The 71,449-nt window shown below is 43.3% G+C and overlaps 1 long non-coding RNA gene across 1 annotated transcript; it reads left to right on the forward strand.

Moving 5' to 3' along the window:
* Nucleotides 1-52,165: 52,165 nt before the first annotated feature.
* On the forward strand, nt 52,166-52,596 carry LOC143746380 (uncharacterized). Its single transcript, XR_013206523.1, has 3 exons — nt 52,166-52,318; nt 52,430-52,491; nt 52,577-52,596. It is a non-coding gene; the product is annotated as an uncharacterized LOC143746380 (long non-coding RNA).
* Nucleotides 52,597-71,449: the final 18,853 nt, after the last annotated feature.

A 71,449-nucleotide genomic window follows, 5' to 3' on the forward strand; every position in this document is an offset into this window, starting at 1 on the left:
AATATGGATAACATCATGGAGAAGCTCACAGCTTTGCAAAGGCAAATGGATCGTTTCAGAGACCAAAATGGACCAGGAAAATAGCCTGTATAAATTGAATGCGGCTACTCGCCCCAAGACCACACAATCCCTATTTTATCTGTTTCGGCACCCCCCAACCAGCACTGGCCTTGGCCAAGGCCGCTGCTGGAACAATGGCTCTCCCGGAAGAGCACTGCAGTGAGCCGCTCTTCCGTTCCTTCCCCGACTCCTCAGACACCTGGTGATTGTTGACTCTGCCTGGGACATGATCAAGGTTGTCTCCATGGCAACTTGCTGTGTATCGCTATGACAATCCTGCGGACTGAGGCTCCTAGATTATGGGGCTGGCTTAGTGACTCTCTCCAGGCCTAAACACACATGAACTTACACATACACAGATATGCACCTCCCCCACACCCCATCCCACGCCTTCGCCACTTCGTACCCCCAGTCTGACAGGCGGGTCTGTGACCAGCGCCATAATGGCTGCAGGACCGGATGTTGCTTGCCTGGGCTGGACTAACTCCATCCCCCACTCCCAACCGTGTTGCAATGTCTTGTTTGTAGAGTGTACTGTTTATGTGCTAATGTTGCTGAGGTGTTTTTTCTGTTCCCAGACTGTTCTCCTTACAGGAGCATAGTCTGGGGGTCGCCTTTTTTTCTCCTCACCTCTCCTCATGTCATGCTGTATTTTTCTCAAGTTGGCGCTGATTATAGCAGCCTCGGTAACACCTTATTACCAAAGCAAATTCCTTGTATGTGGACAACACTACTTGGTAATAAAATTGATTCTGATTCTGATTCTGATTCTACTTGAATAGCTAGGGGCAGAATGGGCTCCGGGTTCCGATCGCCGCACTTCGTGGGCTCGGGAAACTGAACCAGAGGTGTGTGCGAGGCGCGCGCGCCCTCGGATCTCGGGAAAGGCGGCTCGCTGACACCGGTGGCTGTCTGTATCACTTGATATGACCCGATTACTGGGAATGGGGAACATTTTGTGACGATATTTAGTGCGAGTAGAGCCTGGGGCAAAGTGTTTGTCAGTAAGCATGAGTGCTTGTGAGCGGGCACGTGACTTACATTCATAACTTGGCCGCTGTGAGGCTGTTGCCGTGTAACAGAGAGGGCAGCAAGTAGGTGTGAGCACAGATTTGTGGGCACATTCTCTACATCTAGCACTCGAGCGGCATTTGCCAGCTTTATGAGAGTGGGCTCTGTGAGTGTGTGAGACACGTGGGGCATCGTGTTTATGTGTAGGGGTGAGCACTGACTTGTGGGCATTTTTTTCTACACTTAAAACACCAACGGCGTGAGCCGGATAACCAGAATTTATACTCTTTCTGAGATTATTGACAGCCTTATATATTAAGAATATATTACACTTTCTGAGATCTGGGTCGCCATAAAAACGGCGTTTGTGTGCAGGCGAGCGGGCTCGTACGTCTGCAGTAGCCTTCACTGAGAGGACTGACAGGACGAGATATTTTGACGGTGGTCCGCCCGTGGCGAGACCCAGCCGTCTTTTCCTCTCTGATGATGCTAGGAGGACTTTGCCTGCTCGGGCTTCAGCGCAATCCTGGGCTGGGGTCCCCTGTCGTCGCATCAGAGGCTGGGGCTGAGCTGGGCGCTGACTAGCATGTCGTGCAGGCGGCTCATGTGGGCGGCTTGCAGAGGAGCTAGAGCGTCGAGGCAGGAAAAGTTTCATGGCCTGCGAGGTCTTCTGCACTTCGGAGAAGCGGTGACGGTCCCGTCCACTGCTGGGCCAAAGAGACCAGTAGGGGAGAGCGGCGCGTCGAGAAACGCGGAGCGCTCTGACTCCCTCATATCCGCAAGTGTCAACCAGAGGTGCCTCTCTGTGACGGTGAGCGAGGCCATGCATCTGCCCATTGCCTGAGCCGCGGATTTCGTGGCGCGAAGGGAGAGATCCGTCGCGCTCCTCAAATCCGTGATGGTGGCTGGGTCCTTGCTTTTCTCGTCCCATTCGTGGAGGAGATCAGCTTGGAGGATCTACAGCACAGCCATCGAGTGCAGGGCGGAAGCAGCTTGTCTGGCGGCAGAGAACACGCGGCCGACGAGGGCTGAGGTTTACCTGCAGGCTTTAGACGGGAGGGCAGACTTTGAGCGCCATCTCGCAGAGGGCGGGCAAAGGTGCGCTGCGACCGCCTCTTCTACTCAAGGGATAGCTCTGAACCCCTTCTCGGCGGCGCCGTCCACTTGGGAGAGCGCCGAGGAGACATGTGAGTGGAGCCTCGCGGAGAATGGTGCGCTCCACGACTTAGAAAGCTCAGTATGATCTGGACGCAGATCTGGAGACGGGCGGCGGCTGTGAAGGAAACAGCCATCGAGCCTATCGGGCGCGGGCTCCTTAGGTGGTGACCAATCCAGGCCTAGTTGGTCGACGGCCTTTGAAAGGAGGCGCATGAGCTCAGCGTCCATGCCAGCCCGAGTCCTGCTGGATTCCTGGATCGAGGAGGAGGCGGAGTGATGAGAACTCACCACTCCTCGCTGTCCGATGCCAGGATGGAACAGCTGTCACCTTGGTGCTTCTTCTTGCGCAGTCCAGAGGGCGGAGTGACAGCCTCCGATGTGAAGGCTTCTAGTCGAGCCCGCAGGGTCGACAGCGGAAGCGCTTCACAGTGCAGTGCTTGTTACAATCCGTTTCAAGTCTAGGGGCAGAAAAGGAAGGTAACAAAAAATTGTGGGGAGAGAGTGAAAGAACTCCCGTCTCCAGGTCCCAGGACAAGAACAAATTTCAACTACACCAGTTTAAAGTAAAAAAGATTTCACAAGTTTATTTTACATAGCAAGTGGGATATAAAAAAGGTAGATCTTCAGGAGAGGAAAAGGCCAAAACAACAAACAAAAGATATTCTTTCTAAATGTTTTTAGAAATAACTTACCTAACTTCAAAAATTAAATAAACCAAAATACAAAACACTTCCCTCACTTTCTCACTATATTACACAGGAGAAAACTAAATCTCAAACAAAATGGCATCCACCTCCCTACAAATTATCCCAATAATAAATCAAATAGCATTTTACCTTAGAATAACACTCCAGTTAGATATTAACTACAAACACAAGGTTACCACCAAGTCACACAGAAGTTAGCACCAGGCTTGTGCAGAATTGAGAATTGAATTGAGAATGACTCCTAAATTCCAATTCAATTCTTGAATTTCAATTGAATTTGAATTGATGTCAAAAACAGGATCTAGAATTACATTTTGAATTTGAATTAAAGGAAGCAGAATTGCAATTCAAAACAAATTCTAAGAAATGTATATAGATATTTTAAGTGAAGTGTTTAACAATGAAGCTTTACAGTATATGTCAGATATCATTGCATTACATATTCCATAAATGATATTAGTTTGAACTACTTGTACAGATTACATTAACTGGAAATATTTTCCCCCAGCAATGAATGTTAAAAGCTCTAGTCACAGAATAAATAATTAAGTGTGATTTATTGTAATTGTAATTTTGTGGAACATGATAGAACATGACTCAGAACATGATAGAACATGACTCCCAGAATTACTTTAGTAAATCTTTAGAAGAAAAAAAAACAATTTTAGGTGGACATTTGTTTATATATATATATATATATATATATATATATATATATATATATATATATTAGAAAAAAAATTATGCAGGGTTGAGGAGTGAGTTAACTGTAATGAAATTATGTTATTGAATTACAAAATGAATGTAATTGTATTTAGTTGTATTACTGAGGTAAAATGTGTAATTTAATTAGTTACTAATCAAATTAAAAGGAAATTGATTTACATTGATAAAGTAATCCAAATAAAATAATCCAAACCACATTTATAATGGGTAACTTATAACAGTAAGCAATTACATTTCCAAAGTAACCTTCCTAACGCTGAATGTAGGTGAGATTCAACATATTCTTTCTGTTGTGTGACTAGGGTGACCACCCTTCACACTTTGTGTTGTACCACACAGCATGTCCCCCACGTCGCATATTGAGAAAATGTCCCGAATTTTTATCAGTCTGTTTGTTTTTAATTATCATATTAAGACAATGTGCATGCGTTCTTTTGTCTTTTTAAGAAAGCATTTTATTTATTCTTTTTGCGCCGTAGTTTTTCACCTATATTTAACAGCGCTTCGTCAGAAGTACAAATACAACAGCCGTTTTTAAAATCATATCCAATGGTTGAAAAGAAAGGAGTAAACACGGTCACTAGTAGGTTGTCATCAAAATGTTGAGCGTTGATTCGTTCCATGTGTTCCCTTTCAGAAAACAAATGGATAATTCGGTAAATTTTAATTTTAATTTAACAGAATTTATCAATTTATTGCCTGCTGTAGTTGTTTTAATTTACATCCTTTCTAAAAATATGAAAGTGTTTGGTGTAATATATTCTTAATATATAAGGCTGTCAATAAACTCATTTCATGTTCTTTTATATTTTATTTGATCATTATTTATTTTGTTGGATGTTAGTTGGACTTAGTCAGAATTGTTTCAAAAATAGTGATCTGCATGATGCCTGCTGCCTTGCTCAGTGATGTTGAATTTAAATGGCAAGTAAAATAAAAACATGACATGTTTCAGGTTATGTTTTAGTGTTGGTAACATGTCCCACATCGTCCCACATTTGGTTTGTTTGATGGTGGTCACCCTATGTGTGACTGTGTAGAATTTCTTTGAATTGCCATGAATTTAATTCCACTTCCTGTCATTCCAATTCAAATTCAAATTCAACTTCCTGTGGGGCGGAGTCAATTCAATTCAAATTCCAATTCATGAATTGAATGGAGGCCAATTCTGAAATACTGAATTTTGCACAAGCCTGGTTAGCACACAGGATACCTTCTTTTCATTTACTAAACACTATAACTGACACCACAAACACAATTAAATCAACAAGTGCTGGGACCGGAAGATGACAGTCTCTCAGAGGAAAGCCTCAGTCTCTCTCTTGGGTTGGAACTCTCTGGGTTCTTATATACACTGCTCCACTCACACCTTAACGAGCTGGAACACAAATCAGGTGGCACTCCCAAACCTGTGAAGTGGATAGTGGGAGGAGCAAGAAGGAAAAATACAGCGAGACAAGCACAACAACAGCTTATAAAACACATACATGCCTTGGGATGTAACACCCCCACCGTTAAGTTATTTTCTTGGCATTTCAAAAAAAATGAAAGGAAAAACAAAAACAAGTTATCTGCATTGGAGAACTGTGCACAGTAGGTTGGACGAATTGGACGACTTCTCACAGAAACAAATAGTTCTGCCATCAGCTCAGTTTAACACCACATCAGAACACAGAGCAAGGGGATGGTCAGTTCTCTACACCCCACTTAACATAATTTGTGTTTCTTTATTCACATTAGTCCCTTCACTGATTTCAGGCTTAATCCTCTGCTGACCTCTGGGAGGTTCAGAGGGGGCTTGCCACAGTGAGTCGAGAAGGTCAACGTTTCTGAACTCCGTCACTGGCAGTGGTCTGGGCCCAGGCAGAGAGCGCAAATCACATGGCGGTCTCCGGCACTGAGCGGGGCTCTACACGAGCCAGCAGGAATGGCGGGGCATTTTAACAAAAACGCTTGCGCTCTTTTAGACAGAGTGAGTGTCGCAGTGCGATACTCAACGCCAGATGGCGTAGCAGGCACGGAAGGCTGAAGGTGGCGAAGACGGTCGGCTTCTTTAGGCACTTTTCTCTGCGTGCTGGTGCTAGTTTCGACGGCGGAAGGCTTCTCTCAAAGTCCAGCGATGCAGAGAGCTTCGCTGAAGATGATGAAATCAGTGATGCAGCCTTTGAGCCTGTCTTTTATACGCTAAGCCACACCCATTTTGGCGGGCTGTGACGCGTAGAGGGCGCGAAGTAACGCTCGAGGCTCAGTGGTAGGCTGCAGCAGTTGGCGCACGGCAGCCAATGAGCACGTAATATGGCCTGCTCTAAGTCTGCTGGCTGCTGCACTGCGTTGACAATAAATGCCAAATTAAGGATAACTTTTGGCTTCAATATCTCGAGAAAATATTACTTTACCCGTAGCGTAAGTAACTTACGCAATACGAGAGGACCTCTCGTAAGAGAACACTCTTTCCACTTTAATATAAACTCAGTCCATTTGTGAGTCCTCCAGTTCTCCAGTCAGGTCTCGTGCACGAAGTCCCAGTCCTTCTCTCTCTCCGCTCTCTCACACCAGCCGGCTTTTATGCGGTCTCCCCACGCCAATTACTGCAATCAGAAACAGGTGTTGTCATTTTGCACTTGACCTACTTACTCACCGCTCGGCTCCGCCCTCGCTCTCCGCTACAGACTCCTCCAAACCACGCCCCCCCTTTGGTTTTGTTTTAACATAAATATATTCAAACCAGCATAAGTCATGCAAAGTATACGGAGACGGCATACTGTGCATGGCGATTCTGCTAAAATGTTGCTGCCTAGCTTCTCTTTAAGCTTACATGCTTGGTTTTGGAAACAATCTTTCCTATTTAGGCAGAATTTGCAATGTATCATTGTAGAATGCATTTGATTACTTTCAAAAGAAAAGCATCAGTTATGTGAGTCACATTTGCAAACAGAAAATAAATAATTCCATTCTCATTCAAACAGTTAAATCATTGGAAAGTTGTGGTATCTTGAGGTTAATGCTATGAGATGACAACCATAATGATCATGTGGGCAGGGAAATGCTATTACCAATACATAAGAATACCAATACATACGAATGGTGCTTGTGTTTGGAGGAAGAGATCTTATGGGAGATCTGGATGGGTCAGACAGGGATAACGGGCCTTAGGTTGTGTACATAAGCAAGCGAGATGTTTTTCGTATTCGGGTCACATCGGCATCGCTCAATGTTTGCCGTGGGTAATGAATGCAGAAGCCTGTTATGAACCGCCCAGCAATAAGTATTGGCAGATTGATTGTTGCTGGGAATCAGAGATGACTTTGCTTGCACTTATCCTGAAGAATAAAATAATGTTTCTCATCACAATGGATAATCTCCCAGTTATCCATTCCCCTTCTGAGCATCGCAGATTGTTGGCAGCGACAAGGAGCAATCAATCTCTGTGTAAAGGAGGGTTGAGGGAGGGGAGGCGGAGGTGCGAGGGAAAGGAAAAAAGAAGAGGAGGAGAAGACACATGACAGACATTCTCAAGGTCTTTGGCCGAGGGAAAGAGCTGCTTGACACTGCCGGGCTGTCAGCCTGATCAGCAGAATAGAAGAATAACTGTGATTGTGCTGTCTGGTAAATAAAGAACTGTAGTCAATTCATCTGAGCAGAAGAGAAACATTGTCAAGAGAATCAAGCAGTTAATAGTTTCCTATGCTGGAGTAGATGTCAGATAAGAGTTTAAGACTTAAATTTAAGTGGATGAAGAGAGTATATGTTGTGAACAGTGGTGTGAGTTTCACCAACACCTTGACAACTTAACCTTCACATAAAATTGTGATGGTTATGATTGATTCTAAAGATGAATTTTCAACAGCCATTACTCCAGTCTTCAGGGTCACATGAACCGTCAGAATTCATTCTAATATGCAGAATTTTATGCTCAAGAAACATTTCTTCATATTTCAATTTTGAAAACTGCTGCTTAATCTTTTCATGGAAGCTATGATACAGTGTTTCTTGTGCATTCTTGTGTGTTGTTTCTCAGGAGAATTCAATACTACAGTATACATTGACTTTCTCTAGAACTGAAGAAGAAAAGCAAACAAGCTCTATCCAGGTTCTTAAACACTTTTGGCAGCATGCATAATATGTTGATTACCTCAGACCCTCAGTTATTCAAAATTAATTATAATAATATTAATATAAAATAATCATATGAATTATTATGAAAGCTACTGGGTTTTGGGGCTTTATGGCAGGCTGATAAAATACTGTTTTTGCCTATTGCTTAGACACGTTTTGCTAAATTTGGCTCATTGTGTCGAAACTCTACACACAAGCAAATAAGACACAACATTGGGAAATAAACCATTCACATCTATGTCAAATTTAAACTCTACTATCAAAACCTAACAATCCTTTGTCAAAATGTCACTCTGATGACAAAATGATACCCACTTGCATCATATGAATACACTTTCAGATCAGCAGCAACACACTAGTCTACTTTATATAAAAAACTACAGTCTTTTGTTTTCAATATTTTTATTCAGTTCCATAGAGGGCATGTTTTCACAACTACCAAAAAATGAAATAATGAATTCAAAATCATTACATTAGTATATTTTACAGTACAGTAAATTCAGTTACCGTAAATCAAAAATAAAACAAACAATACACTACTGTAAACACAGAAAAACACAATTGTGCGCAACTGGGCTTATGGATCCTGCCGTCTGCTGGGGCATGTGGTTGGCGGTCATATACGCGCCATCTCCAAGCGGAAAAAAAATCCTCTATAGGATTTAAAAATGGCGAGTAAGGGGGCAAGTACAGAACTTCAAATTGATCATGGTTGGTGAACCAGTTCTGGACCAGAGCAGCCCGATGGAAACTGACATTATCCCAGACAACAACAAACCTGGGCTGCTCTGGTCCATCCTGTACAACTGCATCATGAAGTGCATCTAGAAATGTTATTATGTGTTGCGCATTATAGGGACCCAGTTTGGCATGATGGTGCAGTAGCCCTCGAAGACTTATGGCAGCACACAATGCGATATTTCCCCCGCGCTGCCCTGGGACGTGCACAATTGCCCTTTGTCCAATTATATTACGTCCCCGTCGTCTGTTTTTGCTAAGGTTGAATCCAGCCTCGTCAATGTAAATACATTCATGCGTCTGGGCAGCTCCATCCATGTCCAAGATTCTCTGTAACAAAAAATACATGTTGTGGTTGGCTTTACTCAAAGCACACACTTACACTACTACATATACAGAACCGAACCGACCCATCCCACCACACAGATACCGGTGTAGCTTTCTGAATGAATCTATGTGGTACTAATCCAGTGGTACATATTCATCTGTTACTGTGCACCCATTCTTTATTGTAAATGTAAAGGACTGAAACACTTACCTGTACATATTCATGTCGAAGTTCTCTGACCCTGACACTGTTCCTCTCAAATGGGACCCTGTACAGTTGCTTCATGGTCATTTTGTGCTTTACCAAGATCCGTCTGATAGTTATAATGCTTACTCGATTTATGTTGTTGAATACTTGCCTATCTGCAAGTATTTGTTGCTGTAGCTGGTGTAGACGGATTGCATTGTTTGCTCTGACTAGGTTCACTATGGCAAGTTCCTGCTGTTGGGTGAACAGGCGTTGGCGTCCACCCCCAGCAGGTCTTCTAGCCATTCTGTAGAAAAATGCAACCATAAATTGTTCTCGTTTGCTTCTTTTTTACAGTACTGTGTATATTGAACTTTACTGTATTTACCATATACAGTACTGAAACATCTCAACACGTTATCATGGTATGTCTCACAAAACTACCACTTTTGTTGAAAAAGGAGCTTTAGCCACCCTGGAATACAATACATGTGATACTCAAAGTGCACACACAAATGGTCAACTACGCAGAAATGTATGAACAAAATTACCATCTTAAGTGTGCACGCAAACAGTAGTTTTTGTCTTAAATGGACTATGTGTAGTTTTTTAGATATTTTATTATCTAAAATCAATATTTTTATTCATAAATATGTCCTCAATGGTGTACAAATACCCCTGCCAATTATCTGACTTATCCTCGTAAACGAAGAATTTATTATCTTTATATACATGTGACGGGTAGGTCCACGGAGGCTTCCATGTCGTTCCGCCATCTTGAAAAACTATAATAGGAGAGAGGGTCAAATAGTACTAGGCCAACGCGTTTCCACAACGCGTTTTCGTTTAGAGCCAGCGTCACGTAACTGAAAGCAGCAGAAACGAAAGAGCAGAGCAGTGAGAGGCGCTTGTCACTGCCCCGGCAAGTTTAAAAGGCTGCATTGCACTGTTATTATTTATACTGTAACATTCGTTTGTTCGCTGGGTCAATTTGCAGTTTGTTTGAAATAACAAACCTGTTCACCCGAAGGAAAACTCGACGAAGTGCTGTTAGAAGACAACCTGTCATAGCTTTTTGGTACATAACAGCTATCGTAGATGCAACACGCATTTGAAAAAGCAAAGCGCTGAAGAGCACAATTCTTTTGAATGCAAAATACAATTTCACCGCTAGATGGGAGAAATTCCTACACAATGTCCCTTTAAGTGAACAGTTGAGAAGGTTGTGTAACAGTATATTGGATCCGTGCGGTTAAAGTGACAACAGCCCAATAATCCTGCTGCTGTCTCAGAATTTTTTTTTCTTTTGTTGTTTGATTACACTCACTGCTCTTGAATGACTGACTTTTGAGCCCGTTCTCATCCTTTGGCGGCATATGTGACGCCATATGACAAAACGGCAAAATACTACGCACATGGCACCCTTTAGCGTGAATATAACACGCGAACCCAAGGCGTCATAAAGTTGACTGGCATCCTTTAGCGTGAATATGAGACGCAGACCCTACCCCACACCTAAACCTACCCATCACAGTGCGTGTTATATTGACGATAAAGGGTGCCATGTGCGTAGTATTTCGCCGTTTTGTCATATGGCGTCACATATGCCGCCAAAGGATGAGAATGCGTTTGACTTTTGTAACATCAATTGTAAGGATTAATCTGTATTTAATTTATTCAGGGAAGACCATCTAGTATTATTTTACATTAGATTCCTTATTAAATTTCTTTAGTATTTGTGTTGGAACAAGTTTGTTGTAAAATATTTCATATTTTGTTTAATTTGATAACAGATTTATTTGTTATATGCCTGTAATTATTTAGTGTTATTCATGGCTTTAAATCTCCTGTTCACTTTATTTATGGTTTAGAGCTCCACCTAGTGGCAAATTTGACATTTCTTTAATTCTGCGAATTCTGGTATTCACGTGAACCAGGAAGTAGTGAGTGCTCCATGCGGGCAGCAGTAACGATGGCTCTCGTTAATCGTCACATTTTTCTGTAATCTCAAACCTTGCAACAGCATCACTTGTAAGTATTTATTGATTTTGCATGGATGTTTATAATACTTGCATATAAATGTGAACTGTTACAGTTAAAGAGAGTTATTAATAATTTTCAATTAGGCTATTGCATTAGCCATATTGTGCTTGTATTCATTATATTTACATTACAAAAATGTCACGTTTAATTGTAAGCATATTATTGAAATATGTTTATTTGTTGTGTTTGTAGTTTCACTCTATACCCAAGACCATTAAACCTGTGGACAAACAAAGCATACTGTCTTCAGAGTCGTGTGAGGGAAGAGTTTATCTGACTGTCAATATACTAAAATGATGTTGAGGACAGTACAGTGAAAAAGCGGCTGCAGGAAAGTTACAGTAGGAGCTCGTGAAGATTCAAGTAAATTGAAAGAGTATTGTGTACGCAATGGAATCCACACCCTCACTCAAAACCAGATCCTGTTTGTCATGTTCACGATCGGGCAGTTCCTCTACAAATGCTGCAGCCGCTCTGGCCAGAGCAAAAGCTGAAGCAGCCAAGGCACGTTTAATGTATGCAGATGAGGAGGAAAAAATAAAGGTGGAGAAAGCCAAATTGGAGGCAAAAATGGATAAAATGGTGTTAAAGAGAGAAACTGCTGCAGCCGTAGCCGAAGCAGAGGCCTTAGAAGCAGCGGTTGACACCAGCAGCGTCCATAGTAAACATGCTCCTCCACTGGAAACAGCTCCAGTTGATGTTATGCAGCGGACATGTGAATACGTGGAACAGATGAATCTACATGAAGCCACAGAATCAGCATCAAAAGCAGACCCACTTCTTCCAGATGAGATCATACAGCCACACACAGAGTTTGCAGACAGAAATTCTGTTCCCGCTCCACGTTTCAAGGAAGAGAGTTGCTCAGACGATGCTGAATTTTGCCACATGCAACCAAGAAAAGATTCTGCACAACCATCACAATTCTCACCAGCCATGAATCATTCTTCTGGTAACACTCCAATTAATAACCAGCGTAAAAAGCACGCACATTTCAACCAAAGCAGCACACCGCCTTTCGCAATGGCAAGTCCAACACCTCAACCTTCCCAACAAGACAAGACAGACATTTCGGACTTTGTCAGATATTTTGCTCGGCGTGAACTTGTTAACACTGGTTTAATACAGTTCAATGACCAACCAGAAGGCTTCAGAGCCTGGCAACGGTCCTTTCATAATGCTGTAAGTGGTTTGAACTTGACACCTAGTGAAGAAATGGACTTGTTAGTCAAATGGTTGGGAAAGGAGTCAGCTGAACACGCTAAACGCATGAGGTCAGTGCACATTAATCAGCCATTGAAGGGTCTTGACATGATATGGACTAGACTTGAAGAGTGTTATGGTGCTCCAGAGGTCATCGAAAGAGCACTTTTCAAGCGTGTTGAAAATTTTCCGAGAATTTCAAGCAGAGATTACTCAAAGCTTCATGAATTGAGCGATCTTCTTATGGAAATAGAGTCAGCTAAAGCAGATGGATATCTTCCAGGCCTGTCATACCTGGACACAGCTAGGGGCATCAATCCCATAGTTCAGAACCTGCCACTTAATCTACAAGAAAAGTGGTTGTCACATGGATCTGGTTACAAAGAAAGGAATGGTGTTTCATTTCCTCCCTTCAAGGTCTTGGTTGATGTTTTAAGTCAGCAAGCTAGAATAAGGAATGATCCAGGGTTCAACTTTGCAACTCAGACAGATTCACTTTATAAAGCAGACAAGGCTGGTTGGAAGCCAAGCAAATCAAGAGTAGTCTCAGTTAACAAGATAAATGTGTCTTCCCCTGTTCATTTTGATACAGATGAAGAGGAACGGACAACTGAGGATGATGAGAGACTTTGCCCCATTCACAAAAGACCTCACTTACTAAGGAAATGCCGTTCCTTCCGCGAGAAGCCTTTAAAATAACGTTTTGCTTTTTTGAAAGAGAAGAAAATCTGTTTCAAGTGTTGCTTAGGCACAACACACACAGCTAAGTACTGCAGATTTGTGACAAAATGTGCAGAGTGTGGAAGTGAGAAACACATTTCTGCACTACACCCAGACCCAGCTCAGTCCGCTCAAGAGGCAACCTCCTCATTACAGCATGGCGGGGAGGGAGTTTCCACGGTACCAGCGGAAGTGGAAGCTAATTGCACTGAGGTTTGCAGAGGTGACCTTAGTAATAAGTCATGTTCAAAAATCAGCTTGGTGAAGGTCTATCCTAAATGCCAGCCTGAGAAAGCACTGAAAGTCTATGTGATTCTTGATGAGCAGAGCAATAAGTCATTAGCTCGTTCTGAATTCTGAACTCGGCCCAGCTTCTCCGTATACCCTTAGAACTTGTTCTGGAGTGACAGAGACCGTCGGTCGAAAAGCATCTGGCTACCAAATCGAGTCTGTAGATGGAAAGGTAGTCCTCTCCCTACCAAGTTTGCTAGAGTGTAACAACATACCGGACAATAGGGCAGAGATTCCAACACCCAGTGCTGCTCTCTATCACTCTCACTTGAAGCCTATAGCTCCTTTGATACCAGAGTTAGACCCAGATGCTCCTATAATGATTCTTCTGGGTCGTGACATTATCAGAGTCCATAAGGTTCACAGACAGATAAATGGTCCTCATGATGCTCCTTATGCACAGAAGCTTGACCTAGGATGGGTGATAGTTGGCAATGTATGTCTGAACGGCATTCACAAGTCCACGACTGTGAGTACATTCTTCACTAATACAAAAGAACAGCGCCCATCCATCTTTGATCCCTGTCCAAATGTTTTTCATGTGAAAGAGAGAAACAGTGATGAGTGGAGAAATTACAATGGAATGTGTTCTGTGGAGCAACTTGTTTACAATCACAAAGGTGATCAGTTTGGTCAAGAAGTGTTTAAGGTTACCTGTGATGACAACAAAGTGGGCCCATCTATCAATGACCTGTCGTTCCTTCACATCATGGAACAAGAGCTGGAGAAAGATGAAAATAACAGCTGGGTAGCACCACTGCCTTTCAAAGCTCCAAGGTCCAGACTTCCCAACAACAGATGTCAAGCCATGAAAAGGTTGTCCACTTTGAGACGTAGTCTAGAGAGAAATCCAGAGATGAAAAAGCACTTCTTTACTTTTATGGGCAATGTTTTTAATAAAAACCATGCTGAAGAAGCTCCCCCTCTCATGGAGGGAGAAGAGTGCTGGTACTTGCCTCTCTTTGGTGTATATCACCCTAAAAAACCCGGGAAAATAAGAGTTGTCTTTGATTCCATTGCCCGTCATGAGGATATCTCGCTGAACGATGTTCTTTTAACTGGGCCAGACCAGAACAACACTCTGCTTGGGGTGCTCATACGATTTCGACAGGAAGCTGTGGCCATAACAGCTGACATTGAACAAATGTTTTACTGTTTCTTAGTGAGAGAAGAGGACCGCAATTTCTTAAGGTTCCTGTGGTTCCGTAATAATGACCCATCTTAAGACATCATTGAGTACCGCATGCGGGTACATGTTTTTGGCAACAGTCCATCTCCTGCTGTAGCCATCTATTGTCTCCGGCAGTCTGTCAAAGGTGGTGACCCTGAGGTCAAGAACTTTGTGAAACGTGACTTCTATGTCGATGATGGTTTGAAGTCTCTTCCTACAGTTAAGGCGGCAGTGGACCTCCTCAAAAACACACAGAGGACTCTTGCTGGTTCCAACTTAAGGCTTCAAAAGATAGCTTCAAACAGCAAAGAGTTTCTAAAGGCCTTCCCACCTCAAGATCATGCCAGTGATCTCAAAGATTTGGATCTTGGGTTTGACATGCTTCCTACACAGCGCAGTTTGGGATTGAATTGGAGTCTGAAATCTGACACTTTTGCCTTTGAAATAGCTACTGAAGCAAAGCCCTTTACTCGTCGAGGTGTCCTATCCACCATTAATAGCATCTTTGACCCTCTTGGTTTTGTGGCTCCAGTTACAATCCAGGGCAAATCAATCATGAGAGAACTTAATAACCAGAATGATGACTGGGACTCCCTTCTTCCCAAAGAAATGGAGGAAAAATGGGACATGTGGCGACTTTCACTTAAGGATTTAAGTAAGCTCCACATTCCAAGATGCTACACAAACATATCACCTTCTACATCCACACGAAGGGAGTTGTTTGTTTTCTCTGATGCATCTACAAAAGCAATAGCTGCAGTGGCCTACCTTAGATTGACGGATACATGTGGAAGTAACCAAGTTGGCTTCATCATGGGTAAAGCAAAACTCAGCCCTGAGCAAACGGTACCCCGTCTTGAGTTGTGTGCTGCGGTTCTGGCAGTAGAACTGGCAGAGTTCATCACATCAGAAATTGACATACCCTTGGATGACACTGCTTACTTTACTGATAGTAAAGTTGTGCTAGGCTACATATACAATGAGACCCGACGCTTCTATGTATATGTCAGCAATCGAGTCCTCCGGATTCGCAAGTCTTCACATCCAAATCAGTGGAAGTATGTGCGCACAGATGAGAACCCAGCAGACATTGCAACAAGGTCTGTCACTGCTGCTCATCTCCAAAACACCAAGTGGCTGCAGGGACCAGATTTTCTGATAAACAACCCTCAGACTCTACCTGAAGAGAACACATATGAGCTTGTGAATCCTCTTTCAGATGCAGAGGTACGTCCTCAAGTCTCCACATTGAAGACCACAATGATGAGTAAGAGTCTTGGAGCACAACGCTTCTCCAAATTTTCCACTTGGAAGTCCATCACTCATGCCATTGCACGTCTTCTCCATATATCTCGTCAGTTCCATAAAGATTCTATAGCAAAAACATCAAGTTGCAAGGGCTGGCATTACTGTTTCAGTGCTCCAACAGTTGAAGAACTCTCTTGTGCTGAAAAAATAATCATCAAAGCAGTCCAACAGGAGACATATTACGAAGAGTATAAGAGCTTGGAAACTGGGGATAAGCTTTCCAGAAAAAGTCCACTTAAAGCCTTAGACCCTTTCATAGATGCAGACGGCCTGCTAAGAGTTGGCGGGCGATTGACAGAATCGCAAATGGAGCTTGATGTAAAAAAGCCCCTTATCATCCCTGGGAAACATCACATTGCAACACTTTTAGTCAAACATCATCATGAGAACGTGCAACACCAGGGACGACATTACACAGAGGGTGCAGTGCGTGCTGCTGGCTATTGGGTTGTTGGTGGTAAGAGACGTGTTTGCAGTGTCATTCATGAATGTGTTAGATGCAGAAGACTTAGAAGAGAACCACAGACTCAAAAAATGGCTGACCTTCCAGCTGATTGTGTATCCACTGACCCTCCATTTACGAATGTGGGACTAGATGTTTTCGGCCCATGGAGTGTGCTGGCACGACGTACCAGAGGCGGTCATGCGCAAAGCAAAAGGTGGGCAGTAATATTCACCTGCATGAGTGTGAGAGCTGTGCACATTGAGCTTATTGAGTCTTTAGATACATCTAGCTTCATTAATGCCCTGCGGCGTTTTCTTGCTATTAGAGGGCCTGTGAAGCTCATCCGTTCGGACAGAGGAACAAATTTTGTAGGTGCTTGCAAGGAGCTTAACATTTCCTCTAATGTTGACAATACCTCTGTTGCAAAATTTGTCGTTGACCAGGGCTGTATTTGGCAGTTTAACCCACCTCATGCATCTCATATGGGTGGGTCCTGGGAGAGGATGATTGGACTTGCTAGAAGGATACTAGATGCAATGTTCCTACAGGTGGGACCTTCAGCATTAACACATGAGATACTCTCCACTCTAATGGCAGAAGTTGCTGCTATAATCAATGCTCGACCTCTTGTCCCAGTGTCGACCGACCCAGAAGACCCATTCATACTTACACCCAATGCACTCCTAACTCAAAAGGTTACAGTTGCTCCTGCCCCAGCAGGTGACTGGGTCAAAGACCTTCATACCCGGCAATGGCGCCGAGTACAACACTTGGCTCAAACTTTCTGGGCTAAATGGAAAAAACAGTACCTAACTCTTTTGCAACCAAAAGAAAGTGGTCCACTAGTAAGCCTGACATTGAACTAGGAAGCATTGTGCTCTTGAAGGATGAACAGCAAAAAAGGAATGAATGGCCAATGGGATTTGTTACTCAAGTTTTCCCAAGCAAAGACAACAAAGTCCGCACGGTGGAAGTCAAGGTCTTTAAAAAGGAAGGCCCAAAGGTCTACATACGGCCTATCACTAAGACAGTTCTTCTCCTTACTCCAGAGAAACTTGATTAGATCAATCTAAATTACTTGTGAGTAGTGGCCTGTTGTCCATGCCAGACGGGGAGTGTGTTGGAACAAGTTTGTTGTAAAATATTTCATATTTTGTTTAATTTGATAACAGATTTATTTGTTATATGCCTGTAATTATTTAGTGTTATTCATGGCTTTAAATCTCCTGTTCACTTTATTTATGGTTTAGAGCTCCACCTAGTGGCAAATTTGACATTTCTTTAATTCTGCGAATTCTGGTATTCACGTGAACCAGGAAGTAGTGAGTGCTCCATGCGGGCAGCAGTAACGATGGCTCTCGTTAATCGTCACATTTTTCTGTAATCTCAAACCTTGCAACAGCATCGCTTGTAAGTATTTATTGATTTTGCATGGATGTTTATAATACTTGCATATAAATGTGAACTGTTACAGTTAAAGAGAGTTATTAATAATTTTCAATTAGGCTATTGCATTAGCCATATTGTGCTTGTATTCATTATATTTAAATTACAAAAATGTCACGTTTAATTGTAAGCATATTATTGAAATATATTTATTTGTTGTGTTTGTAGTTTCACTCTATACCCAAGACCATTAAACCTGTGGACAAACAAAGCATACTGTCTTCAGAGTCGTGTGAGGGAAGAGTTTATCTGACTGTCAATATACTAAAATGATGTTGAGGACAGTACAGTATTACTTGCCTCAATAGTACTGTTAGTCCTACCTGGAAAAAGAAAAAAAAAACTTAAAGCACTGTTTATTTAATTTGTATCTTTATTCTATTTTATTTATTTGTGTTACAGCTTGTCATTTGTGTATTTGTTCTTATTTGTCTTTTTTGTGAATTTAATTTGGAGATTGAAATCAGGCTTGTGCTGTCAATTGTAAAGACTTGATCAAACATTTAGGTCAGATAATTATTTTTTTTTTTTTGAAAAAAGTAAAAATAAAAATACCCTCCCCCTTCAAATGAATTCGGCCCATTTTCAAAAAATGATATTCAGGCCCTTAATGAATGTCTGTAAAAATCCTGACTGGAGCACCCTACAAATAATTTTACATGATTAAAGGAAGGCTTAAAATAGATCGGTATCGGTGATTGTATTGGCAGATACTGCTTCCTGCGATCCACAATCGGTTATCATCTCCAAAAAAATACTTATAGGAGCACCATTAGTTATGTGAGTAGAAGTTATGTTGAAATTAGTTTCCTATGATAATTAGCATAATACATATCATATTTAGATCGAGTGTTTTGAATTGGGTCAGTTAGACTTAAAATATCTGTTTTCCACAGGAATATGTTAAAAAATTTAATTTGGGATTGCCAAACTGAATTTTGACATTTTTAAATTACCAGTCTTCAGTTTGACTTGATCTGACATTAAATGTATTTACTTTCACCTTTTTGTGCACTTTAATGCATCCTTGCTACATAAAAGTATCAATTTATATATTATATATATAATGTGCACTGAGAAGGGTCTCCAGTGAGTTAGATTAGAGTGTGTTGAGCTCATTAAAACTGTGTGGTGGGAACAATAGGCCTGTTAATGTATGGTAATTCTATAGCTGCTGTCTAACAGAGGAGCCGGTATTACCCAGCTATACCTTTGAACTCCCAACATCACACCAGATGCATAATTAAGAGCGAAAGAGCTATAGTTACATTTGCAGAAAACGGTAGTTATGGTTCCCTTCTTCATCATTTACATTCTTAATCATCTCACTCACCTCCGGTCATCACCTCAGTCGCTCTGTCTCTGTTTCTAGCTCTGTTTTTTGTCTCTCTCTTGTTCATAAACACACATATATACACAGATTTGGGTGTGGGCTGTCATTTCATCAGAATGCTTTATCTCTGTCATTCCCCTTCTCTCTCTCTCTCTCTCTCTCTCTCTCTCTCTCTCTCTCTCTCTCTCTCTCTCTCTCTCTCTCTCTCTCTCTCTCTCTCTCTCTCTCTCTCTCTCTCTCCCTCTCTCGCACACACACACAAACAGAGGTCCATTAGTTTCTCTAATGAGGGCCCTCACACACTGTTGCCGTTATGGCCCATAATCACCCCATCAGCGAGTGGCGGTGAGAGGCAGAGCTAATAAGCTAGTGACCACCAAGAGTGGGGGTCTCTTCAAACCCATCAGGGCTGAAAAGCAGAGCTCCAGGGTCAAAACACCTTTTCACATGTTCCCTCCATACTATTCGTTCACTGCTTTATAATGCCATCAATTTTCTCAAGCCCATCAGTCCTCAAGGGAAGAAGCCTGTAGGAAAAAAACACCACTGACATTTTGCATATGACTGCACGTGTTTCCATACGCAGCACGTTTGTTTTCGCACATCTATACTGAGACCGAGCGACACGATAAATGCTTGCAATTTCACATTACATTGCTTAGACAGCTATTAACTGGAGTGATTTAGGTTTTTGCATCTTGTTGTTTACTCTTACATCATTCTTCCTGTGAGCTATAGGAAACTAGCTTCAGGTTTGTTTATTGTCAACTACAGCTACACTGTTAACAATTTTCTTGTATTTTTACAGTACAGTACTGGCAGCAAGGTTGCCAGCAAGCTACTGTATTTTTATTTACAGTTATTGTACTGTAATTCAATTTACAGTACACATAAACAGTACTGTAAACTACAAAACAGTACTGTACTGTATTTTTACTGTATTTTGTAATTTTTGTCTACTTCTGCTGTAATTAATTATACGGTATCGTAAAAAATAAGTTTTTTGAGGAAAACATTTCTGGATTTTTCTTTGAATAATGGACTTCAATGACAACCAGCGTTTTGAAGTCCAAATCAATGCAGTTTCAAAGGTATTTGAAGTGCTTGAAACAGCTATTTTAAAATAACCTATTGCATATATATATATATATATATATATCTATATCTATATATATATATATATATATATATATATATATATATACATACTTTTTAGCTACAATTGTTCGGATTGAGCTGATCTGCAACGTGCCGGGAACTAGGTCATCACGTTGAAAGATCGGGTACTTCCGCAGACGCCGGTGATATTGAGCCTGACCTTTCAACGTGATGACGTAGTTCCCGGCATGTTGCAGATCAGCTCAATCCGAGCAATTGTAGTTAAAAAGTATATTTATATATATTTTTTTTTTCTTGAAAATTACCTATCGTGTCGCGAGATAAGGCCCTCCTCCTCAGCTGCGATCGTGCACAGCTGTTTCAAGCACTTTCAAAGACCTTTGAAACTGCATTGATTTGGACTTCAAAACGCTGGTTGTCATTGAAGTCCATTATTCAAAGAAAAATCCAGAAATGTTTTCCTCAAAAAACTTAATTTCTCTTCCACTGAGGAAAGAAAGACATGGATATCTTGGATGGCATTGGGTTAAGTAAATTATTAGGAAATTTTCCTTTTGAGGTGAACTAATCCTTTTTATAGAAGATATTTTAAAGAAAATAGGTAATCAAACAGTTGAAAGTAGCTATTGACTTCCATAGTAGGAAAAAAAAAATACTATGGAAGTCAACGACTACCATCAACTGTTTGATTACCAACATTCTTCAAAATATCTTTTTTTGTGTTCAGCAGTAAGTGATGACAAATTTCATTTTTGGGTGAACTTCAGGATTGGTTTAGACAAATAAATTAGTCTTGCCTTGCCATGGTGTCGATACATATGTGACTTAAAAGTTTGAAAATTCTTAAAAGTGCAAGGGTTGGCTGGGACTTTGAGGTGGTACTGGAACCTGGCGAAAATTGGACTGATGACCAAAACTGAAAAAGACATGACACACAAAAACACATATGACAAAGCCTGTTAGCCACAGCACCAACGATGAGCAGACAGACAGTGAAAGAGAGACATTTTAAAAGAAAATTCTGTAGAAATAACAAAAACAGCCAATTTAATAATACTAATAAAAAAAAATAACCTTTAGATTTTAAAACTTTAAGTTTAAAACATTGTAATACCATGGCTAATACTTACAGAAAACTCTTTCCCAGGCTGCAAATAAAATTGCCCCACACTGTAGAGCTGTAAGAAATCAAAATAAATATTATTCAGTTAATTATGTGTTGCTTGTTGAGGACATATATCTCATAAATCTGCTTAAAATACATCTAAGTTAGGTTAATAAAAAATAAGCTTCACTTGACCTCTCTATATATTCTAACTTGCATTTTTTGGCATGCATTTTACTTGTCTTTGTTGCCTAATAGATCATTAACTCTAATAAAGTTTTTCAACAATTTACAGCTTTATATTATTATTTTTTGTACAATTTACAGCTTTCATATTGTAATGACCCGGCAGTCAGCACTAGCAGCTGGGTGCATTATCGGTAATTGTTTGTTGGGAGTTGATTTTATGTGTTATTAGAGCAAGATCGTTGAGTTTTTGTAATAGTAAAGTTATGTGTGTTTATGTTCAAGTTAGGTCAGGTGTTCTTGGTTCATTTACTGCCTTGTTATGTAATAATGTGTCTCTCACCGTCATGGAGAGAGATGTGTAAAGGAGACACTTGGTGATAGGGCATTGCCTGTGTGTTCGTTCTATGTTTAAAATAAAAAGAGGAGAAAGACAACAGTACTGCCTCCTGCTGGCTTATTTTACCAATGCTTCACCTGCTGAAACACTCCTGGTCGTGCGGTCTATGGGACACGAGTGCTTATATCTCGTGTTAGTAATTAGAAATTATTAAAGTGAAATAGCATAGCTTTTATGACGAAGAGATAGCTGCATCTGTAGAGAAGGCCAGCTGCTCTATCCTGGCGTCGGACAGTGAGGATTGGGTGAGCTCTGTGGACCTCCCCCCTTCTGCCCGCTAGTCGTCAGGGAAACGGGCCAGCATCAAAACAGCTAGCTTTCTTTACGTTATAAGAAAGCTGCCCCCGCCCCCCGTGGGCGTGCGTCACCGGCGAAATGAGGAAAGAGTGTGTTTTAGTCCCGCCGAGGCCGGACCAATCTCCATTTCTCAAACATTTCTCAGCTCCTCTTAGTTTTTCGGGTGAAAAAATTTCAATATTGCAGCAATGAGCCGGTTGTATAACACGCACGCCTGCAAACAAACGCTGACACACACAAAACTGTGATGACGCTCTCTTATCTTCTCGAGCTAATTTAAGCCTATGTTGTTTCCCCCTGTGGCTCAGTGGCGAAACCCAAAGCCTTCGCACGAGAGACCCGTGTTCGATCGCAGCTCTCGCAGCAGATAAAATTTAGTCTTGCCGCAGCCAGACTTCCACCGAAACTTTTCGCTCGTTCAGTCCCAGGAAATGCGACTGTTCCAGTGTATTTTGCAGTAAACAAGCCGGTACCATGGCCCCTTGCAGTTCTCAACGGGTCGGGTTGGCCCGACAAAACCGACGGGACCCGCGGGTTTGGGCCGGGTTCGGGTCGAAAATGTAAGCAAATGTCTGGGGTCGGGTCGGACCTCGGGCTTAATATTTTCCTTAATTTTTTCTTAATTAAAAAAAAAAAACATTTATTAATCATTTCTGCTGTTCACCGTAAAGAAAGTCTGGCTGATGCGCCTGCGTGCACTGTGCATCGCGGATTCGCGGGGCAGACCTGACGCCGCTGCGTGCACGCCTTTTAGCCTGGAGAAGACGATGGAGTTTGTAAAAAGTAAACTTGCCGCAGGTGAATTCACAGTCTCTACTAAAGGAGTGGGAAAATCAGAGGTCTGGAAAATATCTGGAGTGGTGCTGGATTCTGGTGGAAATTCGACAGGTTATGTGCAATGATCAAAATGCAAGGTGCTGAATGAAGTATGACAGTAAAAAAACAGGGTCGTCCAGCCTGAGCCGCCATACATTAAACTGTGGCCATGATTCGACCACCACCACGACGCAGCAGCAGCAATCAATGACGAAGTTCCTTGCCAAAAATGTCCCCCTTAAAACAAAACAGGCAGAAACAGAAAAATGTGTTTACATGTGCGCCAAGGACATTAGGCCGTTTTATTTTGTTCAAGGAGACGGCTTCTTAGAACTTGCACAGGAACTCATAAATGTTGGTGCAACACATGGCAGAGTTGCTGCAAGCTCTGTCCTCCCATCTCCCAACACAGTAGCAACACACTGTCGGAATTTTGCAGAGGAAAAAAGAGAAGAGCTTGCAAAGCAGGTGAAAGAGATCCTGAACAAAGGAGGAAAAGTGGGAATGTCTACAGATATGTGGACAGGCGACTTCAGAAAGATTCACTATCTGTCAATAACGTGCCACTATGTTACAGAAGATTTTGAATTAATCGGAAAGAATCTGACCACAGCAATGTTTCCCGTGGATGAGAAAAAATGGGTGATAACACCAAGAGGGAGCTGGTCAAGCTCTTGGTCACCAAGTTTGGGTTCGACCCACTGTCTTTAAAAGACATTGTTTGGGTTACAGACCAGGGAGCAAATGTAGTTAATGCTCTCAGGTCATAAACAAGACATGACTGCATGGACCACGTCCTCAACACTGTCCTTCGCCATGGACTTGATAATGACGCACTGATGCAGGTGGCCCCTGACTTCGCTGAAACAGTGACAGCATCAAAGGCGCTTGTCAAGTAAAGTAGTAGGCTACGGTAGAAATGTTTTACTCGTATAATATTATTAGTATCCTATTATTAATCTAAAGGTCGCATCAGTCAAATAATGCGTCATGGAGAGAAAAAAAAGTCGCACAGGACTAAAAAAAGTGTGATTTATAGTCCGGAAAATACAGAGTCTTGAGTTTGTGTCTGATTATCACTACTAGGCTACTCATTTGTGTAACAGCAGCAGGCTCTCTTATCGTCTCTACAGATATGTAAAGCAGTCGGGAATGACAGCGGAGCTCTCAAAGACCATTCTGCAGATGGTAGATACACGTGTTATGACGGTGGAAGGTGAACCCAGGCGCAGACAGGATGCAGTGACTAAGTTTATTATAGACAGAAAACAGAGAAAACAAAACCCACGAGGGGGCAAAACATGAACAGCAAAAGAAATGACAAGACTAGACTAGACCAGACTAGACTAGGAATGACAAACTAGACCATAAACTAACTACAGAAACAGGATCAGTAATTCACCAGACAAAAACTCTCGCAAGGTACTCACAGGAAAGTTAACACACAGGTAGAAATGAACACAATGAACAGACACAGGACAACAAACACAAGGGGCATATAAAGGGAGATACTAATTACAGGAACAGGTGAAACTGACTAGACAATAATGACAAGACGAGGGTAACAAGGGGGCGGGGTAACGTAACGAGACAACACAAGCACATGGCCCAAACAAAAGGCCATGTGCTTGTACAAAAAACATGGGTCTGTCATGATCCAGCCTCAAGACTAGGGAAAATCAAGGACAAGAAGGCCGGATCATGATAGAACCCCCCACTTAAGGAGCGGCTTCCAGACGCACCTCAAGCGGACATCAGTCACAAGACTAACTGTGACATTGACAAAAAACAACAAAACATGACAAAAAACAGCAAAAGCATACATGAAAAAACAATGACAGGGTTGGGATGACACAATAAAAATAACAAATACGGGAGGGGGGGTGGAGGGACATGAGAGATCATGGGGGATTGTCCAGTGTGCATAGGTGGAGGAACGTGAGAGTTCATGGGGGATTGTCCAGGGTGAATAGGAATGCTGGGGTTCTTAGGTCCATGGGATGAAGGCTGGGGACAAGGAATCCGGGCAGGCTTGGACGGGGACACACGAGGAAAAGTCTTGGGGGAAATAGTCCGGGGTTTAGTGGTGACAGGGGTGACCGGGGAAACATTTAGAGGTTGCGTGACAGTGGGAACCGCTGCAGCCGGCTGAGGAGCGAAGACAAGGGGTGTGGCAGGTGGTGAAGGATCGGGAAAGGAAGGCGCTGCGGCTGGCTGTAAAGCTGGGACAGGATCCGCGTTCTCAAAAACAGAATCGGAGCCTTCGCTCTCCGAAGCAGACTCGGAACCAGCACTCTCCATCGCCGACTCAGAAACAAAGTTCTCTGCAGTAGTCCCGGAGACAGCCTTCTCTGCAGCAGGCCTAGAAACAACGCTCTCCGTGGGAGACTTGGAAACAGCGCTCTCCGTGGGAGACTTGGAAACCGCACTCTCCTCAGCTGTGGGTACAGGACTTGAGGACAAGACAGGAATCTCAAGGATTTTGACTAGACAAGACAGATAGTCAGACAAAGTTTTGGCAGCAACGACGACAGGCATCTCTTGATAAGCAGAAACTGCTTGCAGAACTTTCTAGCGGCTAGATCGGCTGCAACTCTCTCAGCAGGTATTGGGACAGCGCTTGCAGTAGAGGGCTCTGGGACAGCGCTTGCAGCAGCTGGTTCTGGACCAAACAGAAACGAAGGACAGGAGGCTCTCTTCCTTCTCTTCTTCTTCCTAGGTCGCGGTGCAGACGCCGTTGGCGGACTGGTGAGTGGTTAGGGAACCATGGCGGGATCTGTGTCTGGGGTTGGAAGATCAGTCTCTAGGAGGGCTGATTCCGTCACGGAGGACTCTGATGCTGACTCCCAAGAGGTCCATCTCCCTCGCTTGCCGAGTAGACCTTCGGGTCCGGATGATGTCTCGGGAGTGGAAGTGGGAACAGCTTGATTACCCTGGGAAACAACACCTAGGACACGACCCTCCGGAATCACTGGCAGCTTGACTGGTGGTGATGACAAGATGGACCCCCGGGACTCTCTCCTCGATAAACAATCCACCATATCAGCAAACGAATGTCAAACCAGCCTCTCCCGTTCAGCCAGGGGTGGAGGAGAGTTGAGACCCGCAATGAGGTAGCGGTTTAGGAGGACATCAGGCAGGAAAAACCTCCTCTCGTTGGCGACCCGGGCATACTTCCTCAATGATAGCTCTCCCTGGGAGGGAATCGGGAGTTTGCCCCTCTTATACCCCTTTTCCACCAAGGCAGAGCTGGTGCTGGTTCGGAGCCAGAGCCTAGTTTCAATTCGGTTCTTTGGTTTTCCACACGCAAAGCACCAGCTCCGAACCAGGAAAAGTGGTTCTTAAGTAGCACCAAATCATTGCTGGTCTAGAACAGAGCCAAGTAAGAACCACTTACGTCAGGGGCTGGGGGCGGGGTTACCGTGACCAACAAGACGAATAGAAACTTGTGACCGCCATTTTTAAATAGCAGCTAGTCGAGCTAATAGCAGCTCGATTATAAATATCCGTCTATGTAAGTTACGGCGAGCTGCACAAACGCGTTGGACTCCGATGTATTTTGTAAACCCATGAGCATCCATAGTATTGCAACGTCCGTTATTGTTGATGGCTTGTTCGAGATGCATCGGAGCGGCGCGGACCGATCGGAGCTGCGGGAGTGTTTGGAGAACATACGACTCCTTGTGCTTTTAGATCGCTATCGCAGTGCTTTGATGTCATGCGGAGATCGATCTGCGAGAAGCCGATGCATCTCGAACAAGCCTGGCGTACTGTTTGGCGCTACCGCACTAGCGTTGCTGGGCAACATGAGACATATACAGTGACGTAAGATCTGGCTCTGTGGTGGCTCTCTAGCCGGTGGAAAGGCAAATCGGTTCTTATGAAGCTCGTCAGTCGAACCCACTCTGAACCAGCTTTGGCTCTGGCTCTGAACCAGCACCCGGTTCTTTTTGGTGGAAAAGGGGTATTAGAGTCAGCGATGGACCTGTGCCACCAATCCTTAAGATCATCAGGGTTATGCTTGACATAAGAGGACGTGATGTCTGCTGGGTTCGGTCCTGGTCGGTTCATTCTGTTATGATGGTGGAAGGTGAACCCAGGCGCAGACAGGATCCAGTGACAAAGTTTATTATAGACAGAAAACAGATAAAACAAAACCCACGAGGGGGCAAAACATGAACACCAAAAGAAATGACAAGACTAGACCAGACTAGGACTGACAAACTAGACCATAAACTTACTACAGAAACAGGATCAGTAATTCACCAGACAAAAACTCTCACAAGGTATTTACAGGAAAGTTAACGCACAGGTAGAAATCATAATAAACCGACACAGGACAGCAAACACAAGGGGCATATAAAGGGAGACACTAATTACAGGAACAGGTGAAACTGACTAGACAATAATGACAAGACGAGGGTAACAAGGGGGCGGGGTAACGTAACGAGACAACACAAGCACATGGCCCAAACAAAAGGCCATGTGCTTGTACAAAAATCATGGGTCTGTCATGATCCAGCCTCAAGACTAGGGAAAATCAAGGACAAGAAGGCCGGACCATGACAACACGCTTCAGCACTGTGTATTTGCCCCTTAAATCCATCAGTTACATTTACGCGGGACAAGGCTGCAGGACAAACTGGAAGCGCGTGGAGAGAGTGACAGGATTGAAAAAATAACCCCCGACACTTTGGGCATGCTGGTATCATTTTTGAAGCCCTTTTATGATGCTCAGCGTGAACTGGAGGGTGACAAATATCCCACATTGTATCTTGCGCTGCTATGGGTAGAGCGACTCCGACACCACTGCCAGCAAAATGCCAATGATACTGCCCAGCTGGAGGCTGTGCGTCAACGCCATGCGCACTGGTTGCAGGAAAAAATGGCCAAGTCTGTCACTGATCTCCACAAAGCTGCAACATTCCTGTGTCGAAATTTAAGCAGTTGCGGATGCTGCCCGCTGACCAAAGGGTAAATGTGCAACAATATGTCAAGTCCCGCCAGTCAGCTGCGCAGCAACCAGTACCCGAGGGCCCAGGTGAAGTGATCCAGAAGACGAGTGCTTTGTCATCGGCAGCAGCACCGGCACCCGCCGCAAAGAAAACACCACGCTTTGATGAATGGGAAAATGTATTCGGGGTCGGGGGGGAGACCGAATCAGAAGAGGATGAGGTTGACAGTTACGTCCGCCAAAGGCCAACAATGACCGACGATCAAGACCTGCTGGGCTGTTGGAAGACCAACAGTATCCCAAACTGGCTCAGTTGGCACGGCAGGTGCTCTGTGTGCCAGCCAGCAGCAGCAGCAGCAGCGAGAGGCTATTCAGTGTGGCTGGCCGTACCATTGAACAGAGGAGAACACGCCTCAGTCCATCCACTGTGGACGCACTACTGTTCCTCCACGATGCCTTATAATCATATGATTATGCTAATAGGCTAGGCCTAATTTGTTTAAAAACTCTTAAAAAATTGTGTGGTGAGAAATGTAGCCCTCCGCTGGCTGAGTACATGTTTGAGTTCTTTTTATTTATAATTGTGTGAACATTTTTATTTAAGGCATGTTTATATAGCCTATTTATATATTTAAAGTTTATTGTTTCAGTTGTTTGTATTGTTAAAAGGCGTGAACATTAGAGGTTGATTTGGATTCCCGTCTGCTGGTTATGATAATACGTGTATGAGAAAAAAAGAAAAAAAGACGGTGGCGTCGGGCCACGGCCGGGTTCGGGCAGATAATTCATGTGGATGTGTCCGGTTACATCGGGTCGTTCTTTAAAAGCCACGGGCCGGGTCGAGTCGGGTTGTAATTTTCAGGCCCGTGAGAACTCTAGTGCATGGCTCGCACAAATGAAATCGACTCATGTCAATTGTGCATTAAATGTAGTGAATGTGCCCACAACCCAGTGCCCACAAACACTACACACTGCATGTACCACGGTTTCTGTAAAACGAAACCAAAACACATACAGTCAGTTCAGAGTCTTCCTAGCCTCCTAGGAAAACGACGGTGTTTAAGTCTCGCCACGGCCAGACTTCCACCGAAACTTCTCGCTCATTCAGTTCCAAACAATGTGATTGTTCCAGTGTATTTCGCAGTAAACAAGCCAGTACCACAGCCCAATTGCCTGCACACAAACGCCATTTTTACGGCGACCCAGATAAGTCCCAAAAATAGTGTATTTTCTGGTATTCCGGCCACGGCCGATGGTGTTATGAGTGTTGTAAGAATGCCCACGTCTCAGTACCCATTCCCACACACAGACACAGCCCGCAACAGGCTAGTTATGAGGCTAGTACGAATAAAATCGACTCATGTCGATTGTGCATTAAATGTAGTGAATGTGCCCACGACACAGTGCCCACAAACACTACACAATGCATGTCCCACGGTTTCTGTAAAAACTAAACCAGCACACTTCAGTCAGCTCAGCTCGACGGTGTTCTCAGTGCAGTGAGTGTGCCTGCTGTCCCGCTTTAACATTCCCTCACAGACATGCTAGACCCCACGGGGTTCGTCCCGCTCGCCTTCTCTCCACAAACTGTCATAGAGAAGTCGAGCGCGGCCAGGCTGCCTGCTGTGATCAGCGCGCCCCCCGCCTCGTACACTGCAAACACAGTGTGTCCCCACAGTGTGTCCCCACAGTGTGTATTCTCAGCACACCGGAGCTCTCTGGCCGCCGCTATGCCGCGGCCAGAGCCCAGATTTCATTCTTCTTCTAGCTAGTCATGCAGATGCGTGGGCAAAGCTTCCCGGGGTATCAAAATGGGTGCTGAACACTATAAAAAGAGGCTATTCGCTGCAGTTCGCTCAACGTCCTCGCTATTACACAGCGCGAGTCGAAATGTAACAAAGTATCGTAAAAAACGAAGTATCTCATCTACTTCGAGCCGAGATAGCGTAACTACTGAGCAAAGGGGCCATAGAACCTTTATCTCAGAGCGAAGGGGATCTATACAGCAGATATTTTCTGGTACTGGAAAAAGACGGGGGTCTCAGACCCATTCTAGATCTCCGACAGCTGAACAGAGTGCTTGTGAAGTGCCAGTTCAGAATGCTTACAACCAGGAAAATCCTCGCGCAAGTTCGCCAGGAGGACTGGTTTATAATAATAATAATAAACTTTATTTTATATAGCGCCTTTAAAAAGTATCTCAAAGCGCTTCACAAGAACATAATAAAACATACAATTAAACAATGCATTACTGACAGAAAAACTTAATAACAATACAAAATAAAAACATTATAAAATATAGGATTAATAATAATAATAATAATACAACAATTTTCAACAATTATGTAAAAGCTACCCTAAACAAATAAGTTTTGAGTGATGATTTAAAAACACTAAGAGATTCAGCTTGCCTAATCTCAATAGGCAGGGAATTCCAAAGTTTTGGAGCATTCGACAAAAAGGCCCTATCACCCATGGTTTTTAGTCGGGTATGCGGAACAATTAAAAGGCCAGCTTCCAAAGAACGGAGATCACGTGCTGGTGTGTAGGGTGTTAAAAGTTCAGTTAGATAATGAGGTGTCAGTCCATCCAAGGCCTTATAAGTAAGCATTAAGATTTTAAAATCAACATGGAACCTGACAGGGAGCCAGTGTAAAGATTCAAGTACCGGAGTAATATGATCCCTTGTCCTGTTTCCAGACAGAATTCGAGCTGCAGAATTTTGTACCAACTGTAGTTTGTTAAGGGTAGCTTTTGAAACCCCAGCCAACAAAGCATTACAGTAATCGATACGAGAAAATACAAAAAAATTTAATTAGCTTTTCAGCCACTGGGAGTTACAACATGGGACACAATCTGGCTATATTTTGGAGATAAAAAATTATGTCCTCACAGTACTCTGAACATGAGGAACAAATGTCAAATTTTTATCAAATATCACCCCCAGATTTTTTAATTTAGTCTGAAATTGAAGTGTAGAACCTTCTACACTAAAAGTGGGAGAACCAGCCTTCCGTAGCAGGTGAGGTGAACCAATGAGCATTACTTCCGTCTTGTCACTGTCACCCCTTTTCCACCAAAAAAGAACGGGTTCGGAACTGGTGCTGGTTCAAAGTTGGTTCAGAGTTGGTTCAACTTGCAAACCTCCTCAGAACCTGTTTGTTTTTCAACTTCTAGAGCGCCCAGCGAACGACGTTGTTACGTCACTGTGTACGTCGCTTTACGTCTCAGCTAGAAACGCTTGCAAGTACAACATTACTTTGGGATTATCTCTAACTCGTGAACCAAGAAGGCTTTAAAAACAATTGAAATATGTAAGTCTTTTAATCTTTTCCTTTGATATGTAATCTTTTCTGATTAGTTATGTACACCTGTCTTGTCTTTTTTTTCTCTTCGTTTATTTGTTCTATTTTGTGACTGTTTTCTTCTTTGCTTACATAATGTTTTCAATAAAAAATTTAAAAAAAAGCTAGAAACGCTTGCGCCAACTTCAAGCATAAAAATTACAATGGCAGACTACATCGTGTTTCTGCAAATGTTTCTCCTGGCTTTGCGGTCAGAAAAGATGTTTAGGACACATCTAAACCCGCCCCCAGCCTCCGACGTAAGCATGACGTGGTAAAAGAACGGTTCTCTGGTTCTAGTCCAGCAAAGAGTTGGTGCCGCTTTGGAACCAGTTTTCCTGGCCGAGAACCGGTTCTTTGGCTGTCGAAACACAAAGAACTGGTTCGCGCGCAGGCACCGGCTCCGAACCGGCTCTCAAAACGCTTTGGTGGAAAAGGGGTCTGTTTAGACATAAACAACTTCTAGACATCCATTCTTTTATTTCAGAAATACAAAAGGAAAGATGAGACGCAGCCACATTTACATCAGGTTTTGAATATATATAAACCTGGGTGTCATCTACATAAAAGTGAAAACTGAGTCCAAGTTATTTTAAAAGTTGACCAAGAGGATAAACATATATGTTAAAAAGTATAGGGCCCAGGATAGAACCTTGAGGGACACCAGAATGTACTACACCAATAGCAGACCTGAAACCATCCATAGCAACAAACTGCTTTCTATCAGAAAGATAGGACTTAAACCAGCTTAGTGCAGTATCAGAAACACCAAAACAGATTCTAACCGAGCAAGTAAAATATTATGATCAACAGTGTCGAAAGCGGCACTAAGACCAAGAAGAATAAAAATAGAGAGACTGCCGGAATCAGAAGCGATTAACAAGTCATTAGTAACCTTAACTAATGCTGTCTCAGTGCTTTGTAGTTTTCGGAATCCTGATTGAAGGGGCTCATAGAGATTACTTGCAGCTAGATGGGAATTCAATTGAATAGCAAAAATTCTCTCTAAAATTTTGGCAAGAAGGGGAAGATTGGAAATGGGACGGAAATTATTTAGATTGTCAACGTTTGTGTCTTTTTTTTTTGGTACAAGAGTCAAAGCAGCAGTTTTAAATGTTGCTGGCACCACACCAGTGCACAGATAATCATTTATAATATTCAGCACAATAGGACATAAAATAGTAAAACATGATTGGAACAGACCAGTTGTTACAGGATCAACTATGGAAGTGGCAGCTTTCATTTTTGAAACCTCATTACAAAGAGAATGAAGATCCAATATGGAAATATTTGATAGAGGGGTACCAGAAAATTTAGGAGTGATTGTGTGAGAAAAAGATGATGGAAGAGTAGAAATTATACATTTACGGAGGTTATCAATCTTTGAGCTAAAAAATCAAGAAACCTATTACAGAGGTGAGTCTGGAGCAGTTGAATAACTGTTACATTTAAGAAGTTTGTTAATAGAATAAAACAATTGTCTTGGGTGGTTCTGATTGTTATCAATTATTTGTGCAAAATAAGCAGACCTGGTCGATGCAATTTGTGTCTTATATTCAAGTGAGTGATCTTTCCAAGCCTGGTGAAAGACAGTCAAGCCAGACATACGCCACCTACGCTCCATTGTACGACAGGCTGTCTTCGTAGCACGCAGGTTTTCATTGTACCAAGGAGAGGGTCGACCAAAGGAAACCAGACGTGATTTCAAAGGCACAAATAAGTCCAGGCCAGACGAGAGAACACAATTTAACATGAGAACTTTGTCCTCCAGAGCATCAGATGAAGAAAATTCGCTCAAGGAAGAACCAATAAATTCTGAGAAATCAGAGGGTTCAATCAATCTCCATTTGGGATAGTTAATAATGTGAGAAGAGGTAGTGTTTATATCAGGCAGTTCCATATTAAAAAAGATAGACAGATGATCAGACAGCCCCAAGTCTGAGGTGTACAACTGTGACACAAATGAGCCGTTTAAAATCACCAAATCAAGAGTTTGGCCTTTATTATGTGTAGGACAGTCCACGAGCTGGTTCAAATCGAAGCACTCCAATAAAGATAAAAACTCTTTTGTTGTTATGGAATCTTTTTTGTCCATATGGATGTTAAAGTGCCCCAAAATGAAAGTTCTCTCAAATTTGAGGCATAGCAAGGACAACATATCTGCAAATTCAGATAGAAAGTCTTTATTTTTCTTAGGAGGCCTGTAGACTGTAGCTATGGCAGTGGAAATGTGGGCAGGTACACTCAAAACAAGACATTCGAATGAGTTAAACTGTGGAACAACCACATGACTCAAGCTGAGATGGTTATTATATAGCACAATAATGCCCCCACCTCTTCCAAAGGAACACGGGAGATCAAATAAGCCATACCCAGCAGGAGTAAATTCATTAAAGAGCACATCATCTGACTCTTTGTGCCAGGTTTCCGTTAAACACACAAGATCCAGTTTACATTCTGTAATAATGTCAGATAGTATCATAGCCTTGTTTTTGACAGATCGTGTATTGAAAAGCGCTGAGTTTACCAGACGGGGAGCTGTTGAAACCAGAGAAGCAACCTCGCGCTTGGGAAACGACAAGTTGTTGGAATTGACCCCCCTAGGCCTGCCCAATAGCGTTTGAGATTTGCGCAGAAATGCAGGACAAGCAACGGAGGATGCAACAGTGGATGTAACAGGTGAGAAGGAAAAGCTGCGTCTTGAAGAGCGATGAATATAACGCATCGGTCGTAGTATTCCAGCATGACTGCAGAGAGTGTATGTGTCATTCGCCAGATAAAAGTTACCCTTAAGGTTCGACAGATGGCGAACAGTGTACCTTAGGGCCATGTTGGAGAAGTCCACGCCAACCGGGACTTCACAGTGGTGCAAATCCTGGGAGGGACAGCAGAAGAGGCGATTCCAGTGAACAACAGTCGGTGATAAAAGCAGTAATCCAAAGAGTGAAACCTAATTCCACATCATAGAAGCAGTAATCCTACGGGTGAAGCGTAATTCCTCCTCACGATAAAATAGGCATTCTTCGCATACTCCAAAACTCTTAATGAATGCTCATCAATAATAATAATAAAAATAATAAAAACAAACAAACGGATAAAAGGAGCGGCAGCCAAAACGCGCCAGCGTACCCTTCCAACCGGAACCGGAAAGCATTGTCAATAGATCTGAAAGACGCCTATTTCCGAATAGAAATAGCGTCACATCACAGGCGATTCTTGAGATTCGCCTTCGAGGGCCAGGCATATCAATACACAGTCCTACCGTTCGGCCTGTCCCTGGAACCCCGTACATTTACGAAGTGCATGGACGTGGCTCTCGCACCCCTGAGACTTCGGGGCATGCGAGTTTTGAACTCGGATTTCATTTTTGAACTGGCTGATTCTAGCTCGATCACACTCAGAGCTCATAGAACACAGGAAAACATTACTCGAGCATCTCGAGAATCTGGGTCTCATAGTCAATTGGACGAAGAGTTTGCTGTATCCCAGTCAGAAAATGTATTTTCTGGGAACAGTGCTGGACTCGCTGTCCATGACAGCACGTCTGTCGCCGAAGCGCGGACTGGACATTCAGCGCGCCGCAAAATCTTTCCGCCGCGGCTCTATAGTCCCGCTCAAAAGGTTTCAGAAAATGCTGGGCCTCATGGCCTCAGCATCTTCGGTACTCCAGCTGGGTCTGCTTCGCATGCGCCCACTGCAGTTGTGGCTTAGAGCGCGAGTTCCACCCCGGGCATGGACCTCTGGTCTGTTTCGCCACAAGGTCGGTCTAAAATGCGTCTCAGCTCTGGATCCTTGTTAACCTGTTAACCTTCAAGGCCACTTTTGAAAAATCCCCAGAAATGGCATACCCAAACTTAAACAGATACAGTTCATGAACCCTTTGCACTAAAAGCACAAGTATGATCTCATTTGAAAGCTGACACCTAGTAGTTTATTGTAAATGTAGAATTAATTATTGTCATAATGAAAAAAAAATGTTTAAATAGCTTCAAAGTTTTGTAAAGTTATTAGAAATTTACTTTTATGAAACATCTTCATAAAAATATAATTGAAGTTGGCCCTGGAGCAATCTAGAAATGCACTGCAGCTAAAGCCATATGTGTGACCATTTTATATTTAAAATCTGAAAATGATAAGTCTAAAACTCTGTATTTAGTTAAATGTTTTTCAAGATCATGTCAAATTACTTTATTTTGATTAGACTCTAAAATGCAAACTGATGTTTAGTCATCTTCTGAGTCATCTAATCAGTCTATTGTCTATATTGTTTTGTGGTGCAAACGAGCCCCATTCAGTGTGAGTCTCTCCCTGCACACATTTACACCTCTCCAGACTGGTTATGGCTCTAAATATGCATTTCTTTTGTCTGCATTATAGCTACTAACGACTGGCTATTCACAGGCTATTCATAGGATTTCAAACCCTAATTTCTTTTATCAAAGTTCTCACTAAATATTTGAAACTGGTATCAAATGCACTGAAACATTTCAGTAAGCATTCCTATTTAGAAAAAAATCATAAAACAATAACTGCTGGTGGCAGGTGCACCTGGGCTAGCTAGCATGTTAGCTTAGCACACCATCAATACACGACCATTTATGAGATTAAAACCATGTTTGTGCTCCAAACTTACTTTATAACGCAAGTCGAGTGTTTTAAATAATCTTCTGTGCTCTAATTTGGCTTCAGATAAAAAAAAATCCGACAGAAAATTTATTATTTATAGTCTTCTGCACGATGATGAAATCTATATCGATTAGCATTGCATTATAAATATAATCTATTATTATGAAATACCTGGCATGGCTTGAAGAACACAGGTAACTCAAATATCATTGCAATCATGTTTATTGGCTTCAAAACATCTTTATCTGCATGTTACAGCGATCTCTGTCAGCTACTTTCTGTATCAGTGACGTCCTGGAATGTCACATGACTATGGGTCTTCTTCGTGATCCATATATGGACTGTTATTGTGCATATAGCGCCCTCAGGCTATTGGTATGAATTGAAAACACAGCACATCTCAGTAAGAAGCGATCATAATGATTACATCGACGCATTTGGGTATAAATTCAACAAATAGTATTCATGTCTATAGAAATATGATGTGAATCTATGAGAATATATCAATATTTCTCCAAGTCTGCACATTTTTGAGCTAAAGCCCTGAGGGACTTTGTTTTGTGAATCGCCGTCATGACGACAGCACGGAGTGTTTTTTATGAATGGACCAGCTGACGCTCATAATTCATATTAAAGGTATCGACTCATTTTTCCATTTCATAACTCCTGACACAAATTAAGACATAACTGTCACTATAAGTTTCTCAGAATACAATAGTGGTCAAATACTGAATCTTGAGTATTATATCTTTTTAATGATGTATAGTTTGTCAAGGTATAACATTAAATCTGATAGTAAATTTGAACTAAATAAAAAAAAACCGCTTCAGTGCGCCGACGCTCTGGAAACGGTTAACAGGTTAAGTAACCAACTGGTATCAGTCAGGTGTGAGTCTGGGGACTTCCTCGAGTGTGAAGGTGGTGTCCACGGACGCCTCCACCTCGGGATGGGGACCGCTGCTCGAGGGCAGACCGTTCTTTGGCCAGTGGTCAGAACGGGAAAAGCTTCTACACATAAACTGTCTGGAAATGATGGCAGTCGACAACTCGCTACGGCACTTCTGTCCCCAGAAAAAAGGTCACCACGTCTTGGCCCGGTCGGACAACATGTCAGTGGTGGCATACATAAATCACCAGGGCGGCATCAGGTCCCGAAACCTTTACAGGCTGACGGAACGCCTCCTGGTCTGGGCTCAGCACAACCTGCTTTCACTGAAAGCAGCGCATGTGCCTGGTCACCTGAATCTGGGACCAGACAGACTGTCCAGAAACAATGTTCCAGCAGGAGAATGGTCACTGCACCCGCAAGCGATCTGACTGCTGTGGGAGACATTCGGCAGAGCGCAGGTGGACATGTTCGCGACCCAACAAAACGCTCACTGTCCGAACTTTTTCTCCAAGAGCAGGGATGCGCTGGCCCACGTCTGCCCCCGCTGCCCCCTCTATGCTTTCCCCCCCGTCTCCGCTCCTGCCTCCTGTTGGAACGAATCAGGGAAAACAGATGCCCAGTGCTGCTCGTGGCTCCGCTCTGGACAAACCAGACTTGGTTCCCAGTCCTGATGCAGCTGACCAGCACTGCCCCGTGGCCTATACCGTTGAGGAAAGACCTCCTCTCTCAGGCAAAGGGCTCGGTTTGGCATCCTTGCCCGGATCTATGGTCCCTACATGCATGGGCCATCAACGGGTACCCGCTAACCTCCCGGAGGGAGTGTTAAACACGATCACGCAGGCTAGGGCCCCGTCTACTAGACGGCTCTATTCCTCGAAATGGTCTGTGTTCTCTGCCTGGTGTCAAGCTCAGGGCTTTTCACCCGTAGACTGCGGGGTTACAGAAGTACTCTCCTTCCTTCAAGAGCTGCTGGATAAGGGCAGAACCCCATCCACGCTCAAAGTATATGTGGCGGCCATAGCGGCGTTTACAAAACAGACGTCTGGCCAGTCACTGGGGAAAAGCGACCTGGTCGTGCGATTCCTCAGGGGAGCTCGGAGGCTGAACCCTCCCAGACACCCTTCAGTCCCTGTGTGGGACCTTTCTACGGTTTTGGAAGCCATGAAAGGTGCCCCATTCGAGCCAATCCATTTGTCAGACATGAAACATCTGTCTTTCAAAACGGTGTTTCTTATGGCTCTCGCTTCAGTGAAGCGGATGGGGGACTTACAAGTGCTTTCGGTAAGCGCGTTGTGTATGGAGTTTGGGCCTAAAAGACTCAAAAGTCATACTCAAACCAAGGCACTTAAATCCCTCAACACACCGTTCAAGGCCCAGGTTATTTCCCTGTCCGCCCTTCCGGTTCACAATGAGGAGAAGGACGCGAGTCTCCTTTGCCCCGTCAGGGCACTAAGAGCTTATGTGTCCCGCTCGTCTGTTTTCAGACAGACTGAGCAGCTCTGGGCCTTGCCGTCTACATTTATAAAGTTTTATAACCTAGAGGTTCCCGCCTTACAGGCCAAGCTTCTGTTCCCACTGCGCCGGCTCAGAATGCTGAGTTTTGCTTGTGCATCGCTCACTGATCGATAGAACAGCTCCATGGGTATTAAAAACCCGTACTGCCACACAGTTCAGGCTGAAAGATTTCACCCTGGCTGCGTGGTGCACTATTAATATGATTAGATCCCGTGGGATGCAATTTATAGGGAATGACGCTTCTAGCCTCTCTTCCTTGACTCTCTGTGAGTCTATGGTGACTATGCACTATATGAGCCCCGGGCTTCTGCCCTTGGGACTTTGGTGTTGGATCCCAGTACGCACAGCGTGTTATTCTGTGTTCCCCACAGCGTAAGATATTACGCAGTACGAGAGATACTCTCGTAGCGTATGATATTACGCAGTACTCGTTCCCTCTCAAGAGAGAGCCGAGGTTACGTTAGTAACCGGGTACGTTTTTTAACATATGCCTTTAACGTATTTGATACCTAAAACTAAGACTGACTGCCCCTTACTAACTGCTAGTGGGTCATACTAGAACTTAACACACTGTCTTAACATAATGGCTATGTTTATGCAACCAGCCCCTGGATTTATGTTGTTTTGTTATATGTGACAGCAGTCGTCAGTGAGGGGCTGCTGTCTTTACCTTCATTTTGTATTTGTTTATTTTACGTTTATTAAAGTCTTTGAATGTTTGCCTGTTCCCGCCTCCTTCTTCCCATAACAACTAACCTTGGTACAGTGCACTACCATTCAAAGGTTGAAGAAATTAATATTTTATTCAGCAGACACATTTTTAAAACTGTCTTCTGTAACATTATAAATGTCTGTACTATTTCAAATAAATACTGTTCTTTTGAACTTTCTATTTATCATACAATCTTGAAAAAAAACATGTATCATGGTTTCCACAAAAATAATAAGCACAACGTTTTTTTTTTTTTTCTTCATTGGTAATAAGAGATGTTTCTTGAACACCAAATTAGCATTTGTGTCAGTTAACCTTTATTTAACCAGGCAAGTCACTTGCAAGAAAAGTTCAATTATTGCCTATTCTTAAATCAGCCTGATTTAGGATTGTGGGTCAGATAGAAAGACTTTCAACTTGATTTGTTAGAAAAGGACATTATTTGTGCTGCAGTGACATAAAAAGGACTAAACAATAAATAACAATATGAAAACATAATACCATTTAATACATAGATACTACTACTACTAATAATAATAATAAAACAAGAATTTTGCATTGATTTGATTGATACAATACCTTTACTCAGCTCACATATCTCCTCTGTGAGAGAATTACATTTCCCTCAAAATATTAAAGGCATAGTTCACCCAAAAATTAAAATTCTGTCATTGACTTCCGTAGTATGGAAAAAAGAATTACTATGGAAGTCAATGGGGCCCATCAACTGGTTGGTTACTGACATTCTTCAAAATAAATTATTTTGTGTTCAGCAGAAGAAAGAAATTCATATGGTTTTGAAACAACTTGAGGGTGAGAAAAAGACAGAATTTTTATTTTTGAGTGAGCTGTCCCTTTAATATTAAAAAAATACGCTAAAATTGTTTTTTTGGTGTGAGAATATGGATACAGTGTTGTGATGTAAAATATTGCAATACTTCCAAATAACAATTCCCCCAGCCTTAGCACTTACTAGTTTAGGGCCCTGTTTCACAGACAGCATTTAAGTAGCTTTTATAAGCATGCCTTAGAAAAAAAAAAAAACATTACTGGTATGCATCTCGAGACAAAACAATGCACTGACATATTTTAAGATATATCAGTGCAAGTCAGTTAAAGCAGCTCAAACATGCATTTTATTATAGGACTAGACTAAGCTTTGAAACCAGGAGTAGAAGTGGAAAACTGGTACAGGATACAGTTTAAGTATTGTGGCTGTACTTTTATAACAGTATTTATTTAAATGTTTACTCCCTGCATGGCCTTTGTATACTGTTTAAAACTGAGGGAAGAGTCGAAATTATTTTCTGTACTAATGTACATGGATACAAATTTGGTCGATAGAGCATACTGCTATTGAAGCCCATTCCTTTAATTAGCCGTGTGGTATGAAACAGTCTTGGTATTAGTTACCTCACACAATCGCAATACTGTCATATTTATGCTGTGTATTGTTGAGTTCGTAATGATATTTTCTGCCTCTTGTGCATAATTATAAAGCAGAACATTGATTCGTGTTATAGCCAGTCATGTGGGGGAATCAATATTTGTTGAATCACTTGAGTTATTGGAGCTCTGTTGGTGTAATGCTTTTATAGTGTGTCTATAGAATTGTATCTGTTGCAGCACATAATAAACTCATATGGAGTTGGCATGTTTCTCAAGGGCACATAAGGCCAAACATCTGTTATATCACATAATCATCTGTATTATGTACAATTCACAGGCAAATGTATGTTTCTGCTGGTGGGTGACCACACTCCAGACACTTTTTCTCCATGCGATTGATGAATTCATTAGGCTACACAAAAGTTATTTGGGTCTCACGAAGCAAATAAAAAGGATATTCTTTTCATGAGTGTTTTCGCGAATCGCTCTCTCGCTATACACCTGATGATTTTTGAGTTAATTACTTAAAATTAAATTTATCATTGTGCAGGGGTGGCATGGTGGCATGGTGGCTCGGTGGGTATAGCCAGGAGACCTTTCAGTGTGGAGTTTGCATGTTCTCCCTGTGTCAGCATGGGTTCCTCAGGATGCTCCGATTTCCCCCACAGACATGCAGGTTAGGGGTGTGTGTGTGTGGTGTGTGTGTGTCAGGAAGGGCATCAGATGTAAAACCTGAGCCAAATCAAGTGTATTAAGCGGACCTAGCAAATGAGCGGGAATAACACAAAGAGAGCAATTTATCATTGTGCAAAAAAAAACAACAAAGCAAAAGCTTTTGTTTCAGGTTGTTAAGTTGTAATGATAAATATAGAGGTACAATTGTGTGTATTAGCAAATTCCTTTTTAGGCAAGTCATTTCACTCGGCGGCCATCTTTAAAACACCTCTGAGGCTGCTCTTTAAGTCATGCAAGTAGAGCTCCTATCTCTTTGAATGGGGAAACATCAAATTCTCTAAAACTGTTCACCAAGCTCACGGCTACATTTGTAATCAACAATGAAATATGATAACTGCCTTATAAATTTTGTTTCTAAACGCTCAAATCATTACAAAAAAAAATTTTTTTAGGCTGGACAAGCCAAATGGCATAAGCGCCATCTCAGAACACTGACTGTTTCTGTAGCATACGTACCTTCATATAACAAGCGATATAAACTTTAGCAATTAGTCACGAGACATATGAGAGCCAATGCCATTTCCAGTGTTGGGAAAGTTCACTTTATACATGAACTAGTTCAAAGTTCAGTTCACACATTTTAAAATGAACTAGTTCAGTTCATAGTTTATACTTCCAAAAATGAACTATTTCATAGTTATTTTTTTCCATATGTTGCTGCGAGCTATTATTTTTCAAAATGATTGACACAGCCCATACAGAACTACAGACAGCAATTATTTTATCAGTTTTAACACTGAACTATGTGTCAGATTTCATCTTCATATCAAATTGTGAATCCTTATTCAATCAGGTTCTACATTAACATTGAGGAGAGTAGGACAGAATTTCCCCATTATTGCTTTAACGCTTTGTTGCTTTCCATTCAGTCCACACTAGTAGCAGCTGCAGCTTCCACCCCTATTACTACAGTATATTCTCAAAAACATGAAGAAAAACGTGCTGCTTGAATGGTCTTTTTAAATGAGGAATTGGTAAAAGAAAAACAGGACAGTAGTAAGGGTGCATTTTTTTTTTTACTGGAATCCTGGAAAAATATACCAGGCAGGTTCAACAAACAAGTTACCTGTCTTTAGATGTTTTAATTGCTTGCGCATACCTTGAAAGGCTAACGTTAGTCGGGTGCTTCAGTTCAATGTGCCGTTATAGCTTTGTGTGGATGTGACTGAAGTGCGTATTTTATTTTTGAAAGCCGGCGGGCAAAGTTTGCACAGAAATGTAATATTTGTTCCATCCTCGCCGACCTTCTCTTTTATATTATCATACGACCCCTCCTTGTTGCTTCGTCGCCCTGCTGCCGTTGCCTCCATGCTGATTTTTGTTTTGATGACGCATGCGGCGGTGCGACACTGGTGGCTGGTGTTGGCAGATTGTGTTTTTTCCGGTACATATTAAGCCTGTTTACGGTGGGTTTTAGCCGGGTTTTCGCCTGGAAGACTCTAGAAATCTGGCACCCGATTGAACGAAGGTAAACTGAGAGAGTGTGTCTTCACAGACTCCAGAATGAACGCGTTCACAGTAACGTTCACCAGGCAGTAATACAGTACGTTCATTTCACGTTCACCCAAAATATGAACGAGTTCATGAACTATCGTTCAATGAACTCGTTCAGGCACAACACTGGCCATTTCACAATCAAAGCTGACATAATGCTTCTTCTGGCGACAATTTTTGAATGTGTCAGGATCTTTATGAGCTTAATGGCGGTGATCACTTTTGAGTCTGTTCCTCACACAAAACAATCGTTTGCCCTCGGAACACTTGGAATATTTCTACTCTTTGAATACATTGTGACTGTAGTCATATCTGCCTGTTATATCACGTGTTTTATATTGCATAATATACAAATGGGTATGTTTAGGTTTGCATGCTCAAACATGTATGAATAGTAAATAAAAGATAGTGTAGATAAAAAAATAAATTAAAAAAATGTGAATACAATTATGCTGGTGGATTGAAATAAAAATCATAATAGCAAAATTATAAAATTATACACCAATATATTTCATCATGGTGATAAAATTCCCATTTCCATAGTGTCCGTGTATTAATGACAAATGTGTTTTATTGAAAGCAATGGAATACCCTGCATGTTGAAAAATGGTGTACCCTGTCCATTAAAAAGTGACACAGAGGGGTCACCAAAGCATCAATATCTGGCGAGTTGGGAGTGAGAATGTGTTAGCCTTTGAGATAAATGCTAATAGAAAGCTTCCACCAGATATTGATGTAAAACCAGACTAATTTAAATCCTTAATTGATATTAAACTAGGAACCATGCTATTACATGAGGCTTAATTTACTGCGGTCATGAGTGTGTGAACACTTTTAAAAACCAGAGAAATGTTGGTTAATGTTTCCTGTGTTGGTAAAATTAATTGGTTTGAACGGCATTACAAGTTTAAGATCAAGGGGTCTAGGAGTCAAACCATCCCCCAGTCTTAAGTATGAATAATTAAAAACTCTTTCATTGCACTATACTGCTATTAGTATGTATTTTTGATGCCTGTAATTAGCAGAAACATAACAGACATGGAATAAAAATGAGTACTATCAAACAGACATGCAACTGGGGCTAGCGATCTCTTAGTGGAATTCTCACAGCCTAATGTGATGTTTTTCTTTTTTCTTCCTGATCTGGCATATCTCATTAACGTGAATTATTTCTCATCATCAGGAAAGTATTCGTCATTTTACTAGCGATTCATTTCATCTCTTTTTTTTTTTCTCTGATATTAGTTCCACACATTGTAAATTGCTTCACTCCCACCGTACTTTTGTGTACCATGACAGGGAGTTTCATTGGAAATCAAATCCAAAGACGTATGAGGGATAATTTAGTTCTTTTCAAAATGCACACCTTTGTTTACATAGTACGCTTGGTTATTCTGAAACAAGATTAATTTTCTGTGAAGAAAACCATTTCCCATCAAGATCAAAAGAGAAACTGGATTGCATTGAACCTGTGTATTACATTAGAAAGATTTTTTTGTATACTAACCAGCATGTTTTTTTTATATATATATTTTTGGAAACTGTACTCAAACCGAAGCAGCACTGTTTCAAGATTTGGTGACATACTACAGGATTCTTTTTTATTTATTATTTTATTTAATTTCAGTTTCACTGCTTTGGGAATTTTTATGGAATTTTTGCCTTTTTATTTTATCCATTTTTTTTTATTATTATTATTTTATTTTATTTTATGATATACTACAGGATTCTTTTTTATTTATTATTTTATTTCATTTCAGTTTGTCTGCTCAGGGCATTTTTGCCTTTTTATTTTTTTGTCGGCTGTGGGTACTTCAGTGTCATATTTTATTTATGTATTTCATCTACAATAGTTTAGACAAACATATCTTAAACTCTGAGATAGTAGAATTTATTTTAAATAAAAAAAACGTCTCAGATTACAACTGTAACCTATTTTCCCTGAGAACAGGGAACAAGACACTGCGTCGAACGACGCTAGGGGAACGCCTCAAACGTGATAGGTGTCTGAAATCACTATCAAATCAAGGCAATCACATTGACCGGCGACAGCCCGTGAATCATTAACGTGAATGATTAACGTGCGACCTGCAAGTATATAAGGGCGCCTTGCAAACATGACAAATCGCCTTATCGTCTGAAGGGACTGTTTGGTAGGCACGCCCCGAGGCAAGGGCAAGGAGACGCAGTGTCTCGTTCCCTGTTCTCAAGGAACATAGGTTACAGTCGTAACCTGAGATGTTCCCTTTTGAAAGGGAACTCGCACTGTGCCGAATGACGCTAGGGGAACGATATACCCACACCGCCATGCTAAGGGGAGTGCATGCCAACAGGCAGTGACAACTGTCAGAACCAGCAAATTCAAGTACCACCTGAAATGCCACCAGGACGGCCTGCCCTGGTGTCCGTTACATAGACATTTCAGTCTGGCCACTTCCTGTCTGCCCGAAGACAGAGCCTCTGGACACTTGCCCTAGGTAAGGCATCCAACCCGAGAGATTGCGAAGCTGGCAGTGAACCACTCGGCCCGGATCTCAGAGACGGGATATCCCGGAGAGTATGACTCAGCATAGTGCCTACTACCTGACAACCACAAAATGTGGGAGCTCACCTTCAGGGAGGCCTAGAGAGGCCTACTACCTGATATCGTCCAAATGTGGAAACTCGCCTATAGGGAGGCCTGGTGAGGCCTACTACCCGGTAGCAAGTCAGGCTAGCTGTCCAGTTGCCTTTCCTTAGGGCTTTGCCTTCAGGGAGGCCTGGTGAGGCCTACTACCTGATAGCCACCATATGTGGGAATTCAACTTCGGGGAGGCCTGGTGAGGCCTACCACATGACAACCACAATATGTGGGAGCCCAGCTTCAGGGAGGCCTGAAGAGGCCTACTACCTGATAGCAATCTAAACAACTGGATGCTATGAGCCCTGAATCGGGTGACAGTCCCAGGGCAGCCTGCTAAGGCCAGCTAGTCCTGGGGCCCAGTCTCGGAGCGGCTTATTTAAGCCAGCCTCCTGAATGTCTTCTTATGAAGGAGACTAACTACCACGGACCAGAGGTCGGGGACTGAGCTTCATGGTGGCCTGGTAAGGCCAACAGCTGCTGGGGACTCGCCTATCAGGGAGGCCTGGTCGGGCCTACTGGCTGATAGCAAGTCTATTCTGCTACAACATACACTGTTGGGAACCATACTACACCAATATAACTATTGGGCCCGCCCACAGGATGCCTAATAAGGCTAGCTACCTGGTTGCGGCCATAATGTATGTCCCACAATGTTGGGACCCACCTCCAAGGAGGCCTGTTAAGGCCTTCTACCCATCAGTGAGTCTACTGCCTGAACTACTAAGGCCAACCACCGAGGTAAGCTGGCCTAAAGAGCCCTCTTGGGGCCTGCCCGGTCAAGGACTACTACCTAACTATGCAGCCTTCGTTAGCAAAAAAGCTGTTTAACAGCACCTACAGCATCCTGGTACCTAATCACATTGCCAAAAGCAGTGTACTCAGCAATAAAGCAGAAACCCTTAAAGCAGGGGAGTACAACATACGCCACTATACCTCAATGGAGGTCCCAGAGTCAGGGGCCTACCATCTGTACGCATGGGCGTCAGCTCATGGCAATGCTCTGGCTTCAGAGGAGCGTACTTTGAACAAAAAAGGATGGCTAGACTTTCCGCTCAACCCGAGCCATAGCGTTGCGAGGTAGGGACATACAGAACTGAAAGAAAGTACTCAGACCTTCCCAGTGTCACAGGGGAATATCTCCATCCCACCCTGAGGTTTACCAGGGTGTGGGCCTGCCAGTGGCTCTAGGGGTAACATAAATTGTATCTATGCCCACCCAAGGGGAGTGGGGCTTGTGAGCCAACCACCTACAACCCGATGCTCGAGCAGTAGCTCAGCGAGGTGAGTGACACCTATACTTGCGGCCCACATCCGAATGCTAGTTCTGCATGACAGGAGAGGGCAGACAGACCCAGTCTCTTCGTGAGGCGAAAGAAGGCCTAACCCTGTTCAATAAAAATATATATGTACCACGGAGGCCTACCCATGATTAGGGATGGGACGGTATGAAAATTTCATATCACGATTATAGTGACCAAAATTATAGTGATTATCAATATTATCACGGTTTAATTAAAACGAGATGAAAGTCTTCAAAAAGAACTGATGTTCACACTGAAAACATGTCAGCAAGTTTTATATTTGAAAATCAACAAACAACAAATAAAACAAGCAGCTCTATGCACTTTTTAAAGCAAGATTCTGTGGCATTTCCTTCCTTATAATGATCGTCGTCAATAGCAACGCATTATTAATCAGCACACAACGGACGCGCGCTCTCATTTCATTCAAATACAACTTGCCATCTTGCGTCACCATTTTTGATTGTTTTGGAAATGAAATCAGAGTTGATTTATTGTTTACAGAGTTTGATAATATTGTTGTAATCATCTTGTCTGGATGAGTTTTGTCCGCTGTACAAAATGGATTTAACGTAAACGGATAAGTTTTAAAACATTAATCTCAATTCAATATGTCCTGTAATTATGTGGTAAAAAAAAAAAAAAATCTGTGTAATACCGTAAAACTTCAAATAATAGCCCAATCTTTTATTTTCCCAAAGCGTCGAACTGCACCGGCTTGTATTTGAGACAGGTGTCTATATGAGACAGGCCTTTATAATTTAGTGTTGAGATGTTGTTAATTGAGATGTTGTTCCTAGAGTCTCTAATCTCTAAAAATCTCCAAATACTCCACGTGAAACTGCGGTCTTCCGACCTTTTACTATCGTTTCAATTGATTTTGATTTTGCGCGAGGGATAGAGAGCAATACAGCGCTTGTGTTGTTTGAAGACGTGAGAGTGCGCGCACGCGGCCGTGGCTCTCTCTCTCTCTGCTCGTTTGTGCCTTGTCAAGCACAGCAGTCATTCTATTACATCACTCACTGATCAAAAAAGGTTTTGGCGGGACACAAATGTGCTTTGGCGGCCGCCAAAAAGCGGTGGATCTGATGGGTTTTAGAAGATTAAATACAACCCGAAACTAAAAAACAGACCCGGCCTCTATTTGAGATCGGCCTTTATTTACCCAAACCTGTCGCCACACAAGTTGTGTAAAAGAGACAGGCGTCTATTTGGGACTCTGCTATTATTTGAAGTTTTACGGTAAGTGTACAATGACTATACATTATTATCTCTTAAATGTCACTCTTAATAGTCTTGTTTGAACTTGTTCGTTCGTCTTTGGCACAAAGCCACTTGCTGCAAACTTTTCTTCGCGGAAGCTTCACGTTTATGTCAAGTGAGTGAGAAAATATTTCAACTCAAAACAAAATTTTGTGCCCAATTATTTCCCAGACGTAGTTTTGGTATTGAGGTCAAAGTTAACTTGCGTTCGCTACAACAGTGTGTGATGGTCACACAGGATGACTCGGTGTTTCCCACTATCGCAGCAAATTTTTTGTGCATGTTCTGCAAACAGGGTGACCATCCTCGATTAAGTTTCCCTCAGGACTTTTGTAAAAGCAAAAATATGACCACACCTCAGATTTGGTCCTCTTAAAAGGCTGAAAAATCTCCCGAGCACGGTCACTGCCTTCTGTCATTCCTTCTTGAATAAAAAAAAACCCAACATTGCGCGCTTTGTCTGCGTCAAACTGTTGCTGGCTGGACAGGATTTATGTTATTAAAATCGCGATAATCAAACACGGTTTTAATGATAATTAAATTTTAAACAATAATTCTAACCGTCAGTACATTTTATCGTCGTTTATAGGTAATCGTCCCATCCTTACCCATGATCTTTATAAACCATCCTCTGCACCACACTGCATTACTCTTGTCACCCCAGAATGCAGAGAAGGGGGGTGGCCTGTCACGCCTCTTCTGCGTCCTGCTCCTCCTAGGAGGGGGCGCATGAGAGGCGACGCTGGCTCGCTGGCCCTGCCTACGTTCCTCAGACCGTGATGGGCCAGGCCCTCCCGCCTGCCTGGATCGTGGACCCGGATCTCAGCGGTATACAGGTCTTAAACGCTGCTGAGCACACCTTCGGCTCCCTGAACTTTCCCACCACCGCCTCCGCGGAGGTGCCAAACAAGACACAAATGTCTCTCCGTGGCCACCATCACCGCCATCGACTGGCCAATCGCGAAAGTGGTTTGCTTGGTAGCCCAGAGTGCAAGATCTGTGGTACGGCACAGCTCAGCCACCACCTCAGGGGACATTCCTGCCCCCTGGTCGAGATCCCCCAGCAGGTCGGTCTGGTATGCCTGCAGCACCGCCATGGTGTGCAGTGCAGCACCGGCCTGACCTGTTGCCGTGTATGGTCTGCCTGCAAACGGGCCGTTGTTTTCAGCGGTTTGGATGGCAGGGTTGGAGCTTTCAATGTTGACGCCCGTCCAGACACGAGATCAATGGGCGCCATCGGCACGTACCCATGCTTTTCGATCCCCTCGACATCAGCGAAACTAGCCCGCTGATGTCGGTGGATACGGGGAGAGTATGGGTTCTTCCATGCCCTCTCGACCTCAGTATGAAAGTCGGGAAGAAATGGAAGGCTCACCTGAGCTGGTGGTGTATGGCCGGGGAGAAACCGATCGTCAAGCCTACCGCGAGCGGTCTCTCCTCTAGCGCGTTGCCATGGCAGCTGCATCCTGCCGGCAGTTCGCTCCACAACATCCACCAGCTCTGCATACACGGGGCAGGGTGACTGAGGGGGTTCAGGATCTACCTGATTATAAACCTCCAACCGTCTGTGAAAAATCTTCATCATCGACCTGCAGTTCGCCCTCGTCAGCCTTCGAATCATCTGAGAGGTTTATAGCCCTCTCAAGGTGATCGATGAGCTCCATCTGGGAGCCTCATGATGCAAGTCGCCGGTCTGCCTTGGCACGAGCGGGACCTGAACCACGAGGACCAGACGTTGAACCCCCTTCACTCGAGAAGAGGGCCAGACGAGAGCGGAGCGTTTTAAGAGAAAAACGCTCACAGTTCACACAGAGGGCTCTTTTTTCCTCAAGGGCTCTTTTTTCCTCTTTTTTCCTGTTGCCCGGCGTCAGAAACCTCGGGCACGGGTCGGCACATTCCTTAAAGCAATCTGCCTTCGCTGTACGTTTCATTTTTTTTCCTCTTACCGTTTCTTTGAGTAGCGTTTTCAAACAGACAGTCCCTGAAGACGATAAGATGATTTGTCATGTTTGCAAGGCGCCCTTATATACTTGCAGGTCGCACGTTAATCATTCACGTTAATGATTCACGGGCTGTCACGGGCAATGTGATTGCCGTGATTTCATAGTGATTTCAGACACCTGTAACGCCTGAGGCGTTCCCCTAGCATTGTTTGACGCAGTGCGAGTTCCCTTTCGAAAGGGAAGTCACTCTTCACCTTGCAGCATTTGTATTTTTTAAACGGCATACAGTACAGTGTTGCATAAAGCACACATATGGGCAGAGCATGTGAAGTGTGTGACCTACTGGTGTGAATCTCAGGGTCAGTACACCAATTACCACTCATAACATTTCATCCTGACTGCATGAGCTTCTGATTGATATCTTCATGGACAACTGGGACATAACATGTAAAATTAAGATGAAGCTTTGAGGGGAAGTTTGGCTTTTGGAACATCACACGCTGCGAATACACACCATTCCCAGGTGTGACTTGGGAAATGCCAGTAGCACTATCAGTCAGATTGCCTTCCAGTTTGAATCATGGCCGAAGAATACCGCCGTTTGACATGCAAGTTAAATTCGAATCTAAATTGAATCCAAATTAACAACTAATTTCCCAAGGTATTCACTAATAGAACATAATAGATTGTTTGATAAATGAATCACTGGTCGATGAAAATGAACTCATCAAAATGCAAAAACCAGAGAACCTCACGCAGACACACTGATCATTTCTGTTAAATACTAGAAATACACTTCATAACCTAATGTTCACTTGATGAGCTCGAACTGTTTAGGTTTTTTTTATTTTTATTATTCATTTTCTTAATATTCTTGTTAACACTCCGGGGATATTAATTTGATATCCCGTGCTCTTTGTGATTCAGGAAATGTCGGTTTTCGGTGACATCAGTGATTCTTGCAAAGATATTAGGCTCATATATAAAGCACTTAACGGTGCATGAAGGGGAGTAGATTTGCAAATTAAAATTTTCATTACATGTGGATGGAGGTTTGACAGAACTTGCAGATTTCTTGTCACTTCCTGACTGTCAAGTAGGGCTAAATTAAATTGTTTTTTTCTATAGTGACTTAATCTTAATGGCACTTGCATATCACAGAATTAAACTTGATTTATTGAATTTGAATGCAGGTTGTGCATCTATCATTTGATGTACATATTTGAATTTGAGTTCATTCACGCCAGCATACTTGTTTTGTATGATAAACACAATCTATTTGCTTATCAAACATCTTTAGTCATGAGGATGCAGTTATTTGAAGGACATCGCTTTCGAACATGATGTATTTCTTTATTTTTCCCTGGGTACACATATTCAAATGTTGGTTGAATGGCTGATTATTTCTATTCACGTTCAGGATATGCCTGCATTTCTGAGCATCATGGCTGTCCTGTCAGATGCTTTTAACCTGCTAATTGCATTAAGGAGCTTTATGAGTATGTTAGTTTGGAGGGAGCAATTATGCTGAGCCTCCTCATCAAAAACATGACTTAATTCTTAAAAGCACATTAATGCTTTGTTGTTGTTGCTGCTGTTGTTTGCAAATATAAATACATGATTGCCGTCCTTCTCAGAAAAAAAAAAAGAAATATATGCTGCAAAGCTGCAGACAGGTATGATAATGTGTTTTTGTCACTGAAGAGTGCCCTGCAGCCTTCATTGCCAATGTTTTATACACGTCTCATAGCAAGAATATTTTTATTATTATTATTATTATTTTTATTTGTTAGTTTATATTTATTTATTTAAAATATGTTGTCCTTCTCTTTAAGACAAACATTTTTAGGATATTTTTGCAGAGCTAGTGACAAATAGATATTTAGAAAAGAATAGATATTTAGCAAAGTGCATTTTATTATTTCATTTAATTTCATTTGGCATTTTTTAATGCTAACATTTAGCTTAAAGAGCCTTTTACACAATTATTACTTATTGCATATGCATATATATCATCTTAAAGGAGACATATCAAGGAAATTTTACTTTTTCCGTGTTTGAGTGCTATAATCAGGTCCCCGGTGCATACCAACCCAGAAAACGTAAAAAGTGACAACCCAGTAACTTTGTTTTGGATTGCCTTTCTCTGCAAGCATGTCAGAAAATAAATAGATCAGATTTCGCTCCCCTTCTGATGGAAGTATTCTTATTAAAATATTACCCTTAACCTGCACGTTTTCACCCATGGCGACACTATTACAGTGTAACCATGGTTACACTGTAATAGTGTCGCCATGGGTGAAAACTGCGTCAAAAGGGGTGTATACGGGAGAATTCAGACAATGAATACGCCCGCTAAATGTGGCTGGAATTTTACGGAGAGCAGAGTAGAGATGTTACTCCTTTAAGTCGGGACAATGTGGCTATTCAAACTCCGAGTCCGAATAAAAACAGACTTGTGTATATGGTAAATGCAAGTTTGAAGAGGATATTTGAAAAGCTGGAGACGATGGACAAGAGGTTGGATAAGATGGAGGCTGACATCAATGAGCTCAAAGAGGCAAAAGAGGAGCCTGCTTCAAAGAAATTAAAGAGAGCTGGGAATAATTCTGTTGCGGTAAGTTATTTTCTGACCGTCACAAACATTTGGCGGTGTCCGCTTAACTTCGTGTGCTTTATTTATTAATGTATTTGAATTGAGCCCTCATACTATGTTGGATGTTTACAGGAAGCTGTACGGAGATTGCACAATGGGGAAAACAACATACACAAATATGACCCACAGACAAGGTATATCTTTAAAACTATTGTTTCATAATAGTCCTTTCTTCTAAATTATATCTTTAATCAACCTTCTTTAATTACTGCTCCACAGTCTATCCTCCCCCCACAACCTCGATGTCACAAGCTATCTTTATAATGGCGTCTCCATGGCTGTAATGGACGTAGATCCTGCTGTTGTTAAAGGTAAGTCACAAGAGAATGTCCCAAGGCTACAACTATTTAACTGTATAGATTAGTTAGTTATAAATAAACACATTCTCCCCCCTCACTATCTTCCTCTCTCTAGCATCCTGCAAGACGTATTTTGAAACTGTTAGAAGGGGTTACAGGATGGCCCAAGATGAAACAAAGACAAGATGGAGGACAGCAGGATCATTGTGCGCATGAGACAAAGAAAAAGAAGAGTAAGTGTAAAGAAATATAAATCTCAGTAAAAGACTCAGCCTGGGAGAGGCTCCCATCCCAACCAATTGGATATTTTCAGTGGTTTAATTACTTTTTTCCCTCCTATTTGGCAGCTGCTGAGCAGCAGGCCTGGCGTTCTCCAGACAATAGGAAGAGGCAGCTATCTGGAAGACTACAACAGTTGACCACATGTCTGAATAGGAGGATGCTATCTTGGATGTAAAGTCGGTGTGGGTTGTTCGGCCTCCAACCCGTAGTACAGTTTTGTCTGCGCTGTGTGGGGTGCTACAAAAAAGACTGGAAGCAGACCAGAAGTACTTGGGAACTCATCATGCACGAGTTGGTGCAGATCGAGTCGCGGTGGAGACCACAGAAGCTGGCCTGTGAATTATTTTAGTATTACCCATCTAAATATTATTCTATAGTATAATTTGAATATTCTGTTGTTTTTTTATATATAGTATTATTTATATTATAAAGTATTATTTACAGATTGTATTATATATAATTCTATATAGTTTTCTATATATATATACTGCATGTATATGTTCTATACAATTACATATTGTTATCTATTTATAAATTGTATTGTTTATATATTGTACTATTTATATATTCTAAAGTATTTGTATATTATATTGTTTTCTATATATTATACACAGGCCTTATATAATATATGGGGTTATATATTGTATGACTAATAGTAAAGTGTATTCTGTGCTAATGTATTTTTATTTATAGAATTTTGACTGTGTGTATATATATATGTCATGTGCCCAGTGTCATTTACAAATAATAAAAATAACAAACTCAACTTTGTCTATCTGATTGTCTTGACATTATAACCATGAAAACCAATGATAATAAATATTAATAATGAGTAATAATAAACCCAAATGAGGCCATAAACTGGACCAATAGTGTGGGGGTTTAGAGGAGGGACAAAGCATTGAGCAGCCAATCCTATGTAAGACCTCTGACCAATTGAAGGAGGCCACTGCCTTGTGTCCCAAAGGTGTGAAATGCTAATATTCCCTTGCATGGACCCCGACCGGGGGATTATTCACAATGGTAACTGATGGCCCTTAGTGGCTCCCTTCTGTGCCCCAAAATTGGTACATATCCAGGAGTATTAGGGATTGTGTGACGGGACAGCGAACTCCCGTACACACCCGTTTATTTGTGGAGTACAAAGGAGTACTCAGGAGTTTTACATGCCAAATTACAGCTCTTTTCACGCAGTGGGGACAGCAAACTCCCGTACACACACGTTTATTTGTGGAGTACACAGGAGTACTCAGGAGTTTTACATGCCCGATTACAGCTCTTTTCACGTAGTGCCAGTTATAACCAGAGGTGGGTAGAGTATCCAAAAACTGTACTCAAGTACTTATAGAAATATTTACTCAAAGTAAAAGTAATAATCTTAATAGTTACTTGAGTAAGAGTAAAAAGTATCCAATGAAAAAAACTACTCAAGTAGTTAGTTACTAGTTACTTTGGATCATATAGGCCTATATATTATATTATTTAATAATAAAAATAATAATAATAATAATAAATGTTATTTGTAGTGCACTTTACATTTTAGCAATCTCAAAGTACTACAGAGCATATAGTAATATAATTTAAAAAAAGAACCTATAAAATACATTTAGTTGAAAGTTTTTAAAAAAAAAAACATCTGTAGTCTGTGGGGCCCTCAGATGATCAGGGAGGGCATTCCACAGCCTCGGAACAGCCGATGAAAAGGCCCTACCACCCATGCTGCAGAGCTTGGTTCTGGGGACATAAAGGGTGTTTGTGTTTGCAGACCGGAGAGTGCGTGAGGACCCGTGAGTGCGTGAGGTGCTCTGTTGGGGAATGAGTTCCTGTAGGTAAAGGGGGGCATGTCCATGAATGCACTGGTGGGTGAGGAGGGAGACCTTATATTCAATTCTGAGTGGGACAGGGAGCCAGTGAAGAGATTTTAGGATGGGTGTGATGTGATCATGCTTGCGCACCCTCATCAGGATCCTGGCAGCACTGTTCTGGATGTATTATAGTCTCTGGATGCTTTTGCAAGAGATCCCGATGAGGAGTGCATTACAATAGTCCAGCCTGGAGGACACAAAGGCATGAACGAGCTTCTCTGCATCTGCCAGGTTGAGTGTTGGACGGAGTTTGGCAATGTTCTTGAGGTGATAAAATGATGTCTCACAGAGGTGTTTGATGTGGGTGTCAAAGGTGAGTTGAGAGTCCATTTTAACACCCAAATTGGTGACAGATGTGGAAAGGGCGATGTTTTGGCCAGAGAAAGTGATACTGCTGATGGTGGAAAAGCGGAGGTGATGTGGTGTGCCAATTAAGATGGCTTCCGTTTTGGAACTATTTAGCTGAAGGAAATTGAGCTTCATCCACGCCTCTATCTCCTCCAGGCAGGTGTTTAGTGTGGATGCTGACTAGGGAGCAGAAGAAGTGGGGGTTGTCCTGACATGCAGCTGTGTGTCATCAGCATAACAATGGAATGATATACCATGTCTGCTAATGACTTTGCCAAGAGGCAGCATGTAAATGGAGAACAGTGTGGGGCCCAGAACAGAGCCCTGAGGGACACCGCAGGTGACATTATGAGTGTGTGATTTGGCTTTGCCCAGGGCGACGTGCTCAGTTCTGCCGTTCAGGTATGAGGTAAACCAGTTGTGAACATTTTCTGAGAGTCCAATGGTGTATTGCAGGCGGTGGAGGAGGGTGGTTTGGTCTACTGTATCAAAAGCAGCTGTTAGGTCTAGTAGGACGAGTAGAGATGGAGAACCAGTATCAGCTGCCATCAGGAGGTCATTGGTAATCCTGACCAAGGCTGTTTCTGTGCTATGGCCAGGGCGGAAGCCCGACTGAAACTTTTCAAACAAGTTATTGTGTTCAAGATGAACATGGAGTTGAGCTGCAACTGTTTTTTTCCAGAACCTTTGATAGGAATGGAAGATTGGAAATAGGCCTGTAGTTGGAGTGAACTTCTGGATCCAGAGTGGTTTTTTTCAGTTGAGGTCTGATGACAGCAGTTTTTAATGTTGATGGGATATGACCAACCAGGAGGGAGTGGTTTATGATCTTTGTGATAAATGAAGAAATGGCAGAGATGTTGGCCTTCAGCAGGGCTGAAGGGAAAGGGTCCAGGGCACAGGTGGACGGCTTATTTTTTTTATTGACGTCCTACACTTCTTCCTGTGTGGCATCAGAGAAAGAACAGAGGGGCTGGACAATCTCAAACGATGGGTCGGCCGTTGGGAGGGGCAGGAAATCAGTGGTGGAGAGATGTGAGCGGATGTTATTAACTTTTTGTTTGAAAAAAGTGATGTGCATGTTACACCTCTCCTCGGTGGTCTCAGGGTGGGAGAGTAAGGGGGGTTTAAGAAGGTGGTTTATTGTTGAAAAAAGTTGTTTGGAGTTACCGGTATGGTTATTGATGATAGTGGAATAAAACCTGGACCGTGCGTCTCTCAGAGCTTCTTCATATACCCTCTTTTGCTCCCTGTATTGCTGTTTGTGAACAGTCAGTCCAGAGGCCTTTAGCCGCCGCTCAAGGACACGCCCAGCCGCCTTCATCTTTCGCAGCTCAGAGGTGTACCAGGGTGCAGAGCGTGTGAATGAGACTGACCTGGATATTAAGGGGGTGTGAAGGTCCAGAAGGCTGCTCAGGGACTGGTTGTAGAAATCCACGGAGTCAGCTACAGAAAGGAAGTCAGTGAATCCGGAGGAGAGATGTTGAAGGTCCTGGGTCAGGGCATCTGTATTGATGTTTTTCAGCTTTCTGTAGTAGATCTGCCGCCTTGGTTTGATGTGGGGTGAAGGAAAGGGCAACTCCATTGACACAACCTTGTGATCTGAAACACCGAGATCATAAACATGTAGGTTGCTAATGAGGGCGGAGTTGGAGATGACCAAATCGACATGAGGGGGTGTCGACCTGAATATTTATATCTCCCAGGATTATTGTATTTGCATAGGTCGTACATAGTGTTGTGAGTAGATCAGACATTTCCGGGATGAAAGTAGAGTTGAGTTTAGGGGGCCGGTAGATAAGGAGAATAGTCATTGAAAAGGGGGGCTTACATGTAAATGCAAGACACTCGCAGGAAGATGTTGCAGGCAGTACGATGGGAGACAGCTCTAGGTCCTGCCGGTGAATGACAGCTAGGCCACCACCGCGGCCAGTGCTGCGAGCTGACTCCAAGTAACTGTAGCCGGGGGGACAGGTTTCATTTAGGGCAGGGTAAACCTCTGGCTGATGCCAGGTTTCCGTCAGACACATGAAGTCAAGTCCTTTCTCCCTGATGTGTTCTTCAATCAATGTTGAGTTATTATTGATGGATTGAGTGTTGAAAAGTTCAATTTTGACCAATGACTGATGGGGGAATCTCTGTATGGGATGTTTGTAGCAGAGCAGCTTGCCTGTTTATGAAAGACGAATTTTCGACCAGAGCCTCTATGAATGTAACGAGGACGGCGAATAAGTCCATGTTCTTTAATGATGGGGATGTTAAATCCAGGTGTGGTTGCGAAATTAAGTCTTCGGAGTTGCGAGCTAGAATATCTGAACGCCATAGTGAGCTGGAAGTCGTCTGTAGCAGGTAGGTTCCTAGCTACCTAGTTTCCCCACTGGTATAAAAAGTGCGCACCTTTTAAAAAAAAAAAACTAGTGCACAAAGCTCATAAAAATAGCACAAGTACAAAATATATGTAGTATATGTAAGCGCAATTAAAGATCGCGGGCGGAAAAGCAGCAAACAGACAACGCCAGCGTCCTCGTCCTCGTATAATATTTACATATTTTTAATTTAAATGACTATTATTATCATAATTAGAAAGGGTATATAAACATCTCAGGTTACAAATGCAACCTATGTTCCCTGAGAACAGGGAACGAGCCACTGCGTCAAATGACGCTGGGGGAACGTCTCAGGCGTGACAGGTGTCTGAAATCACAATCAAATCACGGCAATCACATTGACCAGCGACAGCCCGTGAATCATTAATGAATGATTAACGTGCGACCTGCAAGTATATAAGGGCGCCTTGCAAACATGACAAATCACCTTATCGTCTGAAGGGACTGTTAGGTAGGCAAGCCCCGAGGCATGGCAAGGAGAGGCAGTGTTCCCTGTTCTCAGGGAAAATAGGTTACAGTCGTAACCTGAGACGTTCCCTTTCGAAAAGGAACTCGCACTGCATCGAATGACGCTAGGGGAACGATATACCCACGCCCCCATGCTAAAGGGAGTGCATGCCATGTGGCAGTGACAACTGTCAGAACCAGCAACTTCAAATGAAACCTGGGGACATTTTATTGTGCCACTCACCCTCAGGTCACACTGGGCTGTCAGTGACAGCATTCCCCACTGTCATAGCCCAAGCTATAAGCCTTGCAGGAAAACATGGTTAAATGAAAGGCCTACCTGGGCCTGCTCCGGGCATGGAACCACAGCTTCCAACTAGAAGGGGTCCCTTCTAGGGAATGTGGCTAGGGAACCCTAAGGAATCCCAGCCAATCACTATTCAGGGGAACGTACTCACCCCGAAATGCCACCAGGACGACCTGGCATCAGTACATAGACACTTAGTCTGGCCACTTCCTGTCTGTCCGAAGAAAGAGCCTCTGGACACTTGCCTTAGGTGTCGAAGCTCGCCCAGACACGAGATCGTTCGCAAACGTCTCGTCAATGGGCAGCATCGACACATACCCATGCTCCTCGATCCCCTCAACATCAGCGAAACTAGCCCGCTGATGTCGGAGGATACGGGCAGAGTATGGGTTCTTCCATGCCCTCTCGACCTCAGTATGAAGGTCGGGAAGGAATGAAAGGCTCACCTGAGTTGGTGGTCTATGGCCGGGGAGAAACCGATCGTCGAGTCTGCCGTGAGCGGTCTCTCCTCTAGCACGTTGCCAAGGCAGCTGCAGCCTGCCAGCGGCGCGCTCCATAACATCCACCAGCTCTGCGTACACGGGGCAGGGTGGCATCTCTTGCCCATCCTGAAGAGCATAGGCTGCGGGAAGAGTTGGTGAAAAATCTTCATCCTCAATCTGCAGCTCGCCCACGTCAGCCGTCGGATCATCTGAGAGGTTTACAGCCCTCTCGAGGTGATCGACGAGCTCCATCTGGGAGCCCCATGATGCAAGTCGCCGCTCTGCCTCAGTATGAGTAGGACCTGAACAACGAGGTCCAGATGCTGAACCCTCTCCACTCGAGAAGAGGGCCAGACGAGAGCGGAGCGTTTTCAATGCTGACAGTTTGCACAGCAGGCTCCCTCGAGAACCTCCCGTGCATTCTCTTCTTCCAGGGAGAAAACGCACAGCTCGTGTGTGTCACCCCGCGTCAAAAACCTTGGGCACGGCTCAGAAAGCAATCAGCCTTCGCTGCATGTTTCATTTTCTTACCCTTTTTGAGTTGCGTTTCAGTGTCATTATGAATGACACCCCTAGTGTCATTCGACGCAGTGCGAGTTCCCTTCAGAAAGGGAACCATTGCCTGTCCTTTAGTTTGTATAATTTAAATAACTACATTTGGATTATTAGACAATGTCGAAATAAAGTGACTTTGCAGAGTTTTGCATTCGAAGGCATGTAAAGGGAACCATTGACACAGAGAAGAAACTCTTCACATGTGCTCGAGCTCATGACCGCTACTGAACATCTGAGCACAACGATCAAATGCACATCGACGGATCTTCTTCTGTCAGTTCTCCAAAATGTAATCAAATGTATATGTCTGCAAGCATGTTTAAACTGGTTAACTGTGTCTAAGGCAGGCTAAGGCATTTTTCAAGTCGAATTCACACACCACTGCGCAATACACACATTACCGTGGGATGGCGGGTGTTCATTTCATAAACTGTGGACAATGTTAGCTTATTTAATGTAGCCTATTAATGTATGTCCAAAAAACAGATAATGTCATACTTTGTAGTAGTGCTATCGTGGCGTAATAATCTGTTTGGTTGTAAAATGTATTACCTGAATAAAATGATTAATTCATTCACAGACAGCATAGATGTTCAACTAATAAAGATCTTCATCGCTGACAAAAATATGATGCATTTGCAGATTTGCTTTCACTACACTGTAGGTCCACGGCCACTTCATCCAACGCTCTTGATGTTCTTAAATCTTCCTGTTACAACTCCGCGTCGAGTGTGAATTTAAAGCGCTTCAGACAATTCAGTGCGTGCAGGAAACTGAACAGATCATTCAAACTGATTCACGAACCGATTTAGACAGATCTGCCAACATGTTTGATGAAGTCTTTGAACAGAATCGACTCAAAAGAGTGATTCACTTGTGAATTGAGCATCGCACATGCCCATAAAAAAGATACACCGTGCATGGAATAAACTACGCATTTAACAACATGTATTGCATTAAAATAAAGTAACGAGAGGAACGTCGCCCAACGTAAGGAAGTAAAAGTACAGTTTTTTCATTAGAAATGTACTTGAGTTAAAGTAAAAGTACCCACATTTAAATCTACTCTTAAAAGTACAATTTTCCAAAAAAAATACTCAAGTAAATGTTACGAAGTAAATGTACTTCGTTACTACCCACCTCTGGTTATAACGCAATGGCAAATGTTCGAGAAAAGCATGCAGACTGTTCTGCCATTGGCTGCACAGACAGCACCGAACACTATTTGATAAAAAAAAAAATCACAGCTGTCTTACAAAGACCTCAGGAAACTGTGTCAACTTGTGTAAAAGTTAAACATGACGGTACAGGCAAGTCGATGAGATGAATAAATGTAACTCCACAACAAAGTGGACACACACTAAAATGGCACATTTTTGCTCACACCCAAAAAGGGGGAAAATGTGACAAGCTATATTAAATTATCTGAGGGGTATTTTGAGCTGAAATGTCAGACACATTCTGAGGACACCATAGATTTATATTACATCTTGTGAAAATAATCACTCTTAAACATAATTCATCATATTGTAATAACTTGTAGTTATTCAATATAACGTGGGGCTGGCCGAAGCTAAGTTATGCTATTTCACTTTTACTATGCTAATTACTAACACGAGATAGAAACACTCGTGTCCCATACACCGCACGACCAGGAGTTTTTCAGCAGGTGAAGCATTGGTAAAATAAACCAGCAGGAGGCAGTACTGTTGTCTTTCTCCTCTTTTTATTTTAAACATTGCTTGAATACACAGGCAAGGCCCTATCGCCAAGTGCCTCCTTTACACATCTCTCTCCATGACGGTGAGAAACACATAATTACATAAGGCAGTAAATGAACCAAGAACACCTAACTTGAACATAAACACACATAACTTTACTATCAAAAAAACTCAACGATCTTGCTGTAATAACACATAAATCAACTCCCAACAAACAATTACCCATAATGCACCCAGCTGCTAGTGCTGACGGCCGGGTCATTACAATATTAATTAATTAGTCACTGTTGTCTACTGTATATTTTCATTAGTTAAGAAAATGTATTCTCTCTCTCTCTCTCTCTCTCTCTCTCTCTCTCTCTCTCTCTCTCTCTCTCTCTCTCTCTCTCTCTCTCTCTCTCTCTCTCTCTCTCTCACACACACTCGCATTCTGGGCCACACGCAAATAGCTGCCACAATAACAATATATAATTTCATGCTATTTGTATAATTTTATGCAGTTTGTCTTTGTCGAAATCTATAAAAGACTATCTAATCTAAAAAAAAACATACAATATGAATAATGGATGGGTATATCACGTTTTTAGGTCTGTAGGTGAAAATGAGAGGAGGTGTGGAGCATTTGTGCAGGTGGAGACGTTCTATAAAAGACATACTCAGTTTATTAGTGCAGTGCAATCAATTATCACAGTCCTTCTGTGACAGCTTTAAGAGCTTGTGCTGTGCAGAAACGCTATATGAGAATACTACACAAAGAGGAAAACCATTTGAGAGCGATGTATTAAACCAGTGGAGTTTGAAGAACCTCACACAAACTTAGTATGGCCACTTGTCTTTATTGCTCTCGATTACCATGCGGTTAACATGCACCCACTGTAGACTGAATTCTGACAGTGAGAATGCAGCAAGGAAAGGTCAAGGTTAGTGATAATGGATACACTGGATTCTGAGGAGGTAGAAGGGAGCACTTAGCTGCGCTTGATCATTTTTACGTTGGCATATTTCTCCGAACAGCAGGTCTGCAGTGCATCTCAAAGAGAAAAAAAATTCATGATTCATGAACAGAAGGGCGAATGGAGCTACGCAGCATTATTTCAGAGTAAAGGTGTGAAAATGTAATCATCCAATCGTTTTTATTTTGGCTAGTTTGATTACTGACATTTCCACAAATTTCCACAAAACAACGTCCATCGACTGAACCAAACAAAGTCTTCCATCTAGTCTCTGTAACTGTCATGTAAGGAACTTTACACAAGGAGACATATTTTGAAGAAACTGCATGTAGTTTAACTTAATCAATTCATACATATTTGTATATATTTTACAAGGTGGCTGATTCGTACGAATGCGTATACGATTTTTGCTAAATTGTACATATTTTACGAGTTGCCCAATTCGTATGAATTTGTACGGATGACCTACCCCTGACCCCGCCCGTAAACTAGCCACCTCGTACTCACTAGTACAAATTCATACGAATTGGTCGTGAGATAGCGTTGATCTGTGTTTAAGTCATTGTATTACTACAAGCTCTCTCTGTGGAAAAACATTGGTGAGTGAATAATGACAGAATTAAACAAATACAACGCCTATTATAATTAAGCACACATCCACTAAAACCACAGATAAACGTCGTTTGCTTAAGGTAACCAATCGAACCCTGTGCCTAAAATGAAGCAGGCCTAAATAATGTAACATTCAGTTCAATTTATCTTTTTTTCACCTCTAATGAAACTAACTTGATGTCTAAAGCCCCATTAGCTGCTGTAAATGTCAGTCATCAATATTGTGATGTCTCCATCCTATCTCTCTTACCGTTTATCGAATGTGCTATTTCTAAAGCAATGCTCCCCAGGAACATGTATCATGATCATTTTCCTACAGCCCATTGCCCCGAGCTCCTCTGAGATTGAGGTGTTTTGCTACATCCGATGAGTGTTTTCTGGGTCCAATGAGGACCTTTTTGTAGAGTGAGACAGAATGTCACATGTAGACAGGTATACTGAAATCATACTCATTATATGGTTATATATATATATATAAACATAAAAATATCACATTCATTTATAATAATAATAAATGTCCCCATATTTATTTAGAAAAGGTCTCTAAACTAGAGTTTGCACAACATTTAAACTGCTATAATATGATGTTTGATCAATACAGCTAGACTGTAATGCATTTCTTTTTTTTCAGGATCTGTGTTATTGCCTTCAAATGGTTAGTAATGAGTTAGCCAGACTGAGGTATCATTATCCGCAACACTTGGAGGACTAATAATGGATTCACCGCGAGCAGTTTCTGATTTAATTGCAGAGTGTATCATTTAAATTTGTTGTGTTAAAGGTGAACAGTGGCATGGAAATTTTGTAAACTTTATAAGGTCCTAATGTTAGTTCACATGAATATTACAAACTTTGGGCCCTATCATACACCAGGTGCAATGCAAAAAAAGTTTTTTTGTTTTCTTTTTTGCTTGTTTCTGTCTGACACAGTTATCATTTTCACTTCCTGCGCCACGCTGTTTAAATAGCAAATGCATTTGCATCCATTTATGTGCCTATGGGCGTGCTGGTCTGAAAACGAGGTGTGTTCAGGCGCATTGTTTGCGCGTTGCTATTTTGAGGCTACTTAAATAGACTGCGCCATTGGCAAACTGAAACCTGGTCTAAATTCAATGGCTCAGTATTTTTTTGTTGTTGTTGTTGTTGTTATTTACAGTTTTTTTCAATTGCAAACATCCTTTTGTCCAATCTGTAGTCACATTTTCAAAACTCTGTTATGACCATACCATTAACACAATTCATGTTGTTTTTACACAAAATGCAGTCAATTAACAAGTTTCTAGAATGCCTACATCTTCTTACATATAAGCATACCCAATACCAAAATCATGGATCTTTATAGTCTTTTTTTTACAAATGCTTAAACGCAGCATGCCAGAAATGAAGATCTAATGTTCCAAACCATAGATACAGTATAAAGTCTCCATTTCTGCAACAATATCAGCTCAAAAGTATTGAAACAAATATTTAAATAGAATATATATATATTGATTGATTGATATATATATATATATATATATATATATATATATATATATATATATATATATATATATATATATACTAACAGCTGATAAGCATTTTTAAATTACTGATCATTACGGTAAGAAATAGCGAATTCCAATCTCAATCAGAGACATAGCCAGGTGTTTAAAGACTTTCCATTACATGGACATGCACAATAAAAAGGCACTCTTTGGATTAGTTTTGTTCAAAGCAACACAGAACAACACAGAGGAGCAGAAAAATAAATAAAATGTCTGGACGAGGGAGAGGACTAGTTAGACGAGGGAGGGGACTAGATGGTCGAGGGAGAGAACTAGTTGAACCAGGGAGAAGACTAGTTGGACCAGGTAGAGGACTAGATGGACCAGGTAGAGGACTAGATGGTCAAGGGAGAGGACTAGTTGGACTAGGTAGAGGACTATTTGGACCAAGGAGAGGATTAGTTGGACCAGGGAGAGGACTAGATGGACAAGGGAGAGGACTAGATTGTCGAGGGAGATGACTAGTTGAACCAGGGAGAGGAGTAGTTGGACCAGATAGAGGACTAGATGGTCAAGGGAGAGGACTAGATGGTCAAGGGAGAGGGATAGTTGGACCAGGGAGAGGACTAGTTGGACCAGATAGAGGACTAGATGGTCAAGGGAGAGGACTAGATGGTCAAGGGAGAGGACTAGTTGGACCAGGGAGAGGATTAGTTGGACCAGGGAGAGGATTAGTTGGACCAAGGAGATGACTAGTTGGACCAGGGAGAGGACTAGTTGGACCAGGGAGAGGATTAGTTGGACCAGGTAGAGGATTAGTTGAACCAGGGAGAGGACTAGTTGAACCAGGACAAGGGAGAAGGAGAGGTAGGGGGAGAGGAGTAAGAATGTGTGCTGCTGTTCAAAGAAGAGTCAGAGCTCTTGACACGGATAAAATAAGTGCCACCATCATAGACCATGTGATAAACCACAGTCTATCATTAAGAGAGGCTGGTGAAAGAGTCCAGTCTAATCTCAGACGGTCAACCGTTGCTTCCATTATCCAGATTTTTCAACAAACCAACAGTTAAGTCATGCATTTCATGAGGGCTATCAATGCAGTTGCTATTTACTGTATTACAGTTGGCCTTGCTATTTACAGTTCCATCCATCCATCCATCTTCCTCCACTTATCCGGGGCCGGGTCGCGGGGGCAGCAGTCTGAGCAGAGAAGCCCAGACTTCCCTCTCCCTGGACACTTCCTCCAGCTCTTCCGGGGGGACACCGAGGCGTTCCCAGGCCAGCCGGGAGACATAGTCTCTCCAACGTGTCCTAGGTCTTCCCCGGGGTCTCCTCCCAGTGGGACGTGCCCGGAACACCTCCCCGGGAAGGCGTCCAGGAGGCATCCGGAACAGATGCCCGAGCCACCTCAGCTGACCCCTCTCGATGTGGAGGAGCAGCGGCTCTACTCTGAGCTCCTCCCGAGTGACCGAGCTTCTCACCCTATCTCTAACGGATCGGCCAGCCACCCTGCGGAGAAAGCTCATTTCGGCCGCCTGTATACGGGATCTTGTCCTTTCGGTCATGACCCAAAGCTCATGACCATAGGTGAGAGTAGGAACGTAGATTGACCGGTAAATCGAGAGCTTTGCCTTACGGCTCAGCGCCTTCTTCACCACAACAGACCGGTACATCGACCGCATTACTGCAGAAGCTGCACCGATCCGTCTGTCAATCTCCCGTTCCATCCTTCCCTCACTCGTGAACAAAACCCCAAGATACTTAAACTCCTCCACTTGAGGAAGAATCTCTCCACCAACCTGAAGTGAGCAAGCCACCCTTTTCCGACTGAGGACCATGGCCTCGGATTTGGAGGTGCTGATTTTCATCCCAGCCGCTTCACACTCGGCTGCAAACCGTCCCAGTGCATGCTGAAGGTCCTGGTGTGAAGGGGCTAACACGACAACATCATCCGCAAAAAGCAGAGACAAAATCGGGTGGTCCCCAAACCTGACACCCTCCGGCCCCTGGCTGCGCCTAGAAATTCTGTCCATAAAAACTATGAACAGAACCGGCGACAAAGGGCAGCCCTGCCGGAGTCCAACATGCACCGGGAAGAAGTCTGACTTACTACCGGCAATGCGAACCAAACTCCTGCTTCGGTCATACAGGGACCGGACAGCCCTTAGCAAAGGACCCCGGACCCCATTCTCCCGGAGCACCCTCCACAGCCCGCCGCGAGGGACACAGTCGAATGCCTTCTCCAAATCCACAAAGCACATGTGGACTGGTTGGGCAAACTCCCATGAACCCTCCAGCACCCTGTAGAGAGTATAGAGCTGGTCCAGTGTTACACGGCCTGGACGAAAACCGCACTGTTCCTCCTGAATCCGAGGTTCCACTATCGGCCGTATTCTCCTCTCCAGTACCTTGGCATAGACTTTCCCAGGGAGGCTGAGAAGTGTGATCCCCCTGTAGTTGGAACACACCCTCCGGTCCCCCTTCTTAAAAAGAGGGACCACCACCCCGGTCTGCCATCCCAGAGGCACTGTCCCCGACCGCCACGCGATGCTGCAGAGGCGTGTCAACCAAGACAGCCCCACAACATCCAGAGACTTGAGGTACTCAGGGCGGATCTCATCCACCCCCGGTGCCTTGCCACCGAGGAGTTTCTTGACTACCTCGGTGACCTCAGCTAGGGTGATGGACGAGTCCACCTCTGAGCCCTCAGCCTCTGCTTCCTCAATAGAAGACGTGACGGCGGGATTGAGGAGATCCTCGAAGTATTCCTTCCACCTTCCGACGACATCCCCAGTTGAGGTCAACAGCTGCCCACCTCCACTGTAAACAGCGTTGGTAGGGCATCGTTTCCCTCTCCTGAGGCGCCGGACAGTTTGCCAGAATCTCTTCGAGGCCAGCCGATAGTCCTTCTCCATGGCCTCACCGAACTCCTCCCAGGCCCGAGTTTTTGCCTCCACAACCACCCGGGTTGCAGTCCGCTTGGCCTGCCGGTACCTGTCAGCTGCCTCAGGAGTCCCACAAGCCAACCAGGCCCGATAGGACTCCTTCTTCAGCTTGACGGCATCCTTTACTTCCGGTGTCCACCACCGGGTTCGGGGATTGCTGCCTCGACAGGCACCGGAGACCGTACGGCCACAGCTCCGAGCAGCCGCTTCGACAATAGAGGTGGAGAACATGGTCCACTCAGACTCAATATCTCCAGCCTCCCTCGGGATCCGGTCGTGGCTCTGCCGGAGGTGGGAGTTGAAGATCTCTCTGACAGGAGACTCGGTCAAACGTTCCCAGCAAACCCTTACGACCTATTTACAGTTACCAATACAAATATGTTGTATTTTTGTCCCTCTAAAGGACATGACTTCCTCGCTCTGGGGGAAGAAGAAAGCTTCTCAGTGAAGACCAATAACATGCCATTGTAGGATGGGTCATTGCTGACAATGGAATAAAATAGAGAAATTCAGACCAGAATTGTAGAGGACAACCTGGTATTCCTGTCACGGTAGACGCATTCACTGTCTCTTCTGGTCTTGTGTTTATGTGCACGTGTTTAGTGGGCGTGAATGTATGTCATTACCTAATCCGCTCCAGCTGATCATCATTGTATCACCAGCTGCAGTCAATCTCACCACTCCATATATTCGCACTGCTGTTTTATCATCCTTGTCAGATCGTTGTTTGTTGTCCTCCGTGTTGGTGATCCGGTCTTCGTGTTCCTGCCTTGTGTTCCTGTTCTTCCTCTTCTTGTGGATTATTCGTCGTTTCACCGTCACCTCACCTATGCTTCTCTTCACTGGACCTGACCATTGAAGTCCCTGCGTCACCCACCAACATCGGCTTGTACTTTGACTGTCACCTTTCCTGTTCTCTGTCTACCTTTTCCTATTAAATATTGTTACTCGCATTTGCTTCCTGTCTTCCATTGGGTCGCCATGACAGAACGATCTGACCATGGAATGGAAGCAGCGAGCGCGCCTTCATCAACCCTGGAAGAATTCATTCATCACAGTTTTCGGAGAATGGATTCACAAGAAAGAGAGATCGGCGACACGGGTCACGCAGTACAAGCCCTGGTGACGCAGGTGTCCGAGCTCACCCAGCAGATCCAATGCCTAAGAGCTCCCACTGCGCCACCCGCACCAGCCGTTCCGCCCACACCACCAGAGAACTCCTCCCAGTCGGAGCCTCGCCTACCCATCCCGGAGGCCTATTCGGGTGAACCAGCTCATTGCAGAGCGTTTCTGACCCGCTGTTCAATGCACTTCGCACTGCAACCTCGTACTTTCAACACAGAACCAGCCAAGGTGGCTTTTGTATCGACTTAGTTGACTGGGAGAGTGGCACTATGGGGAATGGCGGTGTGGGAGAGCCTGAACCCTTGTTGTAACTCGCTCCAGACACTCGCCGCCGAGATGAGACAGGTCTTCGACCGGGCTGTCTCTGGGAGAGAGGCAGCCAGAGCATTGGCAGAGTTACGTCAAGGAGAGATATCAGTTTCCGATTTCTCGATTGAATTCCGGACCTTCGAGGCGGAGTGTGGATGGAACGAGGTGGCACAGTGGGACATGTTCCTGCATGGGTTGGCTGACCACGTCCAAAATGAGATCTACACCCTGGATCTTCCCACCACACTTAACAGACTTATCGACCTAGCCCTACGGGTTGTCAAGGGTCGAGCGTCGAGCTCCGTCCACTCGCACGTTCGGAGGAGTCGACGGTCCGCGATCCAGCAGCAGGGACGTGGTCAGCCCCATCTTCTATCACGAACCCATGCAGGTAGGTTGAGCTCGGATTTCCCGGGAGGAGAGGGAGAGGCGGAGATCCCAGGGCCTTTGCCTGTATTGTGGAGGAGCGGGACATTATGAGTATAACTGCCCAGTAAAAGGTCAAGCCCGATAGTAAACCTGAGGCTACTATTGGGTGGGATCTCCGCCAGGAAGTCCTCATCTACGACTACATCTACCTCCACGCTTCTCCCGGTAAGACTAAGATGGTCAGTCCACCAGCACAATTGTCAGGCACTTCTGGACTCTGGGGCGGAAGGTAATTTTATGGACCACACTTTTGCACAGAAATTTCTGATTCCCCTCAAGTCCCTCACACACATGATCGCGGTTCATGCACCCATTCCGAAACTATTTCATTCTATATACTGGACTCACCCCTGGCACCCGTCGTCCTTGGTCAACCTTGGCTCATCCCACACAACCCCCGAGTGGACTGGCATCATAGAGCTGAGCTGGAGTGGAGCAAGGAATGTCATAAGTCTTGTCTCATGTCTGCCTGTTCGTCTTTACCTGTTTCTGTGTTTCAGGAGGAAGCAGGGGATTTGTCTAATGTGCCTGCGGAGTATCTGGACCTGAAGGAGGTGTTCAGTAAGTCTCGAGCTACTTCTCTTCCTCCGCATCGTCCCTATGACTGTGCTATAGATTTACTGCCAGGTAAGTCTCCGCCTAAGGGCAAGTTATATACACTCCCTATTCCAGAGAGGGAGGCTATGGCGAAATATATTTCTGATTCTCTAGCAACCAAGTTCATTCGTCCTTCCTCTTCTCCAGCACTTTGAATATTTGGTCATGCCGTTTGGGCTGTCCAACTACCCAGCAGTTTTCCAGGCACTGGTCAATGACGCGTTGTGAGATATGATCGATCAGTTCATATATGTCTACCTGGATGACATATTGATTTTTTCTTCTTCTCTCCAGGAACATGTGCAACACGTCCGACGAGTGCTTCAGAGGTTGCTAGAGAATGGGCTTTTTGTCAAGGCGGAAAAATGCGATTTTCATGCACAGTCTGTTCCTTTCTTAGGATACATCGTTTCGTCTGAAGGAATGCGGATGGACGGTGAGAAGTTTAAGGCTGTGGTAGATTGGCCAAGCCCAGATTCCCGCAAGGCCCTGCAGAAGTTTCTGGGGTTCGCCAATTTCTACCTGCGCTTTATTCGCAACTTCAGCCAACTAATCACGCCTCTGACTGCCTTGACCTCCCCCAGAACACAGGAGTAGGTGCAGAGGTGGGAGTAGGTGCAGTGTTGTCCCAACGCTCTCCTGCAGATGACAAGATGCATCCCTGCGCGTTTTTGTCTCATCGTTTATCCCCAGCCGAACGTAATTATGACATTGGTAACAGGGAGTTGTTGGCAGTCAAGTTAGCGTTGGAGGAATGGCGCCACTGGTTGGAAGGGTCGGGGGTACCTTTTATCGTCTGGACTGATCCCAAGAACCTAGAATACATTAGAACCGCCAAAAGATTGAACTCCAGGCAGGCTCGGTGGGCACTTTTTTTCGTTTTTTTTTTTTCTCTCATACCGCCCGGGTTCCAAGAACATCAAACCCGACGCTTTATCTCGCATATTTGATTTTTCCGAACGCCCGTCTACTCCTGAGTGTATTTTACCCGAAACCCTATTTTTTTCCACACTCACATGGGAGGTCGAATGGAGGGTCGAGGGCCCACTGAATCGTTTATTTGTGCCGGAGGGATTACGGTCTGACATTATCCAGTGGGGTCATGGCTCCAACGTGGCTTGCCATCCAGGGGTCAATCGCACTAGTTTATTAGTCAAGCAACGGTTCTGGTGGCCACTTATGGCTTGTGACATTCACAATTTTGTTTTGGCTTGCTCGGTTTGTGTAACTGGTAAGACTTCCAATCGACCTCCAGACGGGTTACTTCAGCCGCTGCCAGTTCCTTCGAGACCTTGGTCCCATATCGCTCTAGATTTTATTACTGCCCTCCCACCCTCCCAGGGTAACACAGTCATTTTGACTGTGGTGGACCGGTTCTCGAAGGTGGCCCATTTTATCCCCTTGCCCAAATTACCCTCAGCCAAGGAGACAGCAGTAACGATCGTTGATCACGTCTTTCGCTTACATGGCCTTCCGTGAGACGTGGTTTCCGACAGGGGACCCCGGTTCTTGTCCAAATTTTGGCGAGAGTTTTGTAGATTACTGGGGGCGACGGTTAGTCTGTCCTCAGGGTTTCATCCCCAGAGCAATGGCCAGGCCAAGAGAGCCAACCAAGATTTGGAGAGGGTGTTGCGATGTTTGGTCTCCAAGAATCCTTCCTCATGGAGCCATCAACTGTCTATGGTGGAGTACGCGCACAACACGCTGCCAGTGTCGGCCACAGGCCTATCTCCGTTTGAGTGTAGCTTAGGTTACTAGCCACCTATTTTTCCCAGTCTGGAATATGAGGTTGAGGTTCCCTCCGCTAACGCCTTTGTTCAGGGGTGTCACCGCACTTGGACTAGAGCCCGTGAGACTCTACTCCAGATGGGGGCGCGCACCAAGGCCAAGGCCGATCGCCACAGGTCAAAGCCTCCCGTATACGTCGTTGGTCAAAAAGTGT

This window comes from Siphateles boraxobius, unplaced genomic scaffold (assembly GCF_051911475.1).
Source record: "Siphateles boraxobius isolate OS27281-9 unplaced genomic scaffold, OSU_SipBor_1 22, whole genome shotgun sequence".
NCBI lineage: Eukaryota > Metazoa > Chordata > Actinopteri > Cypriniformes > Leuciscidae > Siphateles > Siphateles boraxobius.